Source organism: Grammomys surdaster, unplaced genomic scaffold, assembly GCF_004785775.1.
Source record: "Grammomys surdaster isolate TR1022 unplaced genomic scaffold, NIH_TR_1.0 125940, whole genome shotgun sequence".
In the NCBI taxonomy this organism is placed as follows: Eukaryota; Metazoa; Chordata; class Mammalia; order Rodentia; family Muridae; genus Grammomys; species Grammomys surdaster.
In genome coordinates this window covers 2,920,695-2,988,675 of record NW_021620762.1, presented here as the reverse complement: position 1 = coordinate 2,988,675, position 67,981 = coordinate 2,920,695, and the positions used below count along the sequence as shown (strand labels likewise).

General features: G+C 50.4%; 4 protein-coding genes across 8 annotated transcripts in view; 1 reads left to right on the top strand and 3 right to left on the bottom strand.

Moving 5' to 3' along the window:
• LOC114608752 (histone H3.3) overlaps positions 1–2,203 on the bottom strand; it is a 2,241-nt gene extending 38 nt beyond the window's left edge. The window contains exons 1-4 of the mRNA XM_028752778.1: positions 2,077–2,203; positions 1,566–1,703; positions 1,306–1,459; positions 1–1,213 (exon numbers count right to left, since the gene is read on the bottom strand). The exon at positions 1–1,213 is cut by the window's left edge and continues 38 nt beyond it. Coding sequence (XP_028608611.1) covers positions 1,085–1,213; positions 1,306–1,459; positions 1,566–1,693 — 411 coding nt within the window. The 5' untranslated portion in view covers positions 1,694–1,703; positions 2,077–2,203 and the 3' untranslated portion in view covers positions 1–1,084. The remainder of the gene's footprint in view (positions 1,214–1,305; positions 1,460–1,565; positions 1,704–2,076) is intronic.
• A 6,749-nt stretch (positions 2,204–8,952) lies between these two features.
• On the top strand, positions 8,953–41,006 carry Unk (unk zinc finger). Of its 2 annotated transcripts, none has more exons than XM_028752839.1 (16): positions 8,953–9,097; positions 27,635–27,844; positions 28,907–29,083; positions 29,233–29,363; positions 29,992–30,127; positions 30,639–30,756; positions 31,370–31,454; positions 32,964–33,067; positions 33,440–33,640; positions 34,320–34,385; positions 34,807–34,981; positions 35,878–35,979; positions 36,086–36,274; positions 38,031–38,212; positions 38,783–39,040; positions 39,624–41,006. In XM_028752839.1, the coding sequence occupies exons 1-16, from the start codon at positions 8,994–8,996 to the stop codon at positions 39,777–39,779; spliced, it is 2,394 nt and encodes a 797-aa protein (XP_028608672.1). In that variant the 5' UTR covers positions 8,953–8,993; the 3' UTR covers positions 39,780–41,006. The 2 variants fall into 2 exon arrangements, with proteins under 2 accessions (XP_028608672.1, XP_028608673.1); XM_028752840.1 differs by having other exon boundaries at positions 32,964–33,106.
• Positions 41,007–41,901: 895 nt separating this feature from the next.
• On the bottom strand, positions 41,902–56,803 carry Unc13d (unc-13 homolog D). 3 transcript variants are annotated; one of them, XM_028752893.1, is made up of 32 exons: positions 56,375–56,803; positions 55,675–55,710; positions 55,339–55,446; positions 55,181–55,240; positions 55,023–55,089; positions 54,599–54,779; positions 53,592–53,636; positions 53,432–53,500; positions 53,238–53,307; positions 52,952–53,056; positions 52,737–52,829; positions 52,557–52,660; positions 50,070–50,187; positions 49,875–49,999; positions 49,642–49,732; positions 49,503–49,559; positions 49,324–49,421; positions 49,191–49,242; positions 48,983–49,113; positions 48,739–48,859; positions 48,280–48,423; positions 47,992–48,090; positions 47,672–47,878; positions 47,453–47,521; positions 46,370–46,449; positions 45,219–45,324; positions 45,076–45,147; positions 44,528–44,611; positions 44,313–44,433; positions 43,997–44,120; positions 43,441–43,637; positions 41,902–42,611 (listed from the first exon to the last, which is right to left on the bottom strand). In XM_028752893.1, exons 1-32 carry the CDS (start codon positions 56,489–56,491, stop codon positions 42,490–42,492), a joined length of 3,273 nt encoding a protein of 1,090 aa, XP_028608726.1. In that variant the 5' UTR covers positions 56,492–56,803; the 3' UTR covers positions 41,902–42,489. The 3 variants fall into 3 exon arrangements, with proteins under 3 accessions (XP_028608726.1, XP_028608727.1, XP_028608728.1); XM_028752894.1 differs by having other exon boundaries at positions 49,509–49,559; XM_028752895.1 differs by lacking the exon at positions 56,375–56,803 and adding an exon at positions 55,831–55,951.
• An 835-nt stretch (positions 56,804–57,638) lies between these two features.
• Wbp2 (WW domain binding protein 2) lies at positions 57,639–66,422 on the bottom strand. Of its 2 annotated transcripts, none has more exons than XM_028752927.1 (8): positions 66,183–66,422; positions 62,925–63,033; positions 61,375–61,510; positions 60,208–60,300; positions 59,562–59,696; positions 59,224–59,346; positions 58,713–58,789; positions 57,639–58,600 (listed from the first exon to the last, which is right to left on the bottom strand). In XM_028752927.1, the coding sequence occupies exons 1-8, from the start codon at positions 66,239–66,241 to the stop codon at positions 58,547–58,549; spliced, it is 786 nt and encodes a 261-aa protein (XP_028608760.1). In that variant the 5' UTR covers positions 66,242–66,422; the 3' UTR covers positions 57,639–58,546. The 2 variants fall into 2 exon arrangements, with proteins under 2 accessions (XP_028608760.1, XP_028608759.1); XM_028752926.1 differs by having other exon boundaries at positions 59,224–59,349; positions 66,183–66,304.
• Between the last annotated feature and the right edge of the window lie 1,559 nt (positions 66,423–67,981).

Sequence of the window (67,981 nt, the reverse complement as noted above, 5' to 3'; positions counted from 1 at the left end):
TACATAATTGACCTAAAAACTTCAATAGGATACTTTTAAAAACCACTTGAAGGCCATCTCTATAAAAGGGATTTTTTTTTTGGCCAGGATAGTAACCAGGTGTAACCTAACCCATCTTCATTGGCAGAGGTCCAATAAGCTGAAGCTGTATTCTTTCCTCATGTTTATAAACTCCACAAGGAAAAACAAACCTTGTACAGTTTTTCCCCTTAAAGATTAAAAAGAAACAAAACCAAACTCAATCTAGGCATAAGACCAAACAACACAATGAGAAGCTGCACTAACTAGATTAGTAACAGATGCTGGTGTGAATAGCTTGTTATTTTACTCTAGAGCCCTTATAAATAAAATCCCCGTTAGTGTTGTGTTACCAGCCAGAGGGTCAGGGGTTAGTGAACATGTGGTAGAATGAGGACTTATGCAAGGTTTAATACGTACAGCATTGTTCTACTTTGTTAAAAACGAATGCAGTCTAGTCAGGAAATACCAACTGGACTAAATTACACACACCTTAATGACAAGACTCCCCACCACTTGTAAATGTAAAACATTTAATTTAAAAATGTTGAACACTACAATATATAAAATAGCTATTATAAATGCACATAGTGTATTCTATAGCTGCCAGGTTTACTTTTTTTTTTTGAAAGGAAACTGTTACACTGTGGCTAAAACTTGTATCTTCAACCTTTGAAAAAGCCCACATTCTATCACAGTGATGTATGGTTAAACACTTGGATCAAGTCATAACCAGTTTTATTGCAAAAGGACCCTGTACACATTTATCAATTCTAGTACCTTAATAGCTACCCAACAAGTCATTAACATACAGAAACATGCATCATGAGAAGCAAGAAGTATCACCCATCCCTTCTGCATATTAGCAACTTGTCACTCCTGAGCCACAGTGCTCACATCACTGAGGTCTGTGAACAGTCACTCTTCCCATTCATCCTGAGTGAAAGATGGAATGACTTAAGTACAAATGCAACATATTATAAACAATTTCTTACAAAAAAAGTCACAAATTAAACCAAAGTATTTTACAGAATTTACTACAAAATGCCATAAAAACCGCCTCAACTTAAGCTCTCTCCCCCCGTATCCGGCGAGCCAACTGGATGTCTTTGGGCATGATGGTGACTCTCTTGGCGTGGATGGCACACAGATTGGTATCTTCGAACAAGCCCACCAGGTATGCTTCGCTAGCCTCCTGTTGAGGACGAGAACCACAGCATTAACACCCCCGCCGGAGCCACCAGGCCGCCGCCGCCCCCATTCCCACCGAGCCTTTTGTCCCTTTACCTGAAGGGCGCCGATGGCTGCACTTTGAAACCTCAAGTCGGTTTTGAAATCCTGGGCGATCTCTCTCACCAACCTCTGGAACGGCAGCTTCCGGATGAGCAGCTCAGTCGATTTCTGGTAACGACGGATCTCTCTCAGAGCCACGGTCCCGGGCCTGCAGTCACCAGAGAAAGGAGGGCGTCAACGGACCGGGAGACGGGGACAGACAGCGCCCGCTCCACGAGCCGGGGGCCGAGTCATTGTTCCAGCTCTCCGCCTACCTGTAGCGATGGGGCTTCTTCACCCCGCCGGTAGAGGGCGCGCTTTTCCGGGCCGCCTTGGTGGCCAGCTGCTTGCGGGGGGCTTTCCCACCGGTGGACTTCCTGGCGGTCTGCTTGGTTCGGGCCATTTTCTTTCACCTGCGAGACAAGCGACGTTCCAGCCCAGGTCACCGCGCTCCCGCGGCCCGGCGCCCCTCCTCGCCGCGGCAGATGGCCGCCGCCGCCTCCTCCTCCCCCTCCCCTAATGACTCAGGCTGCGCCGCCGAGTCGCGGCCTCCCCCGGGAGGGGGAGCGCGGGGAGGAGCCACTTCCCGCTCCACGGGCGGCCGGGGACACCGCGGCGGGACCTGTGAGTCATTACCGGGAAGCAGACGGGACGGAGGTGGCGGAACCCAACCTCCCGGCCCGAGCCGGCCTCCCGGGCTGCCTCGCCGAGGCGACGGTCGACTGCCAGCCGCCGCGGTCCCCGAAGGTAGCGAGCCTCCGGCCGCCGGCGGGGCCGCGAACTCACCCAAAGCCGAAGTCTGAGGCCCTCGCTGGCACCGACGCGCCGCTGTAAGCGCTCGAACAAGAGCCGCAATCGCCGAGCAGAACGAGAAGATGCTCCTCCAACGAACGACCAAACCGCTCTGCGCTCCAAGCCCCCCGACGCCTCCATATTTATAGAGACGCTTCACGCTGCGTCAGTGCGTCACAGAACCCTTATTTGCATACACCAACGACTTTTTCGATTGGCGGGAGCTTTCGACGACGCGCTGACATCGCCCGACACAAAGGCCGTACTTCGGGCCCGTTTCCTGATTGGCCGGTGTTTAGGCCACTGATTGGCTGTTAAAGTTGCTTCGGGATTGGATGGATGCAAAGAGGAATAGACGAATCAGAGTTTAGCACTGAGCCGCTCTTCTGATTGGATAAAATTGAGCTATGTTTGGATCCTTCTCTTGGTTCCAAAGCTCTACAATAGAAAGTCAATGCAAATGAATTGCATTGGAATTAAAGAAAGTCGGGCCCGCAAGAGTCTCCGTCTTTTGCATCAAGAGACCAATTTAGAGTGATTTTACATAAATATATTATAATAGTAATTGTTATTATTATTTTAATGTAGAATGAAACTATTCCCCAAATAATTTACTTTTTGTAATTTTGATCATTTAGTAGTGTGAGAAATCCAGTCAGTCATGTTACAGCATACAGTGTTTTGTGTACTGTAAATGCATATGCATTTTAAATGCACAAAGCAACTGTTTGGTGGGGAAGGATAATAGATACAAAGAATAGATCAAAATTCAAAAAATTATTTCAGAGTTGGATAGTGGTGCATGCCTTTAATCTCACCTTTTAGGGGGCTCAGAGGCAGGCAGATTTCTGTGAATATGTAGGCCAGCCTGATCCACATGGAGAGTTCCAAGCCAACCAGACCTACCTACTGAGATCTTGTCTTCAAAAATCCTGTTTTCTTTTCCCTCCAGGACTCCACAAACCAAACTCCAGGTGCTCACATGTAATATCAGGAGATGGAATCAGGATTCAAAAAATCAAGGTTATCCACAGCTGGGTAAATCAAGGCCAGTCTAGGATATATAAAACACTATTTCAAAAAAAAAAAAGAAAGAAAAAAAAGAAAAAAAGAAAGTGGATCAATCCCAGCACTCTGGAGGCAAGCAAATCCATGTGGGTTTAAGGGCAGGACCAGACCAGCCAAAGCTACATAGTGAGACTCTGTCTCAAAACAAAACAAGAAAGCCTTATTATTTCATATTTAATTCAGGTCATCACAAAGTATTTTATTTCAGTGTACTTAGAGTTAAATAACAAGTTGAAAGGCATGCTGGCACACACATTTCTTTAATCCCAGCAACCTGGAGTCAGAGGCAGGTGGCTTTGAGGCCAGCCTGGTCTACATAGGAATTACGGAACAGCCAGAGCTACTTAGTGAAACTCTGTCTAAAACACCAAACAAAGTAGTAATTACCTGGCTGTATATTTCTTTAACTATTTAATTCAACTGCCTGAAATAAAAACACCCAGAGAGGCAACCATCCCAAGAGGGTATCATATCCATAAAGAGAAGATAATTTTAAAAATGGGTTGCCTTCGTGTAATATTTGGTAATTATTACTTCTGACAACCTGATGTTTTAGAAACTCTAATATTTTAGATTTTTGTTTTGTTTTTTGTGTTTTATAGACAAGATTTCTCTGCATAGCTTTGGCTGTCCTGGAACTTGCTCTGTAGACCAGGCTGGCCTAAAATTTTAGGGATTCATCTGTTTCTGCTCCCCAAATGCTGGGATTAAAGGAGTATGCCATCACAACTGACTAGATTTACTTATTTTATATGTATGACTGTTTCGCCTGGTGCCCACAGAAATCAGAATAGGTCATTGGATTTACAATTGGTTGTGAGTCACCGTGTGGATGCTGAGAATTGAATCCAGGTCCTCTGGAAAGCAGCAAGTGCTCTTAATTGCTTAGCAATGTTCAGCAGTATAAAAATAGCACTCTCCAGCCCCCAGGCACAGGCTTTCAAACGCCAGAACTCCACAGGCAGAAGCATCTTTGTGGGTTCAAGGCCAGCCTGGTCTATGTAGTGAAACCCTGTTCACAAAAAAAGAAAGTGCATGTCCTCTTAACTTCAGAAGCTCATGGGATGGAATACTTTTAGCTTCCGCATTAATTTGTTCCACAGTAGAAACAGCTGACTCTTTGCCATGGAGAATCTCGAGAATCAGTTATGTGAGAAACACAGTTTCCCACGCTACACCTGGTCGCGAGGTCAATGTGTAGCAGTATCAGTAACGTAGAAAATGCATAATTTGAAAAGGTGAAAGAAGCATCTTTGACAAAATCTCTGGTATGATAATTCCTCCCGAAGTTTTAAAAATTTAGATGGTGATTCTTTTTTTTTTTTTTTTTGTAATGCTCCCTAGCTTAGCCCTAGCTGGGCTACGTCCTGACCCCTTGACTTTTTCACTCTGGGTCTCCTTAGTTAGGTCAGATTGGCCTGGGACCCTCTATGTTGCCAAGAGAGATATTGCCTTTGCCTCCAAGAGCTGGGATTTCAGACGTATGACTGAGGCCATGTGCCCACTCCTTCTCCCTTTGAGATGGGTCTTTCTCCAGGCTACCCTGAAAATCACTATGTATTACAGTATACCTTGATCTTGTGGCTATCCTCCTGTCTCAGTCTTTGGAGGGATGAGACTGTGAGATCCACCACACTTGGCTCTGGAGTCCTCGTAACAAGTACCATACAGCTTCAATTATTATACTTGTTATTTTTGGAGACAGGGTTCGTGTAGCTTAGGTGGACATCTATCTGTCTGTCTGTCTGTCTGTCTATCTATCTCTATCTATTTATCTATAGAGGGTTTCTCTGTGTAGCCTTGCTTGTACTGGAACTGGCTCAGTAGACCAGGCTGGTCTCAAACTCAGGGATCTGCCTGTCTCTGAGTGCTATGATTAAAGGCCTGTGATACCACATCTTTCCTTCCTTCCTCCCTCCCTCCCTCCCTTTCTTCCTTCCTTCTTTTCTTCCTTTTTTCCTTCCTTCCTTCTTTCTTCCCTCTTACTCCCTGCCCCCCCCTTCTTTTCTTCTTCACCACCATGATGGCCAGTGCTCCATCTGCCTCTGGGATCAAAGTCGCACACTGCTCTGTCTGCCTTCCACACTCATAGTCTTGTATTTTGAGAGATGGTTGTATTAAGTAGTCCAGGAGAGACTTCAACTTGTGGTGATCCTCCTGCCTCTGCTTGAGTGCTAGGATTACATGTATATGTGGAAAAAAATTACCCAGTTATTTTTCTCTGGGTTTTATTAATTGTCAAAGGAAATCTAAAGCTTGTCCCAGGAAAGAAGATGTAGATGTGATTAATTCATCCATCTAAGAGAGACTAGAGAAGCACATCCATCTATTAGTTGATAATTATGGGGGGGGTTGCTTGTTTTTGTTTTTTTTCCTGAATTGACCAATGGGAGGGAAAGCAGCAAAGGAAATGGGGAGGAACTGGAGGAGCTGAGAGTACAGGAGGAGCTGAGGGAGGGTCAGGAGCCAGGTGCACTTGCCTGGGCTTAATTCCAAGGCACCAATGCAGGCAGAGCGACAGCAAGTGCAGTACCATCTGGACTGTTGTCCCGTTCCTGTCCTGTCCCTGTTCCTTCATGAACTTGCTGAGTGACTTTCTGCAAGTTACCTAACTTTCCTGGGTTTCGATTTCCTCTCCAGTGAATTAAGCAATTTGGATGATATCATCTTCTAACTATACACGACATCCTCATTCAGAAGCTCCTGTTATGAACTCTTATCATCAAAAATTAAATCTCTGAGATGAGGTTTCTGCGATGGCTTCACACCTGGAGATCCCAAGGGACAACATATAAACCAATTCCTTGGATTTCGTCATGAGGACAAAGCAGTTCATAGTCATGTCTGTCTGTCCTTTTGGAATTGTTCATCTTCAAACAGCTCTAGTGGCAAAACAGTTGACAGAGCCTGTTTAGGGAATACCGGTTTGTCAGCTCTGTAAGCTGACAAGTGAGTTGGCTTCCAGAGTGAGGTTACACAGAACTAGATTTAGAGAATGTGGCACTCTTGGACTCTAACAATTTGCACTCGCCTCACCCTTGAGGGTACTTGAAAGGAGCTTCACTCCTCTTTCCCTGTGTCTTTTGAGAGAAGCTCTCACTATGGCATTTGGCTGGCCTGGAACTTGCTATGTAGACCAGGCTGGTCTCAGAGAGATCCAAGTCTTCTGTGCCCAAGTGCTAAGATTAAAGGTGTGTACCAATAACTACACCTGGCTTCATTCTTTTCTTTTCCTCTTTCTTCTTCCTTCCTTTCTTTCTTTCTTTCTTTCTTTCTTTCTTTCTTTCTTTCTTTCTTTCTTTCTTTCAGATTTATTTATTTATTCTATGTATGTGAGTACACTGTAGCTGTCTTCAGGCATACCAGAAGAAGGCATCAGATCCCATTACAGATGGTTGTGAGCCACCATGTGGTTGCTGTGAATTGAACTCAGGACCTCTGGAAGAGCAGTCAGTGCTGTTAACCCCTGAGCCATCTCTCCAGCCTGCTTCATTTTTTAAAAAGAACATTTATTTATTTGTTTATTTATTTTGGTTTTTCAAGACAGGGTTATTCTGTGTAATTTTGGCTGTCTTGTAACTCACTTGGTGGACCAAGCTGGCCTGGAACCCAGAGGCCACTTGCCTCTGCCTCCCAAACACTGGGATTAAAGATGTGTACCACAGTGCCCAGATTAAAAGGGGTTTTTAAATTCTATTTATTTATTTGTGCCATGGTACAAATATGGAGCCTGGTCTCTTCTACCACACAGGGGATCAAAATGAGATCTTAGGCTTGGTAGCAAGTACCTTTAACCCTGAGTTTACTTAGTGGTTCTCTTTCCTCCTATCCCCACCCTCAACCACAGGGTCTTGCTGTAGCCCTACTCCTGGGTTCATTATAGCCAAGATGACCTTAGGTTCCTGATCCTGTGGCTTCCACGCTGTGTTAGTGCAGGAATTATAGATGCGGGACCTTACATATATTTATTTGTTGCTGAAGACTGAACTTGGACTTCATGCTTGCTTATACCAATGGTTACAGCCCAGACCAGATGCATTTCTTTACTGAAGCAATTATAAACTAACATGATCTCATTTAACAAAACAAATGGGTTTTGAAAACAATGGATTTGACTAGGTGTGGCAGTGCATGCCTGGAAACCAAGCATCTGGGAGCCAGAGGCAGGCAAGTATATGTAAATTCAAGCCTAGCCTGATCGATCTACATATCAAGTTTCAAGCCTGCTGGGGCTACATAAATAAAATCCTGCCTCAAAACCAAAAGTATATATTCACAAATAAAAAATAAAAAAGAATTTGACATAGATTGAATAAAGAAAACAAGGTCAAATGAAAAGTATCACATATCTATCGAGGCAGTCAGATCCTGCCTCAAAAACAAAAATATAGACATAGATTGAATATAGACAGCAGGGCCAAACGGGAAGTATTACGTATCTACGACGGAGATTTTTATTATTGTGTGTGCACGATTTGTGTGTGAGGTTGAGCAAGAGTGGACCTATGTGGAGGGCAGAGGACAACTTCCGGGGAGTGGGTTTACTCCTTCCACCTGTATATCAGTCCCAGGGATCCAACTCAGGTTTCCAGCCTCGCGAAGCAAGCACTTTTACCCCTACGCATCTCTGTCCTGTCGTTGTCTGGTTGTTCTTGTTGCGGGATTTTAGACAGAGAGTGGCTCCGGCTGACCTAGAACTACTGACGTATACCACCAGGCTTTGAACTCAGAGATCCACTTTCCTTTACTTCCTGTGTGCTGGGATCAAGATACGTGCCACCGTGTTGTTTTTTGAGACATGGTTTTAATATGTAGCCTAGCTTGACCTGGAACCTGTGATTTTCCTCTCTCAGGTATGTACCGCTATATCCGGCCTGTAGAAGTCACTTCATAAAACCAAATACCTAAATGTGAGGGAATTGTCTTGTATTTTCCCGGAACAAAAAGTTTTTTTTTTTCTAGAAAAGGGAACCAGAGTGGATTATAACTCATTTCTTACTCAGCCTTTTTAATGGCGTCTATCACGATGCTTCTCAACAATTTACCGATGTACCTAAGAGACTACTCTAGATAGGGATTAAGTTCTCCCTTGGACCTTAACCTACTGGAAACAAGGTATTTGGGCCAACCACTGAGTTCGGAAGGAGCCCAATTGGAGGGGTTCCAGGTTTCAGGGTTGGTAAATGTTAATGAAGCCCGGGAACAATATGGTGTATTGTAGTTTTTTGTTTTTTGTTTTTTTAAATACAAAGCTTCCTCAAGCTGTCTGCTAGCCCGCATATTTTCTCTGATGATTTACAGGTTAATACGACATTATGAAGATGTTGGCTGACTAGTTTGCTTGCTTGGAGGCAATGCTCTAGGTTGGCTTTAGAAACGGTGCGCCAACTGTACTCGTACGGAGGCAAGGCAATTACTGCACTGTTGGCAGTGTGATTACATTTGGAACATTCTCAGTAAAATCATTTCAGGCCTCCCTAACTGGTTTCTTGCCCTCCGGAAGGTTCAGTTTCAAGGTAGAGTTCACCTCCGACCACACTGAAAACGCGCTGGTAATACTAAGAGTGAATAGACAACAATTACCACAAGGCATCGCGGATCCTGAGCATCCGGGACACCGTCCGCAAAGATCTCTGGGTATTGTGGTCTTGCACTTCAGCAGCGACACTGTGCCAACGGTAAAATTTCACCCGAAAGGAGGACCACAACTCCCAGCAAGCTTTGCTGCCGTGCGGGGGGTCTTCACGTTCTCGTGGCGCGGCGCAGGCGCTGTGGGTCTTCGGCGCGGACCGCGCAGACTGAATAATAAAAGGGGAGCGGCGAAGAGGCAGGAAGACAGGACCATGTCGAAGGGCCCCGGGCCCGGCGGCTCGGCAGCTTCCTCGGCGCCCCCGGCCGCTACCGCTCAGGTGCTGCAGGCACAGCCCGAGAAACCGCAGCACTACACGTACGTAGAGCCCCCCCCCGCCGCGCGCGCACGCCTGACGTCAGCGGCCAGCGTGAGTCACGCGCGCAGGGAGAGCGCGAGGCTGTTCTCTCCCCCCCCCCTTCCTCCGGCTCGGCCCAGACCGGTTCCAACCTGCTGGGGCCGGTCCCAGCTTCCTTCAACTGTCACCAACCTCTGGTCGGGCAGTGGGGCGGGAAACTTGGTCCCAGCTTCCGAGTTGGAAAGGCAGGAGCTCGGGTCCCGAATCCACACTTCTCAGGCTAGGCCTTGGAGGCCTGACTGTCCCTCAGACATCAAACCACAGTCCCAGGCTCTGGGAGTGATAAGTCCACGACATGACAAGTCGAATTCTGTACCAACCAGCACTAGATCTGTCTAGAAATGACTATTTGCTTGAAGTCTTGGGAGGAGACTCTGTGGACCGGAGGTCTTTTGTATCTTTAAGGCCTGTTAGGTTGTCCACGAGCATCACCCATGCTTCAGTCCCCTTAACCAGTCAAACGTGCAGACATGGAATCACTCCTTGCAGGCTGTACTGTCCAGCTTGAGTCAGCAACATCCGGGGTGTAAATGATTGCAGGCCTCTTCAGAATCTGGCAGGAGAGGGAGCCTCATAGAACTGGCGTCAATGAGATTGTCAAGATAGAAACACAGCACGTGTACAAGCTTAGATCCCTGTCTTGGTTGCTGTCATGTCACGGAAGGCCTAGGTTGTGTGAGACAAAGGCCAGTGATTGATGTGGTTCCTCTTGTAAAGCAGCGCTGGTTTCCGTTCCCTGCTGTGCAACAGGAGTGCCTCTCATCCCCATTGGGTGCGTGGAAATGTCAGAAGCTGAGATTGAACAACACTCAAGCCAGGAGCAGGAAGCATCTGTTGGGAATACTGAGACCTAAAGTCAGGCAGGAGGAGCTCTGGCTTAACACTTTGGGAGATGGGGCTGGGGAACGTTGGCTATAGAAAATGTAATGGTTTCTTGGAGTGAGTCTAGTGTTTGTTGGCTGACATCATCCAAACTTGACTGCGTGTAACTCAGCTTAGCCTTTCAAACGCGGTCGTCAGTTTGTTGGTCCTTCCTTACTGGAGTTGTCCCTGCAACCTTGTCATTGCTTTTGATGAGAAGGTCTAACATCAGGATAATGTCACCTATCTGGTCACACAAAAATGTGGTTTTGGTTTGCAAATTTGTAAACTTAGTGGAACTTTTTAAAAAATTACGTGTATTTATTTGTATGTGAATATATGGGCGCACTCGTGCCATGCACAGGTGTGGAGGTCAAGATAGTTTGAAGGAATCGGTTCTCTTCTGTTACCACATGGGGTCTAGGAGCTGAACTCAGATGGCTAAGCTTGGCCAGGGCTTCACAGAGTCTGTTATCACACAGCTCGGGTTATACTGCTAAGTGAACCTAGGCCTCTTGCATTTGGGGATGCCTCTACCATTGAGCTGTATCTTCACGCACCCCCATTTGTTTATCTTTTACTTTTTAAGCTAGGAGCTCACCAAGTTGTTTGGGCTGGCCTTGAACTTCTGTAACCCAAACAGGACTTGAGTTCTGCATCCTCCTGCCTCAGATTTCTGAGTAGCTTTGATTACAGGTCTGTACACTGGGCCTCATTTTGGAACTTTGAAATGATCTCTGGGTACTTGGACCATTGTCCCCTGGAGGTCAGGGGAGGACAGCAGGTGTCATATCCCTCCTTATTCCTTAAGATAGGTTCTTTGGGGCTGGAGAGATGGCTCTGTGGCTAAGAGCACTGGCTGCTTTTCCAGAGGTCCTGGGTTCAGTTCCCAACACCTACATGACAGCTCATAGCTATCTATAACTGTAGTCCATGGGGATACTGTGCCCTCTTCTGGTATGCAGGCATATATGTAGACAAACCACCCATATACATAAAATAAGTAAGTCTTTTAAAAAATAGCTTATTTTACTGGACCTGAAGCTTGGCCAGGTTGACTAGCTAATGAGTTCCTTGCATCTATTTCCCCTCACCTCACCTCCCAACACTGAGGTTATAAGCATGTGCGGCCATGCTTGACTTTATGCATGGTGATGAAGATTCGAACTCAGGTCTGAATGCTTGCAGCAAGCACTCATTTAGCCTTCTCCACAGCCATCTTTTTTGAGGATAAGATCTTGCTATAAGCTTTGGTTAGCCTGGAACTCACTGTGTTGCTCAGATTGGCCTCTTGTTGGGGATCCTTTTCTCTAGAACTCTGAGATAATGAGAGGTGGCCAGCATGAGTGCTGCAGTCTGTTTCTCTGTTGTGTGGTCGCTGAGATACTGGGAAGTTACATTAGAATGCTTTTCTGATCGTTTTGAAATTACAGATGAAAGAAGTGGGGACAGTATAATTGTCAGTGTTTGAATTGTTTGCTTTTTTATTTTTCAAGACAGGGTTTCCCTGTGTAGCCCAGTTGTTCAGGAATACATGGTGTAGACTAGGCTGGCTTTGAACTCCGATCTGTCTGCCTCTACCGCTTGAGTAGTGGGATCATTGTCCCCCTGTATCTGATTTTTAATTATTTTTAATTTATTTGTCTAATGTTTGTGTATATGTTTCTGCAGCAGCAGGAGCATGCCTGGTGCTCTTGAAGCCAGAAAGAGGCATCAGGTCCTCTACAACGGGAGTTACAGATGGCTGTGAGCTGCCATGTGGGTGCTGGGAATCAAAGCAGGGTTCTCTGCAAGAGCTGCCAGTGCTAACTGCTGAGCTGTCTCTCCAGTCCTAATAGCCAGGGTTTGGTCCTCTTGATTCTCAGTTGTTTGGCATTTGTTGTTGTACTTCTTCAGGGTTGGAACAGGGTCCTGGAGCTTGACTCCTGAGGCATCTTTTTTTGTTTTTGTTTTTTTGTTTTGTTTTTGAGACAGTTTCTCTGTATAGCTCTAGCTGTCCTGGAACTCACTCTGTAGACCAGGCTGGCCTCGAACTCAGAAATCCGCCTGCCTCTGCCTCCCAAGTGCCAGGAAGGCGCGCGCCACCACGGCCCAGCCTGAGGCATCTTTATTTATTAAATGTATTTATCTTGCATGCCTGAGGTATGACGGTGATATAAATGTGTGGGTATTAGTTATCTCCTTTTTCCATATGGGTTCTAGAAATAAGATTTTATTTTATGTGTATGAGCACACTGTCACTGTCTGCAGACACACCAGAAGAGGGCATTGGATCCCATCACAGATGGTTTTGAACCACCATGTGGTTGCTTGGAATTGAACTCAGGACCTCTGGAAGAGCAGTCAATGCTCTTAACCACTGAGCCATCTCTTCTGCCTGAGACACCTTTTAAATGAACAGGAGTTAATAAAGTGCCCAAGCTTAACTGAAAGAGATTATAGATGTTCTCTGTGTAGTCCTGGCTGTACTAGAACTCACTTTGTAGACCACACTGGCTTCTAATTCACAGAGATAGGCCCACTTCTGCCTCCTGAGTGCTGGAATTAATGGTGTGCATAACCACCTGGTGTGTGTGTGTGTGTGTGAGATATATACATATTTATATATATATGTCTTATATATGTCTTTATCTACAAAAAAAATGACCTGTCTCAAAAAATTAAAAAAAAAAAGAAAAGAAAAAGAGAGAAACCAGTTGTTTGTTGTGGCATTTAGAAACTGACGACTTGAGCAACTTGGCCCACCAGGCCCAGGTGTGGGAAGCATGAGACAGGCACAAGTGTGCACACGTGCTGTCCCTGCTCTGTGTTACTAAGGTGAACTCAGTTGCTGTCCTTAGGGATTAGTGGACAGTCTTCATACATAGCACAGGCAGACATGGAATTCACTGAGATATCCTTCTCTTCCTACCTTCCAAGTGTGGTGTTACAGGTGGCGTCACCATGACCAGCTGCTGCTGCTGTATTTACTTATATTTATTTTATGTGCACTGGTGTTTTGCCTGCATGTACACCTGAGGGTGCCGGATCCCCTGGAGTTGGAGTTACAGTTGTAAGCTGCCATGTAGGTGCTGGGAATTGAACCCCCATCCTTTGGAAGAACAACCAGCACTCTTAATCTCTGAGCCATCTCTCCAGTCCCATAATCCATGTTTTGCCTTTTAAAGCTTTCTTTTTTTGGTTTTTCGAGACAGGGTTTTTCTGTGTACCCTTTTTAAAGCTTTCTGACGTGTTGTTTGGAAGGGATTTTGTTTTGGGACAGTGCTCTCAATGCAGCCCAGTCTGCCTCAAACTCAGGGTCCCGTCTCCCTCTGAGGTGTCTGCTGCCGTCACTTGACTTGTTAGTTCCTTTCCTTTCACTCAAGGTTTTCTGTGGAGATGACCCCAAGCTACTACTGACCCTCTGCCTCTACCTCCCAGGGATTACAGATGTGTGTACAGGAAGGCTTGAACACTCTTGTAGCCAAACGTTTATAAAAAGATGGTTTGAAGGATAGTTATTTTGTTGATATTCCTCTTAATCTCTTTTTAGAAGTCTTTTGTGGTTGTTGTTATTGTTGTGTTTTTGGTTTTTTTTTTAAGATTTCTTAATTTATGTATATGATCACACTGTAGTTACTTTCAGACACACCAGAAGAGGGCATCAGATTCCATTACAGGTGGTTGTGAGCCACCATGTGGTTGCTGGGAATTGAACTCAGGACCTCTGGAAGAGCAGTCAGTGCTCTTAACCGCTGAGACATCTCTCCAGCCCCCCTCCTCTTAATCTTTTAAATAATCTTACATTAAGGGAAATTGAAATAACCAGCAAACAGTTGCTGCTACTTGAAGAATCCAGTCCTTTTAGAAAAATACGACTATATCAGAGTTCTGTCTGTTGTGTAGTTTCAAGTATGTAGCACTCAGGAAAATGACAGCGATGTGTATGTTAAGACATTTCCAGCATACCAACTGCATGTGTCTCTTTACTTGACAAGGGCAAAATTTAAGCCAACTTTGTTTATAGCAAATCTACTTTTATATTAGAAGAATTTTATAAAAAACAGATTCAAGAATAATAAGTTGGCCAGGTGGTGGTGTCCTACACCTTAAATCCCAGCACTCCGGAGGCAGAGGCAGGCAGAGTGTTCAAGGCCAGCCTGGTCTACAGAGTAAGCTCCAAGACAGACAGGGCTACACAGAGAAATACTGTCTCGAAAAGACACACACACACACACACACACACACACACACACACACATACACACGAAAATTTGTTGATGGCTAGAGAGAGATATCTCAGTGGTTAAGAGTATTTGCTCTTCTACCAGGGAGACTGAGTTCAGTTCCCAGCATCCTCACTGAGGAGGCTCCCAGCTGCCTGCAACTCCAGTTCTGGGGTATCTGATATTCTCTTTCTGGTATCCACAGGCACCAAGCACATGTAGGCAAAACACCTACACACAGAGAAAAAAATAACATAATTTTAAATAATTAGTTGAACCAGGCATATTGGTTGTACTATCAGAATTATGGCCATAGCCTGAGGTCGGAGGATTGCTGCAAATTCAAAGTCACCTGGGCTGTGTTGTAAATCCTGTAGCAGCCTTGGATACACAGTAAGGAGGCACACATTTGGGAGTGTTTTACAGAGTGAGTTGGAAACAGCCTGGGATACTATATGAAGTCATGTCAAAGTGAAGAAAAAAAGAAAGAACCAAGCAGTTAGGCTGGGTGTGGTGCCTTTGATCCCAGGACTCAGAGGCAGGCAGGTCTCAGGAGTTCTAGGACAGTCAGGGCTACATGGAGAGACCCTGACTAAAGAACAAAACAAAAAACAGAAGAAAAAAAAAAGGCAGTTAGTTGAGGGCTGGTGAGATGGCTCAGTCGTACAAGTAATTGGGTTAGCCTGATGACCTGAGTTCAGTTCTCAGAACTCAGGAACCCATAGGACCGTGGAAGGAGAGTGTCAGCTCTGCCAGTGAGGCGCACGCGCACGTGCACATGCACACGCGCTCGCGCGCGCGCACACACGCGCACACACACACACACCGGTTGGGGGAGGAGACTATACTAAATAACTTAGCTTGAAAGGACAAGAGGGGCTGGGCAATGGTGGCACACATCTTTAATCTCAGCACTTGGGAGGCAGAGGCAGGAGGATTTCTGAATTCAAGGCCAGCCTGCCTGGTCTACAGAGTGAGTTCCAGGACAGCCAGGGCTATACAGAGAAACCATGTCTCGAAAAACCAAAAAAAGAAAAGGAAGAGGAGAGTTTGTTTGTGAGAGACAGGGTCTTACTATGTAGTCCTGGCTGTCCTGGAACTCACTCTGTAGACCAGGCTGAGGTCTGCCTTCCTCTGCCTCCAGAGTGCTATGATTAAAGGCATTCACCGCTAGGACGCCCTGAGGAAGATATTTAACATATTAGTTTCTCTGGTTATTTGCCCCTGTAAGCGAAGTGTGTTTCAGACATACCTGTTTTGAAGTCCTTCAGCTTTGCTGGATTCTCAGACTTGTTGATGCTCTTGATAAGGGAAAAGGAAATTCTAGTTACTGAAAAGGTTTGGGGCGATTCTATTTGTTCATTTATTTTTGAAATGGTCTCATTGTGTAGCCTTTGCACTCAGAGGTGTCCTTGCCAGCGGGGATTAAAGGCACACAGCACATCTGCCCTCTAGGTGGTTTCTCAGAAGAGAAATGCTCTATATCCTGACTGTGCAGGCATCTCCTGGATTTAGACCTTGCTTGTTTTTTTGTTGTAGCTGTAACATTGTGCTTATTTTGTGGGCTGGGGAAGTCAGAGGACAGTTTGCAAGAGTGGGTTTTCTTTACGTACCATGCGGATTTCCCAGATTGAATGTAGACTTGGCCGTAGGTACCAACTGTAGCCATCTCCCCAGTCCAGGGTTGATTTCTTGAGCTTTATTGAGGAAAGATGGCATGGTTACAGATGTGCTTTACTGATAGAACGATTGTTATGAACTTAACTTGATTTCATCGGATTGTGTTTGGAAGATTTAGGAAGTGAATGTGTCTTGAAATCATTGTTGGGAATTGCAATAAAGTCAAACATACTGGAGTGCGCCTTACTGAACAGCAGGGGTCACTCACTGAATGCACTGCTTGGCAGCATCAGAGAGGAAGAGTTCAGTTACCAGTAATCCTTTCTGGATTTTACTTACATGTTCTATCAAATCAAATTCATTTCCTGCAGAACAGAAGGGCTCCTTGTGGCTCCAAGTCAAGCTCACCAGATCCCGTTAGTTCAGTGCTCTGCTGACATGACACTGGGCTCTTCAGCCTGGCACCCACTTGACATTTGTTATACCTAAAGTAGTGATTAAAGTTACGATTTGCTTAATGGTCAAGTTTCTTTGTTTTAATCCAGCGGTGTTAGATACCTAAAGAAGGCTCCCTCAGTCCATTTGCATCTACTTTGATGGTGGATGCGTCTCTGTCAACCTACTGACTACTGACTGACCTATTGCTGAGGGCAGCTGGACAACTCTGGGAACAGCTTAGAGAACTCCATCTTGGGCACTCTGTAAGGAGCTTCTCTGGAGCTAGCACCCCATGTAAGTGCAGAAAACAAGACACCCTCGCGGACCTACTGCCTCCCGCTTCCACCACCCTGACGCCTGAAGGTGAGGTCTGCTCTCCTGCCTCAGAAGCTATGTGCACACTTGGAGCCCTGACGCCCGAGAAGTGCACAGGCAGGCTTTGTTGCTGGGCGTTTGCCTGGCTGTCATTTTCTGTTAGAAGTTGCTGGGTCAGGGGCTATGAAAGCAGGTTCCATCTCCAGCTCTGCTTGCAGTAGTGGGAGGAGGTGGGGAGAGAGGCTTCTGGTTATGTTTCCAATCTGGACTGCCAGCATTTGTTTAATAATTACATTTTTTGGTTTTGTTTTGTAATCGGATTGTGTTTGATCCTAAAGAAATGTTCCCACTGGACAAGTATATTTTCTGTATTTTGAAGTTGCAGCTATGGACAGTTGTGGCTAATCTGAGTATTACTGCTTCCTTTCCCTTGTTTTTAAGACAGAATCTCCCTTCATATAGCCCTGGCTAGCCTGAAACTCACAGGCATCCGCCTGCCTTTGCCTCTGCTGGCATTAATGGCTAAAGACATGCACCACTGTGCCTGGCCTCTGGCTTCCCCTTTCACATGAATTTGGGGCACACTAATGTGTATGTGAAGGCGGGTGCAGACTGTAAACTTTTCTGCCATTCTTAGCTAATACATAAGGTTATATTAGCCTAATTATTAAAAATGCTAAGAAGTTTGGTTTGGTTTTGTCCAGACATGATGGAACGTTCTATAGAATAGCATATAGTCTGTAGACTCACCCAGACAATCTTCTTTTCTTTTCTTAAATTTATTTATTTAATGTATGTGAGTACACTGTAACTGTCTTCAGACACACCAGAAGAGGGCATAGGACCCCATCACAGATGGTTGTGAGCCACCATGTGGGTGCTGGGACTTGAACTCAGGACCTCTGAAAGAGCAGTCAGTGCTCTTAACTGTTGAGACATCTCTCCAGCCCCCCAGACAATTTTCTTAATATGCCTAGCAACAGAGACACCCGGAGAAATATGGGTAAAACAGCACTTGTGATCATGAGTGTGGGATGATCAGACAGCTGTGGTGGTTGTACCTTTTTTGTTTTTCTTTGAGACAGAGACTCTACATAGCTGTGGCAGCTCACACAGACCTACCTGCCTCTCCCCACGATCTGGGATTACATGCCCAGCAACTTTTCTTTCTTTCTTTCTTTCTTTCTTTCTTTCTTTCTTTCTTTCTTTCTTTCCTTTTTCTTCATTTTTTTCAGTTTTTTCTAGACAGGGTTTCTCTGTGTAGTCCTGGCTGTCCTGGAACTCCCTCTGTAGACCAGGCTGGCCTCGAACTCAGAAATCCATCTGCCTCTGCCTCCTAAGTGCTGGGATTAAAGGCGTGCGCCACCACTGCCCGGCGCAACTTTTTTTTCTGCTTAAAAAAAAATTTTTTTTTTTAATCAGCACATGTTAGTTATCTTGACGTCTTGACGTTGCTCTTATACCCCCCCACACACACACACCTTCTTTAGGCTTTGCTTCAGTTAGCTCAGGCTGCCCTCAAACTCGCTATTTTACCAAGTATGACTTTGAACTTCTGATGTTCCTGCCTCCAGCTCCTGAGTGCTGAGATTACAGGTGTGCATTACCGTTTGTAGTCTATGTGATCCAGGGTTTCTAGCCAGGGTCAAGCCTCTGACCAACTGAGATACATTCTCAGCCCAGTGGCTGCACAGGATCAAATAGACTGAAAACGAGCAAATACATACTCTGATGAGTCTAAACTGTATGACTTTTTCTCAAAATTTTAAAAGTTTTAATAAAGATTACTTCCATAGAGAGGCTTTTGAACATATGATCTGTTCGGCAGCCTTCTGTTTAATATGGGAAAGACTGTGACTTGCAAAAAGCTTCAAGGTGCCTTCCTCCCAGTCTTTGAGTATCTGCATATTACATGTGTGCTTCAGGTGCATGCCCCCATGTGGGAAGGTTGGAGAGCTTTTGAGCTGGGTAGACGTTCACAGCGAGTCTGAGAAGTGTTGTCTCTGCACTGACAACTGCTAAAAGGAAGAAGTCCGCTTTCCCCATCGGCTTCATGACCTGAGCTGGGTTCACTTCCCAGGGCAGGAAAGGGTGGGAGAACATGTCTGCTAAGGTGGAAGAGCCCCTGTTGGTGCTGTGATGGCTCCTAGGTTTGCATGGGCATTCAGGGCAGCCAGCCCATGGGATTCAGGCACGCAGTAGGCTGGTGCTAATAACTAACTATATCTGCATTCCTTGTAGTAACCACAGCAGACTTTCTATCATTTTTCTGTAAAATCCCTCAATTTTCACTCCTTTTTTCTTTGCCAGTGTGTAGAATTTGACAGCACTACCGAGAGCTGAGGAGAAAGCGAAGACGGAGAGGAGTCTAGCAACTAAGAGCAGACATAGCGTTCTCTGTGACGTGGCCTTTTTCCTGTTGGTGGCTCAGTTTATTTAGGAGATAAAGAAGATAAAGATAGATAAAGAAGAAACTGAGTTTATCAGATGGTTCTTCCCTTTATTTCTATGTCACAGAGTGTGTCCCATGTTCAGCATTGACCCGTATGGCCGCCGTCAGTCCTGAAAGATTGGCTTCTTAACGAGGAATGGGAAGGTTGAGGTCACGTCATGGCTTATTTACAGAACAACTCTCACAGGGGAGAAGGAGATGTAATCCAGAAAAAAAAAAAAAGTTGATTAAATCCTTTTATATGGTGTGTTATTAATTAAAGTCTTAACTAGTTTTTATTAATTTTGTTATTTACTGTGTCTTTTGATGTTAATTTATTTACAAGGTACTTGTTACTTGTTGATCTAATACTTTTTTTTTAGTCTGTGTGAATCAAATCTATCTAAACATAAATTAGAGATAACTACTTTTCTGCTTGAAAACTAACTTATAATTTATTATTGATATGAGTCCTTTGTAGTGAATATATGAAGTGTGTGTGTGTGTGTGTGTGTGTAAAGTAAATACCTAGCAGGACATATTTAAGGGTAATATTTGTCATTCTTTCTTCATTCATTTATTTATTTTGAGGTTAGGTCTGGATATGTAGCCTTATTTGACTGGCCTGAAATTTGTTATATAGAGCAGGTTGGCTCTAGACTCTAAAGATCTATCTGCCTGTGCCACCTGAGTGCTGAGATTGAAAGTGTGTGGCATGTGCCTGGTTCTTGTTTTCTTTTAGTAACTTGTAGTACTGTGTGTCCTGACAGAAATGCTCCTTGATACACACACAGGACAGCCTGACAGGTACCTATTTGGTGCTGCTTGTATTTTCCCCTTGCTCAGTTAAGCATAGTTAATAGTCAGCAAGGTGATTAAGGGTCTGTCTCATGATCATATCAATTGTGTCTGAGGCCCAGCTCTGCCACACTGTAGTTTACTGAGAACCATCACAGGGCAGGTTGCTCTAAGGACTCCATGAACTCATACAGGTGGGGCTTAGAGTGGCCCAGAGCTGGAAGTGATGAGCTTGTCTGTATCTCAGCAAACAGTACACAGAGCAGTTCCTGGCATTTATACATTTATATGTCCTTCCATCATTAGTCTCAGCCTATCAGTCTCAGGAAGCAACCTTGTCCTTGACCTCTTACTAGCTTCTGCGCTCAGCCCAAGTCACCTCTTTAGGCAGTAGCCCTACACAGATGCCTTCCTTGGCAGCATCTGTAGCAAAATAAAGTCTTGGGTCCATAGGGTACTTGTGGGTCAGTCTTTCAGAGAACAACTTTTCTTCGTACATCTACTCTCCAGTCTTGGCAGAGCCTCCGTTGGACTGCCTGCCTCTCACACACTGCTGTAGAGCCAGATTCCTGCTGACATTTATCTGTGTGTGTGTTTATTTGTTTGTAACTGAGAACAGCCTGGATAAGTCTGTTTTCTTCCTCTACTCTGTGGGTACCACAGATTAAACTCAGATTACCAAACTTGGCCCGAGTGCCTATAGCCACTGAGCCATCTTACTGGACCTGTTTTGGATTTTGATATATTTTTGTGTATTCCTTTGGCAACTTCTTACATGTATACCATCTGTTTCGATCATGCTTACCTCTTCTCCCCACTCAGCCTTTCCAGATGTGTTCCCATCTGGAGCCTTTGTTTCCTTGGTTTTTCAAGACAAAGTTTGTCTGTGTAGCCCTTGCTGTCCTGGTACTGGCTATGTAGACCAGGCTGGCCTCGAACTCACAGAGATCCACCTGCCTCTGCCTCCTAAATGCTGTGGTTAAAGGCATGAGCCACCACACCTGATTGAATTTATATTTTTTAGTGTATGTGTGTTGAGGGGAGTGTGGGGTACGTGCACCATGTGAGTGCAGTGCCCTCAGGCCAGAAGAGGGCACCAGATCTCCTGGAGCTGGAGTTACAGATGGTTGAGAACTGTGCCATATAGATGCTGAGAACTGAACTCTGGTCCCTGCAGGAACAGCATCATCTCTTATCAGCTGGGACATCTCCAGCCCTTGAATTTAGATTTCATGTAGCCTGCCTTTTTTCCTCCTGAGTTTTAGAAAATAGAGATAATCCAGTGAATGTTGAAAATAAATCAGTGTTATTTTTAAGTAGGTGCATGCATCTGGTTTAAGTTTAAAGAACACTAATCATTTTACAGAGTGATTATGATTATTATATGTATATGAAATTACTGGGAGAAAAGTTTCCAAAGGCTAACAGTGGGTTGTGTGAAATCTTCATTGTTTGTTTCTCCTTGTTGCCTGTGGCTGGCCTGGCCTTGAACTCATAGTGATCTGTCTGCCTTACCTTTCCAAGTGTTGGGACTATATGTATGTACCCCCACACCTGGCTGTGATGGCTTTTTTTTTTTTTTTAAGATTTATTTATTTTTTTAAAAAAGATTTATTTATTTATTTATTTATTTATTTTTGAGACAGGGTTTCTCTGTGTAGCCCTGGCTGTCCTGGAACTCACTCTGTAGACCAAGCTGGCTTTGAACTCAGAGATCCGCCTGCCTCTGCCTCCCAAGTGCTGGGATCAAAGGTGTGCACCACCACTGCCCAGCATTTATTTTATTTATATGAGTACACTGTAGCTGTTTTCAGATACACCAGAAGAGGGCATCAGATCTCATTACAGAAGGTTATGAGCCATCATGTGGTTGCTGGGAATTGAACTCAGGACCTCTGGAAGAGTAGTCAGTGTGCTTAACCGCTGAGCCACCTCTCCAGCCCTGTGATGGCTTTTTACTCAGGTTCCTGGGTAGTTTGCTGAGTTGTCCTGTCCCCTCTGGGTCACTGCCCCTTGACTCCCATGACTCCTTGAGAGTCGGGCTCTGGGAAGATTGCAGTGTAAAGAGTGCAGTCCCAGAGTCCTTCTTCCTCTCAGTTCTTGGAGGAGTTGGGAGGCCAGGGAAGTGTCCCTTGGTTTCCTGGAGAGCCGACTGAAGAATGGTTTGTAGTCCATTTAGTTGTCAAATCTTGTCCTTTTTCTTTGTTACATCATCTCACTATGTAGCCCTAGCTGACCTAAAACTGCCTACGTAGGCCAGGCGCGGCTCCAGTTCCTAGGGATCCACCAGCCTCTTCCTCCCGAGTGCTGGAATCGAAGTGCTGGGCCCCACAGCCAAATGCGTTTGGACTTTTGAAGTACAAAGATGGACTGGGACTGACTGGACACAGCCCTGCATATCTCCTGAAAGCTCAGCTCTCCTAAGGTTGTAGGTGTCCACACCTGTCCCCCTGTCTGTCCAGAAGACAGAGGCAGGAGGTTATCCTGGTCGATAGTGAGATCCCGTGGGTTATCTGTGGAAGATGGAGACCAGTGGTCCAAGTGGCTTTGTCTTGATTTCCTGTTAGTATGAGGCAGGAGAGGAGAGGAAAACCAGAAAACTCTAGAGAAACACCTTGATGTATAATTAACCGATTGTTCGGTTTCGGTAATGGCTTATGCATAAGTTTAGAAATCTCTGGTTGTAGTGAGTTAAAAGTAGCATTTATTTGTTTGTATATTTATTTAATGTGTATGAATATTTGCCTGCATGTTTGTAAGTGCACCATGCCTATGAGTCATCCCTGGAACTGGAGTTGTGGATAGTTGTGACCCAACCATGTGGGTTCTGAGACTCAAGCCCAGGTCCTCTGTAAGTACAGCCAGTCCTCTTAACCACTGAGCCATCTCAGCAGCTCCAAAAGTAGTGCAGTGTGTGTGTGTGTGTGTGTATGCATGTTTTGCCTGCATTTATGTCTGTGTATTAACTGCAACACATGGTACCTGCAAAGGCCAGAAGAGGGTATATGATCCCCTGGAAGTAGTGTTATGGACAGTTATGAGCTACCATGTAGGTGCTAGGAATTGAACCTGGGTCCTCTGGAGGAACAGACAGTATTCTTAACTGCTAAGCCATCTCTTCAGTTCCCCCAAAAGTAGCTCTAATTTTTTTAATGTATTGTTTGCCTATATGTGTTTATATCTGTTTGTGTGTGAGAGGGGTTTGCATGTGGATGTCAGGTTAGCTTTGTGGAGTCAGTTGTCTCTTGCTACTTTTCTTTGTTTCTAGAGATTTAAGTCATGCAGGCTTGCACAGCTGCCTGCCCTCATCTACTGCTCCATCTTTTTGTTTTTTTTCGAGACAGGGTTTCTCTGTGTAGCCCTGGCTGTCCTAGAACTCACTTTGTAGACCAGGCTGGCCTCGAACTCAGAAATCCACCTGCCTCTGCCTCCCAAGCGCTGGGATTAAAGGTGTGCGCCACCACCGCCCGGCCCACTGTTCCATCTTGTAGGCCTTAAAGTATCCTTTAAAAAACTCTGCGTTTGGCCTCTTGTCCTATGAGAATTTTTTCTGCAGTCCAGTTCAGTCCTGAGTACTAAGTTCTGAGTCACTGTAGCACGGCTCGCACAGCTGAAGGCTGGGTGCTGCCTGTGATGGTCAGCCTCGTGCTGTCATGAGGTGTTGGTGTTTCCTTTGTGAGCTTTTAAGTCCTTGATGCTTGATTCAGAGAACAGGCAAATACTGTTTCTTAGTCGGAGCTCTCTATTGGATTCCTACAGGTTTGCTGTTGAGTCATATAGGGTAGTAACATTGCAGTAGTACTATATATAGTAGCCATGTATAGTAGAACAGTGTGAACTGAGAAGGCCTAACCTAAAATCCTACAGTACAAAACTGTGATCACAGACATGATATGCCTGTAGAGGCATATCACAAGTAGAGGGCCGAGCATGATGTCTCATTGAATAAAACACTTATCTCCTAAGCATGAGGACCTGGGTTTGAATGCCCAGCATCCAGATAAAGCTAGCACGGTAGCACATGCCTGTAAACTCAGCACTTAGAGTGTGGAGATAGGAGGATCCTGATGGTTTCCTGGCCCACTGGTCTAGCCAAATTGCTGAGTTTCAGGTTCAGTGACAGCTTTTGTCTTAAGAAAGAGGTGGGGCTGGAAAGATGGCTCAGCGGTTGCGAGCACTGAGTCCTCTTCCAGAAGTCCTGAGTTCAATTCCCAGCCACCACATGAAGGCTCGGGACCATCTGCAATGGGATCTGATGCCCTCTTCAGGTGATTCTGAAGACAGCTACAGTGCACTCATATACATAAAATAGATAAATCTTTAAAAAAATAAAAAAGAAATAGGTGGAGAGCAATAGAGGAAGACAACCAGCGTCAACTCTGGCCTCCACACACAAGTGCACCATATACTTATACACACATACATGTGTAAATACAAACATTAAAGAAAAAAATTAAAACCAAGTGGGGAGTTTCTCTCCTCATCTGTGTACCGGATCGCAGGTATGGATGGCTATGGTGTACATACCTATAATTCTGGTTACTCAGGAGTTGATACTTCTAAAATGTATGTGAAACAAACATTTTGTTAATAGAGTTATGTTCAATCCCCATGATAGCTTAGTGTGTAGTATCCAAATTCAAAAAGATTTTAGGTAACTTTCATCTCAAGCATTTCAGATAAGGCATACTCAGTCTATAAACAAACATGTGTATGGTTAATGTGCAAAGCAGGGTAAGAACTAAGAAGTGTATAGAGTGGATCTGGGTGTGTAGCTTAGTGGGAGAGTGCTGGCCTACTATGTACAAGGCCCCGGGTTCTATGCCCAGCATTCTGGGCAGTGGGAAGCTAACGGCTAGGTAGCACCAAGGAGGACTCCACAGACATTGTGGCATCCAAAGTTCATTCCGTTCAGTCCAGCCTTTAAGGGATGAGACAAACCAAGACAGGAAACATTTCTGACTACAAGCACTCCTGTTGTGGCTAGAATGACGAGGAGTCAAAAAAAAAAAAAAAAAAAAAGACAGTTGGAAGAACGCAGTGGGCCTGATGGATGGCCCCTGAGTGGTGGTGTTGGCTTACCCAGGCTTTAGGAGGAATAATGAGTCCTATTGAAAAGAATGGTGTGGCTGACACGGAGCATTAGCAGTGGGAGTGTGGCTTAAATGATCTAAGCCCACCTGAGGAGTTCCTGTCAGGCAGCATGTGTGCCCAAGTATGCAAACTCCTGTGCATAGCTTCTACCCCAAACAAGTGACTTTTCAGGAGAACAACTCTGCCCAAGCTAGGGACCACTTATTAGTGCTCTTCCCTGTCTCCTGTGCTCTCACCAAGATGCTGACACCAAACTTTTTGTTTTCTTGTTATTATTGAGACAGAGCCTCACTAAATAGTCCTGGCTAGCCTGAAATTCTCTATGTTGTAAAGGCTGCCTTCCAACTCACAGAGATCCATCTTCCTCTACCTCCTAGGTGCTGAGAGTAAAGTGTATACCACTAAGCCCAGTCTTACATGTTTTCTTTTTCTGTGACAGGGTCTCACTGTGTAGACCAGGCTGACCCCAAACTGACCCCAAACTTCCCCTTGACTGTGCCAAGACTATGCCACTACACCATGTCAAACTTCTAAGAGCACCAAAATTTTATTTTACAAATAAAAGCACAGCATGTTCCCTAATGGTTAGCATGGCTTGCACCCGTAATCCTAGCTATTTGTGAGCCTAAGGCAGAAAGATCACCTAAGCCCAGGACTTTGAGGCCAGCTTGGGCAACAACAGCCTCAAGAGAACAGTAAATAGTGGACACCAGCTAGGTAGCACAGATGCACAGTGACTCGGCGATTCAGTGCTTCAGTATTAGTATTTCCATGGAGATGGTGGGAACCTGCTCCTTGCTTATCTGGAGCCCCATCTTAAGTGGGTGTTCTGTATGTGCTTTGCTAGGCCTAAGCACTCCTGGCTCAGTTTCCTGCCTTCCTTTTCACCCCATTTTCTACCTGAGATCGTTTCCTAGTGGACTCAAGGAGTAGGAAAAATGTGTATTTCTCAAAGGAGCTTGGAGCATGAGTATAACCATAACTTAGTGCCAAGGCTCGGTACCTGAATATAGCCAAGAAGGCACAGGTTGTCTTTCTAGTCAGGCAGACAAATAAACAGGGGCGAGATCTAAATGTCAAAGAACCAGGAGAGCATCCGGCTGTATGGCCTCCCAGATTTCTCTCTAGTATCTCGGGGTGTTTGTGGGGCCCAGTGATGATAACCCAACAACCTGTGGAGTTTGCTGCACTCCTCCTACAGAGGAGCATGGCACTCGTGACTTGGATACCAAGTATCTCTCCTGTTTCCATCTGCAGAACCCTTGTCTGCTAGCACCCATCCCGTTAGCCCTTCTTCCATCCCAGCCTGGGTCACAGGCACCCTTCTTGGTTCCTAAGATACCAGGGGTGGAGCCCGTACGTCTCTTTCCACCTTCCCATCAGTCCTAGTCATTGTGTGTCTCCCGTGAAAACACAAGCAGGGCAGACACTGCTCCTGCCTGTGTCCTCAGTGCTTGGCTCTGTACCTGTGCCCAGATGTGCTGCCCTGACACCAGACCTTTCTGGCTGATCCCTGCTTTTATTGGTCTGATTAGTCCTCAGGCATGTGGGCTGAAGCCCTAATTCTATGCCCTTCAGATCTAGGCTCCACCCGAATGGCAACAGTCAGTTCAAATCAGGTTGCTTCTGCCTCACTTCCGTACGTATATAACCACGCAACACTGGGCACTCTGCATCTCTCCTCACCCCACAATCCATTGGTTGCCTGTATAATTACGCTTGAGAGGATGTCTGAAGAAAATGGCCTGCCAAATGGTTTTGAAGATGGCAGCACCTGGTGACCTGAATTGGATCCTGGAACCCATGTAAAGGTGGAAGGAGAAAGCCAGTTCCACAGGGTTGTCCTCTGACCTCTATACATGTGCTGTGGTATATGCTCCTGTTCCCACCTAGCCACGCACACACTGTACACAATGAAATATTTAAAGAAAGCTGCACTGACTGCCTAGTCAACAAGACAGTTTCCACCCCAGTCTAGGAGAACCTTGGGTGGGATTAAATGAAGAAAACACATTGTCCCAAGATTGTCCCATCAGGGCGAAAGGTTTGAAGCCCTCCACTGTGTGGAGTATGGGAGAGGGGTTTTTTTTTTTTTTTTTTTTTTGTCATCCTGGCTATTATTACATGAGGGTAGAGGAGAGAGAATAGCCCCAGCTGTCGTCGTCTTGGGTGAGATGACAGGACAGTCCGGTCTAAGGAGGAGATCAGAACCTCTACGTGAACTCCTTCCCAATATTTGTGCGGGTGTGAAGACATCTCAAGGACAGTGATTAGTGCTCATCCAGAGGGACACTTTGTAAACAGGGCCCCAAAGCAATGTCTCCATATTTCTCTCCTCAGTCCACAGTATCAACTTGGTTATTGGTATAGGGGAAGTCTCGGATGATCAGGTGTCTGTGGGCAGCAGCGACCCACAGGCTCTGGGGAGGCCGCTCATGTTCTTGTGGATAACCGTTTCCCTATGATTAGTGGCTTGGCCTGGGAACCTCCAATGGCTCAGCCAAGCTGCTGTTGAATACTACAGCTGGCCTCTACAATACACAGAGCTCTTGTGGCCTGTGGCTCATGCTATGCAGAACCTAGATGCTGGGACATATCTACAATCTGAGGTCCAGCCTCAACCCTGGACCTCTCCTGCTGTCCCAGAGGGAGTGGCACCCCAGAGCAGGAACCTCTGGGTTTGGGGGGCTTCCCTCTGCTCCTGTCATACCCCTGACGGACAGTCTCTCTTGCAGGTACCTGAAGGAATTCCGCACGGAGCAGTGCCCACTCTTCGTGCAGCACAAATGCACACAGCATCGGCCCTATACCTGTTTCCACTGGCACTTTGTGAACCAGCGTCGCCGCCGCTCCATCCGCCGGCGGGATGGCACCTTCAACTACAGTCCTGATGTCTACTGCACCAAGTACGACGAGGCCACAGGCCTCTGCCCAGAGGGCGACGAGTGAGTGCCCTGCCTGCCCTCAGAGGAGCCCAGGTCTCCAGGGTCAGATGCTTTCAGAGTAAGCGTGGGACATTTAGGAAGCTAGGCCAAGGCTGCTTTGGGAGCCTGGCTACACTCTATAGGTCAAACTTGGGCTCATCCCTGCCCTGACTTAAAGGTACAGCATTGGGAGTAGCTTCCATTTTCCTTTGCCTATGTTATATGAGAACCGAAAATTAGCCTTTCTTCCACTAAGGCCAGAGGACCAGATTTGAACAAAGCTGACTCCCTGGGTTTTCGTTCACCCTCCATGTCATGTCCCCATCTGCTGCACCGTCCTGTGCAGGTCCCGCTGTGGTGGCAGCTGAGAGAGAGACAGAGACAGTGAGCCTGCCTCACTAGTCTTTGTTGTTGTTTGAGACACAGTCTGTCCTGCTGTCCTGGGACTCACTACATACACCGAACTGGCCTCAAATTCACAGAGATCCACCTGCCCCTGGCTCCCAAGGGCTGGAATTAAAGACTTGTGCCACCACACCTAGCTTGTTCAATAACTTTAAATGTCTTCTCACAATTCCCTGCTCAGGAATTGGGGATACCATTAATTACTTAGGCGGTGGCAAACTTGGGACCATTTTTGTCCTTCCTTGTCATTTGTTTCAACCTGTCAGAAAAGTGCTGGGAAGCGCTCCCAGGGTCTGTACAGTATCTGAACTTTTCCTACAGTGGCTAACCTTTTTCACAGAGGTAAGGCTGCCTGGTCTCCTCAGAAGCCTATTAAAGCTCGTGGGACATGTGTGCAAATTTCAAAGGGTTGATTCCTGGGAGCCCTCTGAGAGGGGTAGCATTTGTTATCCACATGTGTTCTTCTGGATAGAAGTGTGTCCCCTAAAGTATCTGTGGGGAGCCGCCTGGGCTCCAAGCCCTTCAGACCGTAGCACTGAGACACAAAGCCCTGGTGGCCAGAGACTTTATCCTTCTCGTCCTCAGTCTACCTCCACTGTACCCTCTGGATCATGGTGACAGCCCTCAGCAGCTGGCCTCGGGAGGCAGAGCTGACTGACTTGGGATGCTGTGTTCCAGGTGCCCATTCCTACACAGGACCACTGGGGACACTGAGCGCAGGTACCACCTTCGTTACTATAAAACTGGAATCTGCATCCATGAGACAGACTCAAAAGGCAACTGCACCAAAAATGGCCTACATTGCGCTTTTGCCCACGGCCCGCATGACCTCCGCTCCCCTGTTTACGACATCAGGTAGGCTGATGCTGGGCTGTGGGGAGGGGGACAAGGGGCCTAGCTTCTATAACTGTTGGCCTCAACAAGACAAAAGAACTGAGGCACTGTGTTGTCTCCCATTCTCTTGTGCTCCTCGCCACCCTGTCTGTACTTTCCTTTTCTCCCAGGGAGCTCCAGGCCATGGAGGCCTTACAGAATGGCCAGACTACAGTAGAGGGCAGCATAGAAGGCCAGTCAGCTGGGGCAGCAAGCCATGCCATGATAGAAAAAATCCTCGGTGAGGAGCCCCGGTGGCAAGGTACGGGCAACTTCAGTGGCCCCAGTACTCCACTGTTCACAGCTGCTCAATGCCTTGCCTCAAAACTACCTGCTTTTTCCAACGGAAGCTGCCTCGTCTATTAGAAATCTAGCCCTTCATCAACCCATTTAATTTCACTTTAAATATTTTTTTATGTGTATGAGTATTTTGTCTGAATGTATTTCTGTGTACCATGTGCATACTTATGGATGGTTGTGAGCCACCATGTGGTGCTGTGAACTGAACCCAGGTCCTTTGTAAGAATAGCAAGTGCTCTTAACCGAGGAGCCATCTCTCCAGCTCCACTGCTACCCCTTCATTTCATGTTAAACCTGTCATTCAGAAGGCACTCATAAGGGGGTTTCCAGATGGGCTGCATTCCCAGGACTTTCCTGGGCTTTCCCACATACACCCTTGTATACACATGCGTGGACACGCACGGACACACACACACACACACACACATATACCACGCATGTCCCTGGCCCGTAAAGAAGTGGCCCTGTTGATGCCTTGCATGGGATCTCAGCTCTGAGACACCCTTCCATGCCTTCTCTACACCACTATTGCTGCTGTCGGGATGCTCCAACTCCATCCCCTGACCCCTGCCCTCTGACCTTCTGTGCAGAGACTGCTTATGTGCTGGGGAACTATAAGACGGAGCCGTGCAAGAAGCCTCCGCGGCTGTGCCGCCAGGGCTATGCCTGTCCCTACTACCACAACAGCAAGGACCGGCGGCGGAGTCCCCGGAAGCATAAATACAGGTCCTTTGGCCCCAAGAGGCCAGCCATAGGAGGGAGGAGTGGCAGGGAAGGGGTCATGGCTGAGACTGCCACTATCATGGTTCCCAAGGAGGCAGGAAGCCAAGCCCCGCGGTTTACAGGGCCCAGTTATGAAAGAAGGGGCTGTGAAGGACGGCTGAGTGGTGGGAACCCTCTCTGATTCTTGCATGAGGCCCGTCCATTGCTGATTCTTCAGCGTGTGTGCTGGAGTAGGGCCCGGCCAGGGTGGGAAACGTGACATGGCTGCAGCTGCCTCTCGGCTGTCAGAGGGTCAGTGCCTGGCTCCAGGGGAAAAAAGTGCCCTCCTTGGTTACATGGCCAGCTGGGCCTGACCAGTAGTCCCCGGTGAGACCCGTCCTCTGTAGCCGATCTTACCCATTTCCGCATCTGAACTTGTGAGACAAGGGGACCAGGGCGGCTGGGGCACTCTGGGTCCAAGTACACCCCCAGCTTCATCCTCCTGCTGTTGTCCGACCCCTTCTTGTTGGACCAGGTCGTCTCCGTGTCCAAACGTCAAGCATGGGGATGAGTGGGGAGACCCTGGCAAGTGTGAAAACGGGGACGCCTGCCAGTATTGCCACACGCGCACAGAGCAGCAGTTCCACCCAGAGGTGGGTCCTAAGAGGAGGGCAGGAATGACACAGCAGGCACACATGCTGGCACTGCCCCAGAGGAGGGATTGTCTGCTTGCACAGTAGTGCGGCTCCTTCTGCAGTGACTGTGCCTGCCCCAGTTCTGTGGAAGCTAGGGTAGCATAGCGATGGGGAGACAGACGTGAAGACAGCTGCTGTGGCTGTAGACAGCACAGTGGGGCTGGTTCTCTGACGGGTGTTTTGAGAGTAACTGTGCTTCCTGGGCCTTGGCTCATTTAATATGAGGGGGCGAGCTCATAGATATCACCCCAGTCAACTCCTGAGAGGAGACTACCTCTTCACAAAGAGGGACCTGTGACTCCAGAAGGAGGGCATTGGTGGTGTAGGCTGCCCCAAGATCTGAGGCAGAGGTTGATCATGAGAAGCTTGGTGCGTGGTGTGCACCTGTCACCTCAGGACGAGTTTAAGGCAGGCACAGGCTATATTTCAGTATCCTTTTCCCTAAAAGAGTTTGTGGAGACGGGAGTAGCAGGGGAGAGGTGGAGAGAGATTCGAAGCTAGCCCTGCCGCCGTGAGTCTGCTTGTGAGTGGACTTGACCTGAAGCTGACCTCACGCTGCTCTGCCCCTCAGATCTACAAGTCCACCAAGTGCAATGACATGCAGCAGGCGGGTAGCTGTCCCCGAGGACCTTTCTGCGCCTTTGCCCACATAGAACGTACGTAGTTCCCAAGGCCCTGGGCCAGGTCCCTGTCTTCCTTTTCCTCCCCTAACCTCTGCTGAGACTCAGCCATGGGATCAGTCCCTGACAGTGCCCTAATCACTCTGGAACTCTCCTTGAAGCCCTAGTGCGGCTTCTAAGAGCCTGAGATAGACTCAGATACCCCATCCCTGCCGGGCACTGAATCCCAGGCAAGGGTGAGACACCAAGCATCTCCAGCACAACGGCCAGCTCTGTTACCCTGAGCCTGGAGCTTTTCCTCAGTGAACCTGCGTGGCCCTCGTGAGCAGAGTCACCCACCGCAGTATAAGGCTGCCTCGTATGGCATTCATTCTTTCTTCTTTCTTCCTTCCTTCCTCCCTTTCTTCCTTTCCTTCCTTCCTTCTTTCTTTCTTTCTTTCTTTCTTCCTTTCTTTCTTTCTTTCTTTTTAAAAAAGGACTGGTTAAATTAATTTTAACATTTTTACTTAGTCCAATTTAAAAAGATTTCACAGCTGGCTATGGTGGTGCATGCTTTTAACACCAGCTCTGAGGGGCAGAAGCAGGGAGACCTTTAAGTTTGAGGCCAGCCTGGTCTACATAGTGAGTTCCAGAACTATGTAGGGAAACCCTGCCTCAAAATTAATTAATTAATTAATTAACTTTTAAAAAACAGCATAATTTTAATAAGTAATTTAAAAAGCATCAAAATGTTTACTGTTTTTGTGCTGAGTCTTAGCTGATAGTCATTTTTTAAAATAATTTTTAAAAAAGATTTATGTGTTTGAGTACCAGAAGAGGGCATCGGATCCCATTACAGATGGTTGTGAGCCACCACGTGGGTGCTGGGAATTGAACTCAGGACCTCTGGAAAAACAGGCAGTGCTCTTAACCGCTGAGCCATCTCCCCAAAGTCACTTTAAGCCCCATGGCTCATTTCCGTGTAAGTCAGCTTGTTTCAAGTGCTCAGTAGCATCAGGCGGCTTGTTGCCGTGCTGTGACACAGCCGAAGTCCAGGGCTCCATGCTCCGAGCTGCAGGCAGACTCTTTCCACTGTGGAGCGGGTGCTGGGGTTGACGTCGCTCTCCCTTGCAGATCAGAGATCTTCTCCTCACTCTCTGTTGCTTCACTCTGTCTCAGAGAGGAGAGAATAAACAGGAAGCCCTGGGGGGAAGCAGATGGAGGGCTCCGAGGTAGCTGGCGGCCATAGAGACTGGGACCACCCAATTTCAGCAGTACAGAGAAGCTATCAGTCGACAGTTTGGGTTACTCGAAATGGGGTTGAGATTCCAGCCCTTCTGTCTCCTGTGCCTGTTACCTTAGAACACTTACCTGACCTTTCTGATGCTCTGTTTTCTTTATGGAGTGAAGCCTATCGTATTATTTATACTTTGTAGTTAACTGTAGCATGTATGATGCCAATGGAAATAACCAGTTGCCACAGTGGCAGGGACATGTATGGCCTCCTTTGGAAAATGTGCAGGGACAGAGGCCACGGAGCCTGCTCACCGCCACCCTTTCTTGCAGCGCCACCCTTAAATGATGACGTGCAGCCTTCCTCAGCTGTTTCCAGCCCTACTCAGCAGGGTCCAGTTTTGTACATGCCATCTGCTGCTGGAGACTCGGTCCCTGTGAGCCCCTCCAGCCCGCATGCCCCTGACCTCAGCGCCGTACGTGCCTGTCCTGGGAGTGAGTGGGTGGGCACCTTGCCTGCCCAGGAGCAAGCTCCTGCCTTTCTCTGCCCCAGGAGCTTGAGGCCCTGGTATTTGTCCTGGGGCCAAGGGCTGGGAGGTGGGGGATATACCCTCAGAGCCAGTAGTGATCAGCCTGGGCAGGGCAGGGGTAAGCGTTCTGTCACTCCTGTCTGTCAAATCCCTTCTAAGGCTCAGGGGTCCCTGAGTGTTATGGCCACTGACCATAGACCTTTGAAGCAGGGTTGGTGGGTGACCATTTCCTGTACTCACTGTACCCACTGCCCATCACCAACCTGTCCTCTTCTGCAGCTCCTCTGTAGGAATAGTGGCCTTGGCAGTCCATCTCACCTCTGCAGCTCCCCGCCAGGCCCCAGCAGGAAGGCCTCAAACCTGGAGGGCCTGGTCTTCCCTGGGGAGTCCAGCCTTGCCCCTGGCAGCTACAAGAAAGCTCCTGGCTTTGAGAGGGAAGACCAGGTCGGGGCGGAGTATCTGAAGAATTTCAAGTGCCAGGTAAAGGACTCGAGGAGCAGCAGAGGGTTTGAGGCCAGTAAGCTGAGTCTTTTCTGTGGGGCAAGAGCAGCTTAGAGACAAGGCCTGGCTCACCTGCAGGAAGGACACTAAGAGCTAGGCCCGAGTCCATCTTCAGTGTCTTCAGGGTTGGGCAGAGTGGTTGACTGTCTGTCACTCTGCTTCTTAGTTGAGGCTGCAAAGGCTCAGGAGGCTGCACCACACCTCACGCTCTCAGGGGTTATCTCCCATGTTTCCTTTATGAAAAGTGTTCACTCTGCAAAACGCTGCATAGCTCCCTTGGAGCCATCGAGCCAGTCAGTGGGTACAAGATGTCTCCCTTTCCCTTCCAAACTCTGATGCCAGATGAGAAGACAGGGTCTGGGAGCCAGGACAGAGGAGTCTCTCGTAGCAGGGGACAAACCTGGGTTTGTACCTAGGAGAAGGAAGCAGCCTCCTGTTCAGGCTAGGAGGCAGAGAAGGGGATGGTGAGGGGGTCTCTGCGTAGAGAAAGCTGGGAAGAGGAGGAGGAGAGGGTTTGGGTGGCAGGTGACCGGCCCTGTCCCTCCTTGTCCCTCTCCTGTATCTCCAGTCTCAGTGGTCATAGCAAGGCCAGACAGACACTAGTCTTGTAGCTGCCTGTACCACAGTCACTTCCTGCTCCCTAATTTTTCTCTCTCAGGCTAAATTAAAACCCCATTCGCTAGAGCCCAGGAGTCAAGAGCAGCCTCTGCTTCAGCCCAAACAGGTACCGAGCTCTCCCTCTCATCCTGGTGTCACTGTGGCTAGGACAGGCCAGAGCCCCAGCTAGTGTCAGCGAGTAGATACCAGTTTCTCCATAAACTATGGTAGGGTTAAGGGGCATCCAACCCCAAGTCTAGAGAGGGTGGGGGTCAGTCCCTGGAGCCATCCCCCGAGACTTACCCATTTAGCAGGAATGTTTGGGGAGCATGTCAGTCTCCCATGCTCATTCCCCCTCCACTGTGAGCCTCAAGGGTGAGGAGCTAACAGCCTTCTTGTTTCACTGTCCTACCATTCAACAGGGTGGGCCTGGGACAGCTCCCAGGCCTATAAAGTCCCGGCTCCTTTATTCCTGCCTGGCCTCTCCTAGCCTCTGCCAAGGCTCCTGTAGGCAAGTATCCCATTGCGTCTTCCCACTCTCGTTGCAGGACGTGCTGGGCATCCTCCCTGTGGGCAGCCCCCTGACTTCCAGCATCTCTTCAAGTATTACCTCCAGCTTGGCAGCCACTCCCCCCAGCCCTGCAGGCACCAGCAGCGCCCCTGGCATGAATGCAAATGCTCTGCCCTTCTACCCAACCAGCGACACGGTAGAGTCGGTCATAGGTAACTAGGCAGGGTTTGTTTGCAAGTCTAGGACTGGACCTGAGTCAGAGCCACGGGTGTTTTCAAGTGAGACTTGGATAGCATAGCACATACTTCAGACATCTGGCTTGTCGGGCCAGACACTCAGGTCCTCTGAGCCACTTCAGGAAAGTTACGTTGTATAGCCGTAGTTCATTTACCAGGCATCCTTGGGAAGTAAGGGCCTTCCCATCTATCCTCAGAGTGCTGACGGTTAGGAGCTAGTGCCGTGGACTAGGTGTGACTCAGTGGTGGCCTGTGTAAGGCCCTGGGTTTGGCCCTCAGCTCCAGGAGGAAAAAGCCAGTGCCCCTTTCCACCATTGACTATGTGCCCGCTTTGTGTCAGGCCCCACGGTCTGCTTCTGCCATCTAGGAGAGAAACTACCTTCTCCTAACCAGGTCAGTTCCAAAAAGATGCACTGACCTTGGCAGGTACCTAATGTGCATGCTCTCAAAGTCCAGAGTACTAGGCCTGAGGGACTCAGTGAAGCATGTGGCCTGGACATAAGGAGGCCACACTGCACTTCTGGAACTCACTATGTGGATGGCGCTGCAATCTTGAATTCAGTCAAGGTTTTCTCCTTGAGACGAGATCTTGCTATATAGCCTAGGCTGGCCTCATTTCAGCCTTCAGAATGTGAGGAATACTGACATGCCAAACCACACTGGACTGGATTGGCTCTTGATTGCTCCTGGCAGTATCAAAGAAGAGTCCAGAAGAAGGGGCACTAGGACTAGACTGGGCAGGTGTCTTTAGGGTTGGTGTGGGCTAAAGTGCTGGTCAGAGAAAGGCCAAGAATGAAGGAGGTAGTCAAGGCCAGAAGCCCAGAGCCGAGGGAATGGTCCTTGGGAGCCCACACCCCAGTCTCTGTCCCTAGAGTCGGCCTTGGATGACCTGGACCTGAATGAGTTTGGAGTCGCTGCCCTGGAGAAGACTTTCGATAGCAGCACAGTGCCCCACCCCAGCAGCATCACAATCGGTACTGGCCGTGGGTAGGCCGGGACGGCCTGAAGGGCCTAGGGGTTCACCTGTCCCCACCCGGCCTGCCTGGCCCTCACACGGCTCACCCTCCGGGTCTCTTACAGGCGGCAGTTTGCTGCAGAGCTCTGCGCCTGTGAACATCCCTGGCTCCTTAGGCAGCTCCGCCTCCTTCCACTCTGCTTCTCCATCCCCTCCCGTCAGCCTTTCCTCACATTTCCTGCAGCAGCCCCAGGGCCACCTGAGTCAGTCAGAAAACACATTTTTGGGGACCTCAGCATCACATGGATCTTTGGGTAAGAAAGAGACTGGATAAAAACCTAGTACCTTTTAGCGAATTCCCTTGTCTGCTCCTCCCGTGTGACACGTCACCCAGCTACAGGTTAGACACATCCAGGGCTTCAGGCTGGACACCTTTTCCCCCCTCCATACTCACATGGTTGGACCAGAAGGCAGAAGCCCAGCCTCTGTCTTAGCTTCCTGGAAGGAGGCTATGGTATGATCCCTAGGACCACACACACACACACACACACACACACACACACACACACACACACGCTTTGTCCAGTTACCCAGAGTTCCTAGCAGTTGGTTCAAGGATCATCAAGGATCACTAGAGAGCAAAGGAAACAGAGCAGGCCCACCCAGTGTCAAGCAGGCTTCCTTCCTGGCAGGGACCCACATCTGACCTGCCCAGGCTTTGAGCTGAGAGGGCCTGAGCCTGAGTGCTTCTCAGGTTTAGTGGTGAGAAGTAAGCATGGAGACCTAGAGACGAGGCCACCACACTAAAGAGTAAGGCTCCTAGAATGGAGGCTGTGGGGAATGTCCCCCGAGGCAGTTAATAGATAGATCTACAGCATTCAGCATAGGCCACTGTCTTTCATGAACAACTCCCCGACCCTCGTCCTGCTCCCAGCCAGCTGGACCTCCAGTCAGAGGAGGGAGCCTTGAGGTTCTGCCTGGCTTCGGGACTCCACCCCAGCCAGGGACTTCCAGCTCCTCCTCAGTATAGAGGAGCCTTCTGAGGGTAGGAGGCTGCATCTGGTTAAAGCTAATGCTGTATCTGTCTGACTCCCACATTCTGGAGCTACCCCACCTGAGCCCTGCCCTCCGGCTCTCTCTGTCCCCTTGCCGGGTGACTCTCTAGCTCGGCTGTATCGATGCAGGTGTCACCTCAGCGTCTGCCAGCAGTGCTGGGCACACGAGTACACTGAGTGACACAGGATCCATGCACACCAGCTTTTGTGTAAGTCTACAGGTCTCTCCTGGCAGACAGAGTCAGACAGCACACACTGCAGGTGTGTCATAGGACAGTCTTCCCCCTCCCCTCTCAAAAAAAGTCAAGCTCAGGGCTGTGTGAAGTGTGCGCCAATCCAGTGTCTTCTTTTTTCCCAGTGTGCTGATACTGCTAAGAGGGGAAGAAAAGTCTGAAATCTGGTTCAGTTAGTGGGGAACAGGGCAAAGCAGAAGTGACTAGAACAGTGTCTGGGTAGAAGGAAGCTAGTGAGATTCAGAGTATCATGAAGGTAGGTTCTGCCTGGACAGCCCGAGAGCTGTGGATAGCATCAGGCTGAGTGGATGCTGATGGGAGGGAGGCTTCTGGGCTCGGACCCTCAGCCTCTCCTGTTCTGTTAGTGGTTCTTGGTAGTACATTTTTTTGTTCTGTCAGCAAAACAAGGGAGGTGGCCCAGGCTTACCTAGTCCCTCCTGCTCTAGCCCTCCCGTGACAGGAGGCATTGGCTGGTGGCTTTTGTCAGGACCCTTCACCACCTCTCACTGGGATGCAACAGTCCAACAAGATACTGTCACCAATTGGTCTCCCCCCAGTCCTAAGCCCCCTGAGGCCATGGTAAGAATCCCACGGTACAGAAAGGGATTGACAGGTAGTGGCAGGTAACACCACAGTTTTGATCTGACTCGGCCAAGGATACCTTGACACACTTAGCTCATAGACTCAGCCAATGCTCAGCCAGCCTGTGGCAGCCCATGCAGGGCTGGCCAGGGCCTGGGCCTAAGCCCTGCACAGCTGATGTTCCCTCCCCCCCGGGGCAGGTCTGAACGGGATGAACAGCAGCATCTGGGAGCATTTTGCCTCTGGAAGCTTCTCCCCAGGCACTTCCCCTGCCTTCCTATCAGGGCCAGGGGCTGCTGAGCTGGCCCGGCTTCGGCAAGAGCTAGATGAAGCTAACGGCACCATCAAGCAGTGGGAGGAGTCCTGGAAGCAGGCCAAGCAGGTACCGGGCCCCACGCCCACCTGCAGTACCCAGTGCCTTGTGGCGTCAAGCCCAAGCCCATCCTACACAGCAGGCATTCGGGTGGGGGAAGCAGGGGCCTAAAGAACAGAACAAAACTGTACTTGCCCTCCCCCAACATGGGAGGACTGGTCTTGCCAGTAAGAATGTTATGGTGGCTGGCACTGCAGGCCTGGGACTCCATTTGGGAATTGTTTTTAGAGTGCTCCCAGGATCTCCTGCCTGTCTCTGCTTCTAGATTCTGAGTTAGGCCACATGTCCAGCTGCCACCCAGCTGCCTGGGATGCATACTAAGATGTGAGCCCTGCCTTGTGCCCCTGTCGTGCTAGGCCTGGCCCCCTCCCTGAATCTAAAGGGAGGGTCTGCCAAGGTCCTGAAACCTTTCTTCTCCACAGGCAGCAGCAGCCTTCTCCCTGCCCCCTCCCTAGACAGCAAGCCCCATAGCCAGAGTGGCCCACACTGGCTCCTGGAGATGCTCGCTCAGAGGGGGGGGAGGATGAGGGAGCAGGGCAGGGGGCCATCGTGATGAGGCGCTACTTATTGGGCCCGCAGGCTTGTGATGCCTGGAAGAAAGAAGCAGAGGAGGCTGGTGAGCGGGCCAGTGCGGCCGGGGCAGAGTGTGAGTTGGCCCGGGAGCAGCGAGATGCCCTGGAGCTTCGGGTGAAGAAGCTGCAGGAGGAGCTGGAGCGGCTGCACACCGTGCCAGAAGCCCAGACCCTGCCAGCCGCCCCTGACCTGGAGGCACTGTCCCTCTCTACCCTGTACTCCATCCAGAAGCAGCTGCGGGTCCACCTGGAGCAAGTGGACAAGGTCAGCCCTGGCAGCTGGAAGTATGGGGGGGACAGTCATCTTAGTGCTTGGACCTTCCCAGGAGCCCCGCTAGGTGAATAACAATGGCAGTCTGTTGGGAGAGGGTGAGGAGAGCCAAAAAGCTGCGGCAGGGGTGTCCGCTCCAGCGCTGTTAACCTAAGCTGGGTCACGCACCTACAGGGCTTTCTCCGGCTCTCCACACTCCAGTGGACATTCCAGAAAGGTCAGGCCACAGCTGCCTCCTGGTCCGTGGGGTGGCTTGCCTGGTAGAAGCAGGAGAGCCTTCCAGCCATCAGTCCCCTTGGCCTGTCTCCTCAGCCTTTCTTGGGTGCCTAGGGTGAAGTCAAATATGACAAGAGGCGCCAACTTCTGTACCAACTAAGTCCCGAGAGGACGGCCCTCGTTGGGCCATTAGAGCTGAGATGCTCTTTCTTGCCAGTAGGACCCTGTGAGTGTTGAGCTTTGGGCCTCATGTTCCTCCTCCCCAAGATGCTAACATGAGAGTCAGGAGAGCTGCTTGGTCAGCTCGTAGCAGAGGAGGTGACAGAGCATTCCAGTAACCGCGATGTCCTATTCCCCGCAGGCTGTGTTTCACATGCAGTCAGTGAAATGCCTTAAGTGTCAGGAGCAGACCCGGGCAGTGCTGCCGTGCCAACACGCTGTGCTGTGTGAGCTCTGTGCTGAGGGCAGTGAGTGCCCAGTCTGCCAGCCCAGCCGGGCCCATGCCCTCCAGTCGTGACCCTGCAGACCGGGCCCAGCCGGGCCTAGACCTTTTCACCTAGGACTTTTTAAAGTATATATATGTATGTATGTATGTATGTACGTATGTATGTATGTATGTATATGTATATGATTATGTACATGTATACATTTCTGTGTGCAGGTGTGCGTGGTGCCAGCGTGTACAGTGTCTGTGTGTATATCTGGACATAGATATAGACACACACTTTAAAACAGACTTACCAAGCACTTTTTAAAGAAGAGACTATTTTGCAGTCCTCTCCTGTCCCTTCCCCATCCTTTCTGCTCAAAGACAACGTCCCCTCTTTTCCCACTGGCCTTTTGACACTGAATATGTTTTTGTCTCATTTTTTATGTAGGAACTAACTATTTTTAACTTCTTCCTGGGGCCAGAGCTGGGAAGGACAGGAAGCTGGAAGGGCAGGCTCCATTCAGCCTGCCTCTCCAGGCCAGGGTCTGTCAGCGTGGACTCAGGTCCCCATTTCCCAGCTGTGAGGGCTTCAGGCAGGTCTGAAACTCTAAACCAGACTAGCTCCTGGGCTTACCAAATACGTATTGAGCTCTGGGGACAGCCATAGAGCAGGGAGGCCGAAGCTACAGGCTAGCCCCACTCCCACACCTGGACCCTTGAAGCTCCTCACGGGTCAAGGCCTAGTTCTGTCCCTCAGGATCGTGAAGCCTGGGCTTCTCTTTGATCACTTCTTCTGGAATCCCTACGATAGCCTCTGCCCCCACAGTCACTGTCAGGTTGGCACTGCCCTCGCCTGTCCCTGCCTCCCTCCCTCTGGCAGCTAGCAGGGCGATGGTTGGGAGGAGTGCAGCGTGAGGACCAAGGGCGCAAGCCCTGCCCTTCTTGCTGAGAGGAGGTAGTATGCATTCCCTGGTGCTCTCTTGAGTGCAGCTGACGTACTGCCATTCTGGGCAGACGCCTGTGTGCATGTGTGTGCGTGCCTGTCTGATGTATATTGTGTTTAGCTTCAATTTTAAAAATTGTTCTGTACAGAGATGCAGTGAATCGGGAAAGCAGAGAGGGCAGAGGGAGGCAGCCCTGTTCCCAGTACTGGGTGTCCAGAGGGCTCAAGAGGCTACGAAGAATCTGCCCCAGCACAGGCCCTCCCTTGGGCTCAGCACGAAAGGGCTTTCAATGAATTAAGTGAAAACTTGCTCCTTTTTTACAAAAATGCAAAAATCAACAAACTTATTGGAAATAAACTATGAACTTGCAGTGGCTCGTTTATGTGGGATGGGGCTAAGGATGAGGACATCCAGACTTCCAGGGGACTGAGAGCTCTTCTTTTAGCTGTGGAAACAGCTACTGCCCGTTCTGCAGTGTGAAGAGACAGCTGAAGCAGCCTTGAGTCTCTCAGCTGCAAAGGCAGCTCAGGCACCCCCAAGCCAGACCTACCCACCCTGTTAGCCTTAGACAGTGACCCCCCCCCCCGGCCATGTGACTCCTGTGCAACGCTCTGTGCCGTGCTGTGAGTAATGGGGCCCATCACTGCTTCTCTAAGCCGTAGACAAGTATTTCTGCCCAGGTCATTTACACGGAAGGAGGGGAGGTGTCACCAAGGAAGCTGCCTACCCGAGAACACATCCAGGCTGGGAGATCTGCCCTCTACAAGAGCTGTCACCCTCTGCCTGACAGTGTGTGCGCATTAACTTTCCAGGGTCAAGTTGGAAGACCACCAGGCCAGAATCTCTGACCACCATTGTTCAGGAGCCCCTCCACACACACTGGCAGTCCAGATCAGCTAGTCAGCCTCATGGTCCCTCCAACTCCAGGTTCCTGTCCTGCAGCAATCACAGTAACTGGTGTGCCAGGTGAAGTGTGTCGGAGCATGACTGAGGAGCAAGGAAGCTCTACAGAGAAAGGCCCTTGCTGCACTCGCCTGACAGGCTGAGTCGGATCCTGTAGAAGGAAGCCCGACTCCTGAAAAGACGGCACACACACACATACTGCTGACCGCTCCAGGTCCACTTGTGTCAGCTTCCTGTGACCACCATGTGGTGGCCGTGCATTCCAGGTACAGGTAGAGCATGCTGCAATGCATTCTGAGGAGGCATTCTGGGCCTGACAGATCTTCCTGGGCCCACTGTAAGCCAACTATAGATTTTCCGAGGGCAGTGGATAATGTTTTATTTTTATTTTCTCTGAGAACATTTCTAGGTGGCAGGTGCTATCTGAGGGAGGAAGGCTATTCTGTAGACATCCAAACTCTCCTTGCTGCGGCTACCCATCTGTGCCTGGCCTGCTTTCTGCCAGCTCTCACCTCAGAGCCAGTCTCTTCCCACCTCCCTCAGTAATGGCCACCCCCTTCCTGCACCAGGGTGGCTTTGACAGAGTCCTCTCTGAAGTTTGTGCCCACAGCTGTGGTCCCAGGAGTCTGGCCCCAGCCCAGTAGCTGGAACTGATAGTTCCAGAAGGCAGATGGCCCTAGACACTATGCTACCCTACCAAAGCAGCTTTTCTGGGGGAAGGGAGAGGAGCAGAGACAGGAGATGTTACTCTGTGCTAGAATGTGGCAGAGAACACAGCCGGGGCACAAGAGAGAATGAATCCTGGTCAGGATACTCCATGACCAAGGGCTGCTCTGTCAAGAACTCCGGACCCCCCACCTCCAGGTTCTCCCAGTGTTACACCAGGATGAAAGCCGTCTCCGTGGCTAGGAAGACCCGTAACTTTCAGGACTCTGGCTCTGCTTCAGCTTCTAGGGCTCTGTAGAGCGGACATGTTGGGAGGCCTGCTTGGCTCGCTGCCTCCTCAGCCTTACAAAGGCCTGGGCCTCGCGATCGCCCTTCCGGCTCTCCAACAGCCGCAAAATTGGATCCCCTGCGGAGAGAAAGGTTTGAGGGTCAAACTGTGGGTTAAAAAATAGCACTGTGCCATTCTTGTGTCAACCTTCAAGAAACCGGTGGATATAGACCAGCAAAGTTCACAAGATTTGTCCTGACTAACAAGGCTTGGAAACATGAGCACTGGGTGGTGACTCGGCTGCCTTTTTCTATGAGAACCTACGGCTAGGTAGCTAACCTCACACCTCAGCCTACTCACCTGTAAAGGGCGTCTCTCTGGACACCCTGCCAGAGAGCCCCAGCCTGGGACTCAGGCCTACCACTGGGTGCAGGGTATGTGAGAGGCAGGTGCATTTAAGGTGCTTCGCCAGGCTCTGCACTGCCCGCCAGTCCAGGAGAGACTACACCTCACTAGAGAGTTGTGAGAATTGGAGGTGCCTTCTGTAGTTTTTGTTTGAGAACAGGGGCCTCACTGGAGCTCTGGTTGGCCTCAAACTGATAGAGATCTGCCTGCCTGGGTGCTGGGCCTACAGGGGTGTGCCATCACACCCAGCCCTCAGGTACTCAGTGGCTCATGATGCAGATAGAGGCAGAGGAGCCTTTCTGTCACCGTACTCTGCACTACAAGGTGTGTGCCTGGCACAGAGATCCAGGCCCCTTGTTACAGGGAAACTAACAGGTTTCCCCACCAGAAGTCACATAACACTGCCAGAGCTTAAATTTCACTGGTCTCTCCATTAGACCAGAGTTTTGCTGAAATAATCAGCGACCAGAACCATGGTGCTTGTTCTACTGGTTCCCTTCTCCCAAGAAGGCATCTCTCTGGACACCCTGCCAGAGAGCCCAACCCTGGGACTCAGGCCTACCATTGGGTGCAGGGTATGTGAGAGGCAGGCGCATTTGAGGTGCTTCGCCAGGCTCTGCACTGCCCGTCAGTCCAGGCACCCTGCAGAGCGGCAAGAAGGCCTCTCCCTCCAGGTCGTCAGCTCCCAGTGTGTCATGGTCCAGCACAGTGAGCAGGAGGCAGGCCCAGGCTTTTTGACACGGCTCAGCAGGCACCAGGCTAGCAGGGAGTCGGGCTCAGTTAGCTGACTGCCTTACCCAAATCTGTCATCAACATCCCCCCTCTACCACACAGTATAACACCCACTCTGATCACCAGCTGAATTTTACAAGGGGTCTGTGGCCCCAGGCTCATTTCCAACAAAGAGCAGGTACCCAAGTATCTGGGATACAGCATCCTTCTTCCCTGGGTACCCCTGAAGTCAGAGTATGAGAATCCGTCCCTTCCCCCCACGGAAACAAAGCCTCATCCCAAGGACCCCTAAAGTTCACTGTGGTCATCTTAGGGGCTCCTTATAGCACAGGGTAACCAGGGAGGGAAGGAAGAAGAGACTGGGAGAAAGGTAGGATCCCACTCACAATTCAAAGGTCTCATCAAAGAGTGGGTGAAGTTCCTTCTTGTGCTTCTGTGTCTCCCGGGGGGCCAGTTCAGGGAATTCATGTCTGGGTTCCAGTGTCAGCTGAACAAAGGGATCACTGAAACCTAGCAAGTGGCCCAGAGGGTGGTTGCTGACTGAATTCCAGCCATCACCATGTCCTACCTCCCATCATCCTACCTCCCGCCTCCCTAAGCAGTAGGGTGGCTCCCTCCTGATAACTGTAAGAAATGTGCTCAAAGCTCCTGCTGAACCTCCAGGGATCCCAGTGGGAGAGGCCCTGGGTAGCCTCCACTCACCATTAGAGTCAAGGGGCAGCAGGCTGGAGGCGCTGAGTAGCTCCACGTGAAGCTTCTGCTCCGAGGCACGATAGGATGCCTTGACTGTGACTGCACCCAGCCTCTCTGACGTGGTTTCAGCCTGGCATGGGATCGGGCAGAGGGGTCAGCTGGGAGGAAGTGGGGGCAAGGCCACTGTGACCCTCAGTGGGTGCGGGACAGGAGGGGCTTCTCACCTGCTGCTGGATTCGGCTACAGAAGTACTTCTGGATGAGCTCCCGGCTGGAGGCTGCCTGCAGCTCCAGGTCACTCTGCAGAGCCTGGAATGGCATATCTTCATGTCTACCTATGGCCAAGCTGCACCCGGGCACCCAGAGAGGGTAAGGTGTGGCTCTGCCATAGGAAGTGCTGGGGCTATGAAATTAGAGAGAAGGGCGCACCAGAAGACCCCAAGGCAGAAGCACCAGATGGTCTGCTTTGGAAGTCTAATCTCCCTAATGCGGACACGCAGGGAGCCTGTGCTTTGAAGAACACCACATTTGGATTATTTTTTTGCCACAATCAAAAAATCTGTAATAATTTTGGATAAGAGACCCAGCTTTTCACATTGCACTTGGTTTCGTGAATTGCATAGCTAGTCCTGGAGACAGGTAAATACACAAAGTAGGCTCCCTGGCTTGACCTCCAAACTAGGGGTTCATCAAAAGACCCTAAGAAGGCCCTGCCTTGTTCATCCCAATGAACAAGGTTTGTTCCAGGCACTGCTCAGGAAAAGTGCTCTTACCTGGAAGGTGTCTGTGCGCATGGCCTCTCGTGACAGACCACAACCCTCAGCGTGGAAGCAGAACTCCAGGTTCTGGGGAAGAGAGGAGAGATGACTCCAGGCACGCACCCTGGGGTTATTATTCTCATAGTCGGTACAATTACCTGAAGGGCGACCTTCAGCCTGTTAGAAGCCAGTGGTGAGCTACAGTGGGAAGAAGCCACCTCCACCAGCACAGTAAGCGTGTGGGTCCACAGTAGAGTCAGAAGGCTGGCCGGAGGTGACATAGGACAGAACGACAGGGGAGGAAGCAAAGACGTGCTTTAGAAAGGAGAGGCCTCGGGAACCCAGGCTCACCCTCCCTCCCCGTCCACCTGTTCCACAGGGAGGCTGGGTTAGAGCTCACAGGAGCTCGCAGGCGATATACAAAGGAAAGCTTGCTTCTAGAGAATAAAGGGGCAGGCCAAGGGAGTCGCAAGCAATTCCATCCAAGGCGTCTCTTAATGGCAATGAGCCATGGCAATAGGACCTTGGGACTCCAGCAAACCACCGAAGAGAGGGAGGAAGGCTAGGCCACTATAAGTGGTCATTGTGCACCAGGCGATGTTCTAGATGTTTCTGAGCAAAGCTTTTATCTAGGAAAGTTAATTCTTGCTTATGTGGAGGAAAACAGAACAGAACAAAACAAACAAAAAATGTTCAATAAGTGGCATCAAAACTGAAGGAGTCCAAGCCACCAGGAGCCCTGCTTTCAATTCAGTAGATGAGCAGAACTCTAGGAGGGAGATCCCGGCTGCCTATCAAGGCTCAGATTTCACAGGGAGACAGGTGAGGCTCTGGACCAGCACAGTCCTGCCCCCAGCTCCTCCTGTGGCCCATTCACTCCCCAGGGGAGGCTGGAACACCGATAAAACGTGGGCATCTTGAAGAACTAAAAAGCTAGAGGCTGAACGCAGGTACCCAGAGCCTATAGTGTCAACATCCCAACTAAATGTTGTAGTCTCCCCCAAGCCCCACCCACACCGCCCACCCTGGACTGTAGGCCACACCAGATGCTTGGATCATGAAGCAGAAGGAGAAGCAGTCAGGGGCCCTCAAGATGGGCCCAGGCCTGGAGGGATACAGGGAAAGGCTTGCCATGCTCAGAGCTGGGCAGAATAAAAAGGACCTTTAAGGTAAGCAGTGAGCTTCCTGTCCCTGAAGCTGGTTACATCCTCCAAGGAAGTCACCAAAGGGATTCCCAGCATGCCACTGACCCCAGAGCCTTGGAGACATGGCGGGCTGAGGGCAGTACAGACCAGGGGCAGTCAAGTACCTGCTGAAGTTCTCCTGGACCAGGTTGGTGTTCATGTAACAGAGCTTCACCTCCAAGAATTTCATCAGGGGCAGAATGGCCTAAGAGAGAGACAGTGGGAAGGGCATAAAACACAGGTCTAGTTTAGTCCTGACCCCACGCATTCTGCTCCACCCGGTCGTCCCCTTCCCCTGGGTAAGGGAACAAAGCTAGCTTTTGTGTTGGGTATACAACATCTGCACTGGTTGCTCCCTGCCCTGTCGTTCTACCCTGTTGCTCAGTCTGTGTGCTCTGACTACACCATCCTCTGACTACACCTCAGCCTGCCCCACATGTGCCCCGATCGGTCTTCCTGGTGTGTTCCTTCTGCGGGCATCTGCACAGATCCCTTCCCTGCTTCCTGTGGGTCGTGACTCAGCTGTCATACTCAGGATAAGGCTTTCCTTACCCTGGCCAGACCCCTGTCCACTATCAAACTCTACAACACTGACACCTCCCAGCCCCCTCTCTGTTTTATTTCCCCTTAGCACTTGCGTGTTATCCAGCACACTGTGTAAGCACGTGTACGAGTGTGCGCAAGATTGCATGCGTGTTCACAGTTACAGTTATAACCTGTTGCCAGCCGTATCTCAGCACTAAGCTAGCTTTCATCTCCTCAGAGCAGAAGCCCTAGGAAAACAGGAGTTTTGGTCACACTGACTGAGTACCAATGCTTACGTCAGTATTTGGAACTGAAATGTGTTTATTCAGTATTTGATGAGTTAGTGGACAACTTTCTTCCCAAGCAATCGAGAGCACAGTGACTTGAGGAGTTGGGGTCAGCGGGCTTGCAACAGAGAAGATTGGCACTATAAAGGGCAGGTCCCCAGACCTGCTGGGCTACAAAACCGAGCTGGACCTCTCGAGGTAATCCCACACCGTTCATCGGTGCTAGGAGACCCCAGGCCATGAACAGGGATACTGCTGAAGCCATGGAGACATCACACCTGGCTCAAGCTTGAGGGACTGATCTCTGACAGCCTCAGAGCCTTCAACTCCTGTCACAACCCCAGATGCAGAGAGATGGCCTAGAGGTGAAGGCCAACAAACAGGACAGTCACTCACATCCTCGGGCAGAACAGACTCCTTGACGCCGATGAGTGTCTGGATGTGTCTGGCAATGCCCACCTCCAACTGGAACACACGGCAGAGACATCAAGGGAGATGGAGTGAGTCAGGGAAACCCAGAGAGTCGGCTTAAGGCTTGCATTTAAGTTTAGGGTCTTGGGATAGACATCAGTTCTGGTCCTGCTGATGAACAGTCCCTGGGAGATCAGACAGTACCTGCTCTGCCAGGGTACGGACACCAGTACGGATCTCATGGGCCAGCCCGGCCAAGGCGCCCTGCAGCTGAGCATGGAGTGTGTTCTGCAGCTGCCCCTGCTCCAGCACGGCCCCGACCCTCTGCTCCAGTGCCTCCCATGCCAGCTGAGTGGGCAGCTTGTCAATGATCAGCCGTAGTTGTTCCATGTTATTTACCACCACACATAGCTGGAGACAGTCACAGGCACAGAGAGAGACGCGGGCTTCACAAACAAGAAGCAGGGAGACAAGCAGACGCACCCTTACCCTGGCCAGCCCCCAACCCCAGCTCTGGCTCTCACCATGTCAGCTGCCTGGCCCTGGTCCTTCTGAACTGCAGACAGCTCTCGAGCCCGGGTCTTTATAAGGCTACAGTAGACCAGAGCCAGCCGGCACGTGTCCTAGGGGGATCACAGTGGATGGACCGATGGGTGGGGCTTTCAGAATGGGTAAGTAGAGGTGTCTCAGAAACTTGAAATTTAGGACACAAGCTATTAGGGGGGCTGGTAGTGGCTAGTAGTTTGAGAGTCTGGGAGGAAGCAGGTAGAGCCGAAGGGAGGCTCTCCTGAAGGGAGGGAGGAATGCTGTACCTCCACGAACTTGACCGTGATCATGAAGGCCTCCTCTGGGTCTGGCCAGTCCAGCTGCCGGGCAGTGTGGCTAATCTGGGCGAAGCAAGTAGACAGATCCACGGCAGAAGTGCTATGCTTGGTCAGTTCACCAAGGGGTACCAGCTGGGGAAAGGGAACCACTTAGAAAAGAAGGCCCAGAGAAGGCAGGCCAAACTCTACGCTACCACTATCAGGCACAGAGCTGAGTGGAGGCTTCAAGGAGGACAGAAGCAAGGCCCAACCCACTGTTCCCCCAACCTGTAGGACACCCTAGGCTCAGGGAAGCCCCAATGAACCCTACTGAGGCCATATTTTGCACCCAGCTGCCCTGACCAATGCCCAGATGAGATGTTCAGAGACATTACAGGCTTCTTCCAGCCAGGAGGTGCCAGCAGAGAACCCAACCACACGCTCCCAGATCTCAGGCCCTGCCTGTACCGAATCCATCTGGACAGCACGCTGCACCCGCTCCAGGGCAACACTGTAAGTTTTCTGCAGCCAGGAAGGGATGGCTGGCTGAAACCAACGGTGGAAACCATCCAGGGCCAGGACTTCATGGCTGGGGAGAACAGGGGCTTAGCCTGAGGAAGGCACGGGCTGGCCTCCGGCCTCAGCCCTTTGTCAGTCAACCCTTTTCCCACCAGCATGCCTGAAGCCCACCTTCAAGCCACTTGTTGCCCACCTGTCTGAGGGGACGGGGCCCAGCTGGTAGAGCTCCTTCAAGCTGACATAAAGCTGAAACAGACTCTCTCCGATATCTGGAGAAACAAGGTTGCCAACTGCCGCCGTGTGGTCCTGTACCCTCTTGGCCACCTATGAGGAAAAGCTTGTTGGACAAGACTGAAGAGCTGGATGGAGGGGTGCTACCTAGAGATAGCAGAGGGTCTCACCAGCCACTGCAGCTCCAGGAAGGCCATGGAGAACAGGTCTATCTTGAGGACACTGAAGGAAAGGCAGCATGTGTGACAGTGGTACCCACCAGGGTCCCTCAGGCCCATCAGCTCCAGGCCCATAAATGCTCACTTGTGGAAAATCTTGTTCCATGTGCGACGGCACTGGTACAGATCACCCGTAACATCCTGTACCAGGCTTAGCAAGGCCTTGCCAGCCTCCAAGATGCCCTGGGAAGGATACAGGTGTTTGAGCAGGGTTCCAGGAGCAGACACTACACACCCACCTCCAACCCCTGTTTCAGAATCTACCTGTACCATGGGTTGGTGATGCTGCTGCATCAGGTGAAACCATTCAACTGTGCCCATCTGTTGGAAGACAGGCAGGGAGAAGGAGGGGTGACTGAGCCAAAGTCCATGCCTCTACCCCCACCCCAGAGGAGATGCCTACCCGCAGAGCTTCAGAAACCAGCCGGGGCAACGGGGCACTGTCTGGGCACAGTTCTCCAAAGGCCTTCATCTTGCACATCTGGACCAAGACTCTAGAAAGACAGAGGACTCCATCCAGGGGTCTGCAACCCTACTGCTACCCAACTGGCCTTCTTGACCTCTTCCTGCAGGTGCTACCCCTGCACACTCATCCCTGACCCCCTCCCCCTGCAGAACATAAGGGTGGCCACTGACCTGAGTAGAGACTGCAGCCTTGATGGGGAGTCAGAGACAGACAAGGGAAAGACAGACCGGAACTTCCGGATAAGAGAGAGGCCATAGGCCAACAGGGATGTGAAGGAGGTGGCCAACTCCTCCCGCTGTAAAGCCAGAAAGACGTTACAGGCCATGTCTCTCCAGAGCCCCACCTACCCTACTCATACCAGTTACCTGTTCTGCTTTGAGTCGGCCCTGGATCCACTGGTACTCTATGCTGGTAATGGGGTGTAGGAGACAGCTGCTGGGGAACTCCAGGCTCTGGTAGAGGCGGCTGTAGGCCAACCACTGCCTGCAGAGACAGGAAGTCCTCAGTGGAAACATCTCCCTACTCGATTAACCTAGACTGGCTGAAGGCCAGGGAGACTCACGGAGGGGGGTGGGGGGAGAGGGTGTCTCTGTTTGTTTCTGCAGATGCTTTTCAAATCGCCTGACTAGTTTTGTTTGTTTGTTGTTTTCTAAAATAAAGTCTCTCTACATATCCCTGGCCATCCTGGAATTCACTTTGTAGACTGGACTGGCCTGCAACTCACAGAGATCTTTCCAGGTGCTGGGATTAAAGGTATACACCACCACATCTACCTTACCTGACTCTTAATTGTGCTTTGTATGGATAAACCTTCAGAGCTGGGCAGGGTGAAGCACACCGTTAATTCTCCAACTTAGCAGGTGGATTTCTTTGTGTTAGAAGTCTGCCTGGGCCGGGTGGTGGTGGCGCATGCCTTTAATCCCAGCACTTGGGAGGCAGAGGCAGGCAGATTTCTGAGTTCGAGGCCAGCCTGGTCTACAGAGTGAGTTCCAGGACAGCCAGAGCTACAAAGAGAAACCCTGTCTCAAAAAACAAAACAAAACAAAACAAAACAAAAAAAACCCAAAAACAAACAAAAAAAAAAAACAACAAAAAAAAGAAGTCTGCCTGGTCTACATAGCACATGCTAGACCAGCCAGGGCTATATGGAGAGACCTTGTACAAAGCCAAAACCAAACAAACCTTCATCATTTCTGGGGCTAGTAAGATGACTCAGTGGGTAACAGTGCTTGCACCAGTTGGGGCTGGAAAGATGACCCAACAGTTAAGAGCTCTGGCTGCTCTCCCAGAAGACCTGAGTTTTGTTCTCAGCGTCCACGTCAAGAGGCTCCTAACCATCTGCAGCTAAGGCTACAGAGTGCCCTCTTCTGGTTGGTGAGGAATCTGCACACAGATGTTATGTGATCACACAGACACATACCCATAAATAAAATAATTCTTAAAACAAATTTTAGGATGATTGTGAACATACCCACACATGTATGACAAGGTGTGCATGTAAGTGTGTACATATGTGTGAAGGCCAGAGGTCAACGGTTTTCCTCAATCAATCCTGAAGTTCCCCAATTCCCCTAGACTCCTGTCTCTGCCACCACCACCCCAGCCCAGCCCCAGTGCTGGGATTTCAGGCACACCAAGCCAATCCTGCTGGGTGCTGGGGGCTTAACTCGGATTCTAATGTCTGCAGAGCAAGCACTTTACTAAATGGAGACATCACTCTAACTCACTATTAGCTGAGGAGAGCCTTGAACTCCTGACGCTCCCGCCTCCACCTCCCAAGTGCTAAGACTACAGGAGTGAGCCACCATGCCAGGGTAAAATGTCAGGGTGTCTTGTTTCTTTTGAAAAATCAGGTTTAGAGACTCAAGTCTAATGCACAGGGCAATCCCCAGCTGGAAGTTCCCTGAGACACATAAAGGGAGACCTGATGGCTGATTGGCTAGAAGGGGTTATGGTGAAAGCAAGGATCAACCAGGGACAGCCGGAGGTCTCTCCCAGAACAGCTCGAATTAGATGCCTAGATCCCGAGAGGGAGGCTGGACCCTTACCGTGTGGCATTTCACTGGCCTCAGGAACACCCATGTGCCCGAGTCCAGAAGACAATCAACCTCTTCTCTCCACCAGTTTCTCACTCTATGACCAACTCACAGCCAGGCCCTGGGTGGCATCTGCTCTTTCTCCTCCTGCCCAGCATCCAGCTGTGACTGTTCTTCCTTACACCACACAGGCTGGCATGCCAGTCATTCCTGAGTGGCCCTTCTTGGAATTCCCAGAAGCTGACATAATCCAGGGAACATGATGGCCCTTGACAGACTAGTCACTTTTACAGGTTTGTTCTTTGAGATGGTTTCACCGTGTAGCCCAAGAGGGCCTCACAGTTGCTGTAATTCTCCTGCCTCGGCCTTTTGAATGCTGGGATTGATTACAGACATGTACCACCAAGTCATTTTAATATCAACTTATGGGTATCAGTTATTTGCTGCCGTGAGCCTATGGCATTAAGAAATCGAGCTGCAGCCGAGGCAAATTCAAAAAGCCCAGGACTTGAGAGACACAGACAAGGTCAGTGAGTGACCTGGGGGTGGGGGGATATGCTCAAAAAAGGACACAGTACTCTTCTCTGTTGGACTTGTAAGTCCAGCACTCCTATCTCACAGGATAACTAGGATCTGAGTTGTGCACAAAATCTCCAGATTTGAAAGTTTGTTAACTGACTCCAAACTTAAAAACACAGTTTAGACCCTAGAGCACACTCTTGAGAGTTGTGCTTTGAGTTGCCCGCCTGTAGGCTGGCGGAGCGGGCAGGGGAGAGAAGGTCTCCTGGGGGTTCTGGGCAGGGCTGGTGTACTCACGCCATGGACTGGTGGAAGTCAGACAGGTCCTTCTGAGTGGCGTGGAGAAAGAGGATGGTGAGGGCCTGCGGACTCAGTGACGCGTCCCAGGAGGTACTGCCGGCCTAGGGGAAATAGTAGATGCCTCTCAGGACCTGACAGGTGGCCCTGGTGGTACCCAGCTTTGACAGACAGCCGTACCTGGTGCTGTGTGACTTCATGGGACACCAGCTGCTGCAGTAGGTGAAAGTGTACAGTGTAACTGGGTTGAGAGCGGCTGGCCACCGTGGCTCTCTGTAAGGAGGTTGGCAGGGTCATTAGTGGAGGGCCTCATGCCAGGTACAGCCAGTTCTCCCCAACCCAGGAAGGCCACCAGTCAAGGATGACAGAGCCACTAGCCCAGGCCCTGGACCTACCCTCTTGTGAATGAACTGGAACTGGAGGTGACACTGACCGCGGTCTGGATAGGTCTCCGTGCAGGGCTCCAGCGGGAACCACTGGTCCTCTCTGCAGCGCAGGTCCTAAGCAAGCAAGACACGCGGTGATGAGTGTACAGAGCTGAGGTGAGGACAGGGAAGCAGTCTGGGCAGCCCCCTTCCCCCCCCCAACCCCCCTGGCTTGGGTTGGGTCAGGCCTGGAGTCCCTCAGAGCCCTTCAGCTCCCGCCTTTGGCTCTATCCTGGCTCCTCTCCCCGGCCCTCACCTGCAACCGTAGAACCACATTCCCCAGAAAGTCGTCCTGGCCCTTATCCTTCCGAGCTTCTTTAAAGATCCTGTTTTAAAAGATTGGTGAGGGTTCAGCCACCTGGGCACCTAAGGGCAGAGCCTGCCTTCCAGAAACCAGGGTGCACATGGGAGGGCGGGGCACCTCCTTCCCTAGGAGTCTGCCGCACCCACCTCCGGAGCCCGTGCAGGTCTGTGAGCTCCCCGAGCTTCTGCCTGACAGACTCCACAGTGTCCAGGTCCCTGTAGGCCAGAGGTTTGAGCAAAGGGCAGAGAAGGCCTGTGACCTCACCAGTTTTGTCCCTCCCTGCCAGGGTCAGGGCCTGTCACTCACCACATGTCCAGGTGAAAGCTTGCATTGGCTATGTCCTCAAACTCCCTTTAGGAAAAAAAGAACATGTATGCTTAAGACCCTTAGCAGGGTAGGACACCCAGTACACATCCATGTCAGACCAGGCCATGAGGGTTGGCCACAGGCCCCAGGTCTGCCCTCTGAGAGCCTGCCCTCTGGAAGTGCCATCCCAATCTCAGCCACTATGAAGTAGTAGCCCCTTCCTGCCTACTTCCTCCCTCCTCCCCCCCCCCCCCCCCCCCTCCTTTTTTTTTTTTTTTTTCCCCAGATAGGGTTTCTCTGTGTAGTCCTGGCTGTTCTGGAACTCACTCTGTAGACCAAGCTGGCCTCTTGAACTCAGTGTCCGCCTGCCCCTGCCTCCCAAGTGCTGGGTTAAAGGTGTGTGCAGCCACTGCCTGCATTTTTCCTCCCTTTTTATTTTTTTTCTCTTGGGTACAGGACCTTATTACGTAGCCTTGGCTGCTCTGGGGACTCACTATGTAGACAAGGCTAGCCTCAGACTCACAGAGATCTACCTCCTCTCCCTCCCAAGTGCTGGAATTAAAAATTCACCCAGCATGGTTCCTCCTTCCTAAACACTGCTCTACCTTTTACAAGGAAGGGCTGCAGTGTCCCCTGGCCATCGCTCACCCAGGGTGGCCGACTCTCCCTGCTCCAGTACTTTAGAGCACACCTGGTTATTTATGTGGCAGGGTCTTGCCGTGTAGCCTAGGTTAGCCTCGAGCTTGCCATTTCTGTCTTACCCTCTTGAGTGCTAGGGTTACAGGTATGTGGCACTACACCAGGCCGACGCATGATTGGAATTTATGTCATGGGTCTGTCCTACGAGGATGATTCTCCCTCCGGCTCCTCCTGAGGACCAAGGACTAAGCTGTGTCTCTTGGTCCAGGAAGATCACTGATCAATCCTTTTATCTAGAAAAACCTCATATCCAGAGGTGCCCGAGACAGGAGCAGGAACTAGAAGATGGAAGGGACGGGACCACGTACAGGATAAAGGTCTCATCCCAGACAGGATTAAGTGTCTGGCTCTTGACTTGGGTGCGATGGGTCTCCTCTTCAGGGATGGTGTGCCTCACCACAGCCTTCTGTCGACGTCGGGACACAGGGCTGCCCTCTGGTACACCAACCCTCTGCTCGATGCCCAGCAGGCAATAGGGGTCACTGAACCCTAGGAAGGTGGGAGAGACAAGACTCCAGGGAGTTAGCCAGCTTCCCTTGAATTCCCAGCAGCCCCACTGGGGCCCAGGCTCCTCCTGAGACAGCTGGATACGGTCCCTTGGAACTCAGCATCTAAATGCAAGAGGCGAGCAGCTGGGGGAATCTTTGGAAGAACTCTGGGGAAGTGTTCAAGACTAGACTGATGGGGAGAGGTCGTCTGGGGTGTTGTCTGGGCCACCTTAACCACACTTACCGCTGACATCCTTTCCCAGAATTCCCTTGGCCTGTTTCACTGTTGCCTTCAGACAAAATATTGGCTTCTGTAGGGATGAGAAGGGGGCTGCCTGAGTTCCACAGTAGGCCAGGCTTCTTCCCATGTCCCTTCCTTTCCCATGCCCTGGCTTGGTTTACCTCAAGCTCCCTGACACGTTGCAGCATCTGCTGATGCTCCTCAGGCTGCACCTGGAAAGCCTGAAAGGAGGCAGAGGTGTGGGAGCAGGCACACGGAGGTGGGAGGGAGGGCTGAGCCTTGGGGTGGGAGGATGGGTGAGGGCGGAGGCTGGGTTTACCTCCTGCAGATAGCTCAGCAGTTCCGAGGCCTCCTTCACATGGTTGGGCTCTGGCTGACCCAGGCGGTGCAGGACAGTGTAGAGGGCTTCCTCATACAGCAGGTCCCGCTGAGACAAAGCAGGGCCATCTCATCATTACCCAGAAGCCCTCCCAAGACCCACACACACCTCAGGCCCAGAAAAGGACAACACAGCAGACGTCCACTTAAGGTTGAGACCCAGCGTGATCTCTGCTGGGCTGTTGTATCCGTAGACTCTGGGGCTGAGCGGATAGCCCAGAGAGGATGTAGGGCTGCTTCCCAGGTCCCCCCACACTCTCCCAACCCTTCCTCTTACCTCCTCTGGGGAGAAGTGGTGGGATTGAACCTGGACCTAGGAGCAAGGTAGAAAGACACGGAGTCCCTGAAGGCCTCTCCAGCCAGGCAGGAAGGGCCATGCCTAAGATAGTGGAACCCCAGCACCTCAGCCTCTGGGCCCACTGGTGTCCCTCACCTGTTCCAAAATAAGGCTTCCCAAAGGGCTGACCCCTGGGCCATCTTGCCTGTCCCCTGGCCTGCCATGCCTGAGGTCCATGGGCATTCAGCTGGCCCAGCTGTGGGCTCTTTAGCACCTGCCCCCCCTTCCTCACCCAGAGGAAACAGCAGTGCTTATCAGACGGCCACCCGCTCCTCACCCCAGCAGCGGAAATGAGGCCTAGCTGCAGAGGTGGGTGAGCTGGGGGAAATGACAGGCGGGTCTCGGGTAGCTCAGAGGGGTCCCTAGGTAGCCCGCTGTCATTGGAGATACTGTTTCATGGCGCTGGACCCTTCGAAGCTAGAGGAACAGGGAGAGCCTGAGGTACAAGCCCACCAAAGAGAAAGGACTAGAGAAGCCCACTGTGGGTCAGAGAATACTTGGTGGACCTCTCTGCCCACCTACAAGGGTATGCCCAGGGCCACAGAGGGCAAATGGGTGGGAGTCCGCCTCCCACATCCAAGTCTCAAGACTGCTGAGCACCCCCAGGCTGGCTCTTCACCCTTTCTGTAGTCACTCCTACCTCCTGGGTGGCTTGGGGCGGTGGATCCTGGGGATCTCTGACCCTGCGGCGCCTTATCTTGATGGCCTGGCGCAAGAGTGGAGGGCGCCGCTGGGGGTGGGAGAGGTGTGTCGCCATGGTGGTTGGCTCTGCCCTTCTCTCCGCCACCCCCTGGCTGCCGGGTGGAAACAAGGAAGCCGCAGAGTGATGCAAAGAGCCCCAGGCTACACTCTGACGGGGAGGGTGGAGGGATGGAAGGGTCAGGGTGTCACTGCCGTGGTGGGGCCTTTTCCAGGCTCCCAGCAACTCTCTTCAGCCTTGATCCTTGCCAGATCTTCCTGAGCCGGGAGAAAGTGGACCCAGTGGGCGGGCAAGCCCCACCCACCGTCCCACAGAGGCTCTGGGTAGAGTCCAGAGCTCCTGGCCAGGGGTAAGGCCAGGCTAAGGCAGCTGCCTGTCTCAACTATGCCTGGGCCAAGGAAGCTGCCCCAGACCCATGGTGTTCTCACCCTAAGGGTTTCTGAATGAGCCCCAGATCTGGGTCAGGGTGGGGCAGGCGTAGGGCGGCGGCTCCTGAGAGGCTAGAGGTAAGAGGCGTTCTCAGCCAATTGCGCAGCCTGCTCCACCCTACAGGTGACATTCCAGGAAAGGGACAGAGCTACTTTGTGTTAGCCAGGGATGGACAGAAGGGCCACGAAGCCCGGTCCTACCACCGACGGTTAGGGTACTTTACTAGCCCTGAGAGCCCCCGGGGGTAGTGGCGGAAGGCAGAGGTGGTGAGGCCTCGGAGCAGTCTCTGCATACGGGAGCATTTTGGTCAGGAGAGGACACCTCAGCACTGGGATCTCTCACAGCTCTTTGGCTCACTGTGAGTGGGGTGCAGGTCTGGCTAAGGACTTTGCTTTATCCCACCGTCTTCTTCTCTAAGTAAGGCGGCATGAAAGCACACACTGTGGTCTAGCCCAGCCTTCCCTCACAGAAATCCTGGCACGCCTGTGCTCAGGAGGGGATGGGGGGGAGGAGATGGGACACAGGCCTCGTCCTGCCTCCCCATCCCCCAGTTGGCAGTGTGTGGTACATCGCATCATCCCAGGAAGGTGTGGGGGCCTCTGTAGGAAGGCTGGACCACATGCACACTGAGACTCACGGAGGAGGAAACGGGCTCTGTGGCCCCGCCCCCAGAAGACAGTAGCCCCTCCTCCGGAAGACCTCACCCTGGTCACCACACAGAGTCAGAGAACATCCAGTCACTTCATTTTTACTATTCACAGTTGTAGCAAACAAATCAAGGTGCAAACAGGGTTTATTTCACATTAATATATTAACTGGACTTTTTGTGTCAAATAAATAGGAATTCTCTTTAAATAACCATCTCCTCATTTTGCGTCTAGACCAGGAACGAACAAGAGCAATTCTTAGTGCATCCAGGGGGCGGGAAGCTTACAGAGGGGCGAAGGGTTACAGGTCACGTGGTTGGAGGCCCCCAATCCCAGACCAAAGGGCCTGCCGGGCAGACATGCATTCTCTATTGCTCCTGCAGAGAAGTCCGGAGTAAAGGGGAGAGGAGAGGAGGCGGAATAATCCCCAGAAACAGTAGCAGAAGGGCAGAGGGGCTTCCTCTCTGACACAGTGGCTTTGCCTCTGATGCCAGCCGCTGGAAGCTCAGGGTAAAATCCCTGGAAGCAACAGAAAGAACGAGGTGGCTGGGCAAGTGTGACTGTGGACTGACAGTCTGCTGAGACAGCGGCTTCCTGGTGGGACAGGCACACACCAGGTAAGAAATGTGAACACGGCTTGGCAGGGCCTGCTGGGGACACACATGGTTGATCTTAGGGGCCCAAGAGATGAAGAACAATGGTCACCAGGCTGGACAGCAGTGGAGGAGTGGCCAGAGAGTCCCTCTGTGTGGGGGGCTGCTATCATGAGGAATGAGGGGTGAACCCGTGCTCCTGCAAGCTCCAGAGACGGTGAAAGGGAAGCTGGGTAGAAGAGCGCCGTGAGCTGAGCTAGGGTAGGAAGCTGGGACGTGCCTCTCAGAGGCCAGGAGTTCCACCTTTCTATCAGGGCTAGCTCCTGCTAACTTTATACTCAGGCCTGGGGAAGAACAGGGCCCTCCCTGGCCTCTTGGAATCCCAGATGTAGCTCCATGGGAGGCCCAGGAAGGGGTCTTCGGGTAAGAGGTGGGAGGTGAGTCTACTGGGTCTTCTTGTCTTCTGGGGGGTAGTAGGGTGGTGGTGGAGGCTGGCTCTAGAGAAAAAAACCACAAAGCTCACATTAGACATCGTAGGACTAGCTGTGCTCGCTTCCAACGCCAGATCCCAGACTGCGTGACTGAGAAGGCGGTCTCCTGCCAACTCACCGTGGGCATGTAGACATTGTGTGGGTTGCCTGGGTTGTAATAGGCGCTGGCAGCAGCTTCTGCAGCCTTGGCCTCAGCTGTGAAAGCAAACACACGGGGAGACAGTGACAACTGATAAGCCCTCCTCTGCTCTCACCCGAGTTCCTAGGGACATTTGTAGATGAGAACATCGAGGCACAGAGGGTGACTTTCTGGGTCCCAAAAGGTCACCACAAGCCAAGAAGCCATAGAAGCCTCATCTCACCACACCTTTGGATTAGTGTTCTGTGGCACCTGGGATAGAAGCCAGGCCCAGCCCCTTCAGGCAAGTGCTCACTGAACCACACCCCACCCTTAGAATATATAGCCCTTCACCACCAGGCTACCACCGTGTCAGGCCTTTGGGTGGTCTGTAACCCAGAGGCCCTTTACCATTTGAGGGTCAGTCAGCTCCATTGTGTGGAGTTCTCCATAAGACCTTGGGGAGGAGAGGCCTGGTCCCGAAGGACTGCCAGCAGCTGAGGGGCCTCACCTGCAGAAGTAGGGGGGGCACTGGGGCCGCTGACTGGAGGCTCCATGGGCCCAGGATAGGGTGGTGGTGGGGGCTGTACATATCCCATGGCCCCATCCATCATGGGAGGTCCTGGATAGAACTCTGCTTGGGAAGACAGCGACAGAGACAGTGAGCAGCCCACGTGGTCCCCATCCGGCTACTCTGGGACGTCCTATCTAGTACCTGGGATGCCCTCTAAACTCTCCAATGTCTTTTAGGCCTGAAGCATGAAAGGGCATGTCTCCCCTCTGCAGCTAGAAGGTGTGGCTAGTGGGTGGCTGGGGAGGCTGAGTCTGGGCAGCAGAGGACACACTCACCGGGTGGGGGCGGTGGATAGGGGTAGCCAGGAGGACAGGGGTACATTCCATTGGCGACTGGCGGGGGAAAGACATAGCCCCCGCTGGGCATGTAAGGGTACCCATAGGCTCCATTGGGGACTTCACCTCTGGAGGCTATAAGCACAAGGGGAGAGAGACATGAGTGTCACCTGCCCCAGGGACTGACGGGTCCCAGGACTGTGCCCAGATGTGCCCTACCACCATTCCACTGCCCACCCCAAGGGGTCTGCCTAGGTCACCATGTGCTGAGGGGAGGGTGGGGTCAAGGACAGGCGTGAGGGAAGCAGAGGGAGAGATGTGCTGGGGATGGGGGGAGGGGAGGAACAAGATGGATGGCTGTGAAGCCCAGCACTGGGTGATTTACAATGGCTGCTGGATGGTAGTTTAATAGCTGGGTTTTTTTGTTTGTTTTTCAGTCCAAACATTTCTGCCAGAATATCGAATGCCTGCTTTGGGCAGAGGAAGCCCACAGGATAATTACAGGTTTCTTTCCCCCAACTTCCCAGTCCTGTCAGCCGGGCCCAGATATTTACCCCCTGGTGATTATGATACAAAATAAAAGGACAAACAAAAAACCCGTATGTTTGATGTGTCCTTAGCCCCTACTTTTTAAGGGCTTGGGTACCTTGAGATGCCACCTGGAGCATCCGCTGCCCAAACTCGATGGCGCCCCCTGCTGTGAAGGTCAGCTTGTAGGAGGCAGAGCCTTCCCAGCCACCTGAGAAGGGCAAGGACAGTGAAGAGTAAGAAGGAAAGCAGGGTCAGTGCAGAGATGCTATCCTCTTCTGGCCATCCGCCAACACCCAGGAGACCTGTGGGGAAGGGTGCACTCCTGCCCAGAGCCCACATCAACACCCACTGTTGCAGACTGGCCCGGCTCCTGCTTGAGGGTCTCATCCTCTCAGCAGAATGTTCCCCATCCCCAGCCAAGTACACCCCACCACCAAGGCTATAGAGTTGACTGTAGAGCCAATAGCAAGGGGGACGTGAGGAGGTCTCTCTCCACCCCTAACAAAGCATGTGGCCGCTCTCCTGGTAACTGACATCACGGTTCAGGGTAGAACTCTCCTGGGAAGGGGCCTCAAGACAAAACATGGCCCCTCCAGCTCAGAGAGTGGCTCACACAGAACCCTCTGCAGTCTGGTGAGGTGGCGGCCTCAACTAGCACTCATGGAAGGCCTCTCCCAGGAATGGGACACAACTCCTTTCCAAACCTAAAACCTGGCCCCTTCTTGGGTAAAAATAAGCACATTCAGTTTTTAATTTTTCTGTTGGGTTCACTTTCTGAACAAAAGACTGATTTAACCCAACACTTCCAAAGCCCACATGCACTGCTCAGCCATTAGCCTGGTTTAATTCATGGCTAGGGGCTTGGAGAGATGCTCAGAGGTAGAGAGCTCTGGCTGCTCTTCTAGTGGTCCTGAGTTCAATTCTCAAACATCTGTAATGAGACCTGGTGCACTATTCTGGTGTATAGGCACACATATAGGCAGAGGACTATATACATAGTAAATAAATAAGTCTTTAAAAAAAATTCTCGCCGGGTGGTGGTGGTGCACGCCTTTAATCCCAGCACTTGGGAGGCAGAGGCAGGTGGATTTCTGAGTTCGAGGCCAGCCTGGTCTACAGAGTGAGTTCCAGGACAGCCAGGGCTACACAGAGAAACCCTGTCTCGAAAAACCAACAAAACAAAACAAATCCTCGGCTATGAAGTGGAAGGCTTGGACAAGGAACCTGAAAAGGGTGTTTCCAGGTGGCAGGCAGAGATGCTGGCCTTGTCACCATCACCCACCTCCTGCTTCAGCCTTCACTGTTCCCTTTATGAAGTTCGCACCAAACACCGGCTGCTTGATCTCACAGTCCTTCATCAGGTAAAAGGGCATCATGAAGGACTGCATGGCGTCCTTCCCCTTAGACAGAAAGATGACCTGTGGGGAGAGGAAACCAGGCCGTCAGAGCCAGAACCACAGCCAGCTCACCTTCCCCTTAGACAGAAAGATGACCTGTGGGGAGAGGAGACCAGGCCGTCAGAGCCAGAACCACAGCCAGCTCAGTCACTGATCCCTGCCACTTTCTGTGTGCTCGGTCTGTTCCCAGCACCAGAGTAGGTAGCACCGCCTACTCCTGGCAGCCACGTGGCTCCTCCCCAAATGCTGTAAACAAATGGCGCAGCCTGGAGATGGGTGTGCACACGAGGAACCTGCAGGTCGCAGAGTGAGTGGGGATACATTGCCATCCCGCCAGACACAGGCTGGCGGGTGTGGTGTACATAGAGGGAGCCTCCTATGCTAGGTGCTAGGTGCAGGGCAGAGCAGGTGGAGGCTCCTGGCGGCAGGAGGCACAGCCTGTGCTCATACACAACGGAGCAAAAGGGTCCAGGAGTTGGGATCCTTGTGACTTCCTGTAGGTCACACACTGCCTGACAGCCACATAACTTTCCTGACCCATGCCTGGAAAACCCGATTTCCTTTCTTCCTAATTACATTTATTTATACTGTATTTGTGGGGGGATGGGGGGTGGGTATGCACATGCCACAGGGCATGTATGGAGGTCAGAGGTCAGTTCTTTCCTTCCACTTTGTGTATCAACCCCTGCGTTTCCAAACCACCAGACACTCAACCTAATAGAATCCATGAACGGCCGCCCCCAGAGGTGGGTGTATTGTGAGAGGTGCCATCATGAAAACAGGCATGTGTGCTCTTCTCCCAGTCTTGACACCTCACCAGTGGGAGGCCACACACAGCACTCCTTTCCTGAGTCCCCAGCATCTTCACACCTCACTGGTCGGGGGGCCACAGGCAGGACCCCTTTCCTCCATATTTGCTGATATTACTCAGAGCTCACAGGGCTCACTCTCAGAAGAGGCTGATTCTGCAGCCTGGCACCTCACACTCTGCAGGGTTCTCCTGGGCTCTCTGCCCAGCCTGGAGGTTGCAGCCTTGCTACCATATCCTGTTTACGACATTCATCACTCTGACTGTGCACACAAGTATCAAGGGCTACTCTAGGCAAGTCATCCTGCAGCTATATCCTACCTCAAAGAGATCTTTGTGGAATTTGCATGGCCCAGGTCAGGAGAGCGGCACAAAGGGCCTGGTGGTTCTAGAATCCAGGATCGTGTGAAACAGGCTTTTAAGGCACTAACAGTCCCCAGGGTTGAGAGGCCACTGGTGTCACAAGGCTGAAGCAGACACACACATGACCGTCTCAGAACACAGAGCCTCTAATCCGACTATCCCCAGGGTTGAGAGGCCACTGGTGTCACAAGGCTGAAGCAGACACACACATGACTGTCTCAGAGCACGGAGCCTGTAACCCGACTGTCCTGCTGTACAACTTACCCGGTACGGAGTAAGGTAGACGGTGCCTTTCTTGGTCCCTTTGAAGGCCTCTGGCACATTCTTCATGTCGTTGAATGTAAGTTCCACATGATCATAGGACATTAGGATGCTATGAAGAAAAAAACAAGGGGCCAGATGATACTCAGCCAGTTATTCTAGATGGGACAGAGTCACTCAGAACAGTGTCTCAACAGGAGCTGTGAGGAAACCATCAACACAGCCCAGTGGAGAGGAACAAGCCAGGTCTACGGATTTCCCCACATTCTACGTCTACAGCCCCATGTGACCAGGCGAGACAACCACCTCCACCTCTGCAGCTGGATTACATCACCTGGGTTTGCACTTCAGTTTGCTCTTAAACCCTGTGAGTGGGGTCCTGCTGGGGGAGTTCTGGGGGCAGTTCGTACGGCTCAGGTTGGTCTTGAGCTTGCTAAGTTCCTCCTGCTTCCACCTCGAGAGCTGCTGATTTCCTGAGGTGCTAGGGCTGGAGCCTGGGGTGTGTGCCTGCTATAGAAGTACTCCACCAACTCAGTCCCAGACTCAGTCCCAGCCGAGCTCTTTTGTCAGCGTTTAAAATCTAATCTATACAGGGTGGTGGTGGCCCAACTTTAATCTCAGCACCCAGGAGGTAGAGGCAGGTGGATCTGTGAGTTTGACGCCAGCCTGGTCTACAGAGTGAGCCCCAGGACAGCCAAAGTTACACAGAAAAATGGTCTCAAAACAAAAACAAAATAAAAACCTAATATGTAAACAGAGTCTAATGGGACTTGGGGACATAGCTCAGTATTATCTAGCACAGTCAAGGCTCTAGGTTCATCCTCAGCACCAAAATAAACAAGTACATACATGTATGCATGTATATATGTATGCATGCATATACGTATGTATGCATGTATATGTACATATGCATGTATATGTGTATGCATGCATGTATGAATGCATGTATGTGTGTATATATGTATGTATGCACGCATGTATGTATGCATATATGTATATATGCGTGTATATATGTATGTATGCATGTATGTACGCGTGTATGTATGTATGAGTGTTAAAGACATGACTGTACTTGCATGGGATGCCCTGGAGCTGGAGTTACAGGTGGTTGTGAGCTGTGCCACATGGATGCTGGGAACTGAACCTGGGTCCTCTGAGAGAACAGGAAGTACTCCTGACTGTTGAACCACCTCTCCAGCCCCAATCCAAGCTTCTCTAGCTGGAGCAGCAGGAAATGTCTGCAAATAAAGCCCTTGAGATGGTGTGTGTGTGTGCATGTGTGTGTGTGTGTGTGTATGTATATACTCAATCCTCTGGGAAGAGGTCACAGCTGCTGCTGCTCCTCCTCTTCTTCCTCCTCCTCCTCCTCTTCTTCTTCTTCTTCTTCTTCTTTTTTTTTGGGGGGGGGGGGGATAGGGTTTCTCTATGAAGCCCTGGCTGTCCTGGAACTCACAGAGATCTGCCTGCGTCTGCCTCTTGAAATTCTGGGACTAAAGGCATATACCACCACCTCCTGGCAAGTTTACAGCTTTTATCTCTATCAGTGGTTTGTGAATTAAAGGTTAATGTTTACTAGTCTAAATTCCAAAGTCTGAGCATTATACTTAAATTTCAATTATTGCTGACACATGTTTCAAAAGTGAGGCTGGAGTTATTCCTTAGACCCCTACTGGTAGAAATGAGCTATGACCCAGGTCCTGAGGCCCAGGAAGGTAGATACCACCCAGAGAAGACACAGTTTAAGAGACAAAAAATTTCCAGCATGGTAGCACATGTCTTTAATCCCAGTATTCAGGAGGCAGAGGCAGGTGAGTCTCTATGAGTTCAAGGCCAGCCTGGACTACAAAGTAAGTCCAGGACAGTCAGGGCTCTATTACAGGAAGAAACCCTGTCTTGGAAAAACAAACAAACAAAGCAATCACTCCCAAATACTGAAACTAACTAGCCTTGGTTTGTGGTGGTCCATGCCTGGATTCCTTGCGATCAAAAGCCTGAGGTAGGAAGATTGCCTCAAATTCAAGGCCAACCTGGGCTATAGGAATGAAACCATACCTCAAAAACCAGAGAGACTGGAAGAGGTGGGGATAGTCATTAAATGGCATGAGAGCGCTTGCCTCTGCCAAGGAACCAGACAAAGTATACCAGAGAACAATGTAAGGTTTCTTAGATTACAAGATGAAAAGGTCCGAGTTCATATGGTTCCATTCATCTGTCTCCTCCTGTCCCAAACACCCTTTCTTGGTGCAATAAAAGAGGGCAGCTCAGGTTAAAGAAGTGGTCACCAGGCACATGCGCTTGCCAGCCTCTTCCCAAGACCTCTGTACACAAAGTCAGCAGAACCTGACTGTGTCGCTGTACACCTTCTCTTCTGACTCATCAAGCTTCCCAGGTGACAGGTCCCAAGACGGGTGTCTGTCTACACTGGGTGTGGGCTCTGACCTCCATCATATCCCCTTGGCTCTCAAGAAGTTAATTCAAGCCCACATAGCACAAGTCAGGAGAGTCCGACTTTCAAGGAACAAGAAACAGAGGAAAAGAAAAGCCCAGCAGTTCAGGGGAGGGTGGAGAAAAAAAGAATCTTGAAGTTGGGAGACCTTTGTTCTGGGAACTGACATAGGCCGTCAGGAATTCAAGAGAACCAGGCAAGAGACAAGCCTTTACAAGGGTCACTGGGTTAAGACATTTAGTTCCACCGCTAGGGCCGCAGCCTTTCTTTTGGAACCTGAGAAGTTCTGGAGTGTATGAGAAAACTGTACAGAACTAGTTAAGCCTATTGACTTTGGGGCCAAGTTACCTTCAATTCCCATCTGTTACTCACAGCTCTATGATGTAAGTTATTTAACCTCACTAGGCCTCACTTGTCCTACCTGTAAAATGTGTGTAATAGTTTCTGCGGCACACGATGATTACCTAAAGTAGAACTGACGCAGCGTAGTAAAGACGCAGTGAACGCCTAATAAACAGCAACTATGTTTTTAAGACTTCGTTCGGAAAGGGGTTCGAGAAATCGCCCGTGGGTCTCACTCAGAAACAAACCCGGACACCATTCTGCTGCCCCACCCCCACCCAGCACCCCAGCTGATCAGCACCCCGGCCCTCCCCCACGACCCACCCACTCCCTCCAGCCCCGCCTACGGCCGTTACCACCCCTTCCCCCCAGCGCTCCATCAATTTCCTTCTCCACCATATCCCACCGCCCACCCCGCAAAGTGGCCGACACCCGCCCTTCCAGTCTCCAGGATCCTTCCGCCGTGTTTTCACCTCTCAGTGTTGTTGACGATCACTCCGCCGCCCTCTGAGTGATTCTTGTTGAGCGCCATAGTCTCTCCCACAGGGGTCCCGAGACTCGCAACACTCTGCGCTTGCGCTGGTCTTTGGCCCGCCTCTAGTGGCGTCGTTCGTATTACAGTCAGCCAATCATAGCTCCTGCGCGTAGGCTGACCAACCACCTGATCTGGACTGTCACGTGGGGAGAGTTTACTCCCCCCCTCCCTCCCCCAAGTTGCACCTACATCACAAACAAGCAGCCAACTACAATTCCCAGCAGGCAATGGTCCTACAACCGCGGCCTCTTCATGCGTTTAGTGACGCGGGCGATTCTGGAACTTGTAGTCTTTTTCTACTATAGGCCAGGTTTGAGATTATATTTACAAAACTACTTAAACATTTGCACGCCTCTCTCGACCTGGCCTCCTCATGTTAAGCAAACTCAGTCGAAGAAATGTAACTTAGATGTTATGATTCGGTGTACAGTACATTTAAAAGTCACCTAACCAGCTGCCTTCATTTCCGCAACTGTCATGAGTTAGTTCGCGCTTACACTTGAGTAGTCGTTGCGAGCTTACAGAGCAGTGCAAGGTGCAGTCCCTTCTAGAGTGGACTGGCAGAGCCCAAGAAAAATACGTCGCTTTAATCGACCCAGACCCAGACCCTGCGAGCCGGACTGTGTGAACTTCTGGGGACTGAGTGGTCAGCTTCCCACCTGCCGCCTGCAGCCTCGCGATGGCGCTGCTCCCTGCTCTGATCTAGTTAGTGGATCCTGCTGCAGGAGTTAAACAGCAGGGTATAAACAAGTCCTGGAATAATTAAATGGTACGACAAAGTGCGAGACCAATGATCAGGTAGGACTTTCAAGATACCACTGACGCGTTTCAGCTAGTGGTTGTCTCCCCACTGCGCTGTAGTGAATCTAAACTCCATCTCTGAGATGCATCTTTCCCAGGGCTGGCGAGCGTTGGGAGAGCCCCTCAGTTTCTGGGTGGCATCTATCCTTAACCTTAGGGGATCAGTGTTTGGTTTGAAGCAGACAGCATGGTGCCCTAGATCCTGGAATATTGCCACAAATTTGAGGCCAACTTGGGCTACATAAATGATTTCCAGAACAGCTACAGAGTAAGGCAGTTCTGGGAAATGGTCGGTACGTTATTGACTCACAGTGCAAGGGACACTTCTGTACTCTTTTTTGCTAGGTGCACTCTAATAAAAGGCTACAGATTATTGTTTGGTTGGTTTTTGAGCAAGAGTCTCTGGTAGCCCATTCACATCTCTAAGTTGTTTTGTACCTGAGGCCGGCCTTGAATTACTGGTCCTCCTGCCTCAGGACAGACTTGTGCCACCATGCCTGGATAGATTTATTTATTTATTTATTTATTTATTATACAGGGTCTCCTGTAGCTATTGTTGGCTAGTTATTGGGTATGTAACCAAGGATAAATCATGTCTCCTGGCTCCCCCATTCCTGAAATTACAGATGTGTACCACCAAGCCCGGCTTTACAAAGTTATGATGATCAGTTGACTCCAGCATTCATACATATCACGGAAAGCACTGCACTAAGCTGGACTATGTCCCCAGCTCCAGCATTTTTTTTTTAAGTGCATAATCCAAGCTGGGTGTAATGAAGCAGTCAGGAACCAGAGGTGAGAGGACCGGTGCGGGAGGTGAGATGACTCCTGCGGGTTCAAGTCCCCAGCTCTTTGTTTACATATTCAATTCCAAACCATCCAGCGATTCTGTCTCACAAAGATAAAACAACAACAACAAAACAAAAAAAAAAAAAA

Excerpts from the sequence above, each read along its gene's own strand:
- Unc13d (XM_028752893.1), bottom strand. The coding sequence starts at position 56,491 with ATGGCGACACACCTCTCCCACCCCCAGCGGCGCCCTCCACTCTTGCGC. Across the intron at positions 55,241-55,338 it reads TGCTGAGCTATCTGCAGGAG|GCTTTCCAGGTGCAGCCTGA; the intron begins GTAAACCCAGCC and ends GCCTCCTTTCAG. Across the intron at positions 48,091-48,279 it reads TCACGGTCAAGTTCGTGGAG|GACACGTGCCGGCTGGCTCT; the intron begins GTACAGCATTCC and ends TGATCCCCCTAG.
- Wbp2 (XM_028752926.1), bottom strand. The coding sequence starts at position 66,241 with ATGGCGCTCAACAAGAATCACTCAGAGGGCGGCGGAGTGATCGTCAAC. Across the intron at positions 63,034-66,182 it reads ATCGTCAACAACACTGAGAG|CATCCTAATGTCCTATGATC; the intron begins GTGAAAACACGG and ends TTTTCTTCATAG. Across the intron at positions 61,511-62,924 it reads TCTACCTTACTCCGTACCGG|GTCATCTTTCTGTCTAAGGG; the intron begins GTAAGTTGTACA and ends CTCTCCCCACAG.
- Unk (XM_028752840.1), top strand. The coding sequence starts at position 8,994 with ATGTCGAAGGGCCCCGGGCCCGGCGGCTCGGCAGCTTCCTCGGCGCCC. Across the intron at positions 34,386-34,806 it reads CTCTGCTTCAGCCCAAACAG|GACGTGCTGGGCATCCTCCC; the intron begins GTACCGAGCTCT and ends CTCTCGTTGCAG. Across the intron at positions 38,213-38,782 it reads CCTGGAAGCAGGCCAAGCAG|GCTTGTGATGCCTGGAAGAA; the intron begins GTACCGGGCCCC and ends TTGGGCCCGCAG.